Source organism: Fukomys damarensis, unplaced genomic scaffold (assembly GCF_012274545.1).
Source record: "Fukomys damarensis isolate Sample0158 unplaced genomic scaffold, DMR_v1.0_HiC HiC_scaffold_19, whole genome shotgun sequence".
In the NCBI taxonomy this organism is placed as follows: Eukaryota; Metazoa; Chordata; class Mammalia; order Rodentia; family Bathyergidae; genus Fukomys; species Fukomys damarensis.
Window position 1 is genome coordinate 66,640,132 of NW_022900931.1, and position 72,089 is coordinate 66,712,220.

Sequence of the window (72,089 nt, forward strand, 5' to 3'; positions counted from 1 at the left end):
TGCTGGGTCCTGCACTTGGCGCTGAATACCAGTTTCTCTCTGACTTTGACTAGCAGATTGAAAACCAGAAACATCACAAATAAAATAGACTTTGCTTACTGTTCTGATCCACGTACCACAAAAGGGGTATACACAGGGCATGCAGTGTGTACTGCCATAGTTGATGTTCTGTGCATGGCGGTCATGCTCTTAGCCAGTGGCTCTATGCTTTTCATCTTATTTATGCATAAGAAGCAGGTCCGCCACATGCATAGAACCAGAGGATCCTCTAGATCCTCTTTTGAGACCAGAGCCACCCACACCATCCTTATCGTGATGAGCATTTTTGTATTTTTTTACTTCCTATCTTCTGTCATGCAAATATATGTGACTTTTTTTGGTAGGTCAATAATCTTACTGTTCTCTCTTACTTACTTCACGAGTGCGTGTTTCTCAACTGTCTGCCCCTTTGTGTTCATGACTGTGGCCAGTATGTAACTGGAATCTGCTGTGTCTACTCTGAAAGGAACAGAGGCATCTAATTGCAAGAGAAACAACACATGCACTACCTGGTTTTCACTGTGTGGGATCATTGATGAGCTCAACCATCACTAAATCCCCCCAAAATGCAGAAGAAATGGCCTTAACTCTTTTTTCAGTGTGTGTGTACCATCAAACTCAGGACCTTGTGCTTGTGAGGCAGGCGGCAGAACCACTGCTCAGGGATTTACCCCTGGCCCCATGGCCTTAACTAAGTCTTGTGTTCTTGACTTGACTAAAAGGAGTCCCTGCCCATCCCTCCCTCCCCATGTCTCAGATACTCTCATCTACAAACTACCTACAGTCTTATTAGTAACGGAAAGGCTACAGCCTTCTTGTTTTGGTGACCATAGCATCCAGGGGGTTATGACCCTCTCCTTTGGAACATTCTCTGTCTTGGAGCCTCAGCGGAGGCTTCCGTAAAATATTCCTAGGTGTGGATCAAGTTGATGTTAGGATGAACAATGAAAACCCTTTCAATTACCAGATTTTGGTAACCTGAACAGGCTTGAGTTATCATTTTGCTGCATTTTCATTTTAAACTTTGGAAGTCAATTCCAGAAGGTGGTCCTGGCTCGCTTCCTGTAGTCTATTCTTGCTTCTAATTTGGTGGACTTGAGGCCTGCTGCACTGCGTTTCCGTGGGTGCCTGTTGCTATCTGTGCTTCTTCCTCTTGTCCCACCCAGTCTTTGATCTGCTGCCTTGGAGACAGCGCTGCCCACACTGACCTGAATGTCACAACAGCTGTCTCCCTGTTCTGCTGAGGAGACTTCTTGCCTCTAGGAAAGTATTTCCAGAGATTTCCTGTATTTGCTACAAGTATGTGCCAAGAAGAAGGAAGAGCAAGGTTGTCAGGAGCACAGCAGGACAGGACTTTAGGATCCAAGGAGAATGGGATGGGGCAGGTACATGGGAGGTGCCAGAAACAGACAAGTCAATCGTAGAGGCGACGTCTTTCTCTGGTTGGTGTCAGTGTTCAGGATTATCTCCCTCTTTTACTTTACTTTATATTTCAACTTTTATTTATTTATTTATTATTTTTTGGTACCAGGGATTGAATTTGGAGCCTTGCCCTTGTGAGGCAGGTGGCCGAACCACTGAGCTAAATCCCCAGCCTATATTTCAACTTTTAAATTTTTAAAATCATCTCATTTTTATTTTAGTTTTTTGTTAACTTGCTGAGGTGTAGCTTTATTTTCCTTTCACCTAATGTCACTTTAGCATGATAAAAATAATTATTCTCCATAGTTTTCACTATTAGACATATTATTATAAAATGTTTTATGAGTGAGTCAAATCACATTTATATATATAATTCATATAGATTTAAAATGTTTCCTGTTTCTGTCTAATCACTGATATTTTGTCTCATGTTATTGTAATTTTGTACAATTGTGATAGAAATTGGAATTTTTTGTCATGCTTTGTAAATATACTTTTATGTACTTTTATGTTATGACTACTGAGTAAGATATTCAACTTTACGGTATTTGTACAGATTGTTACAATTAAATGTTGATTATAATTAATCATTATATAAATCTTTAGGGACTTTAAAACTGTATTGTATTAGTATAATGTAAACATCAGATTTTGTTTGCCTACTACCAAGATACTTCTAGAGTGAATTTTTTGTATTTTGTCTGGGTGTGACTATAACTATATGTGTGAATACGTGTTCATATGTGTGTGTGTGTGTGTGCGTGCATTTTCCTCAATGTCAGTGTGCATTTGTCCCTATGAGAATGTATGTGTGTGAAATTGAGCTTTTTCACTGCACTCTGGACATGTGGATCCTGTACTGCTTAAGGGAATCACAGATCATTTTCTTTGAAGACAAACTGATCGTGAAAGAGATTGAGTAAAAACACTCCTAATCTTTTAAATTATAGCCTTAGCTGAACTTCTAAAAACCTTTTTTAAAATTAAAATCCTTTATATTAAATCATTTAGGAGATTGTGTGTCTTTAGAGAACTACATTAAGGGTAAATGTAGAAACGGGACGTGTTAAAAAGCCAGGTAGAGGACTGGGGATTTAGCTCAGCTGTTCGGTGGCCTGCCTTGTAAGCGCAAAGACCTGAGTTCAATCCCTGGTACAAAAAAAAAAAAAAAAAAAAAGCCAGGTAGAAGACCAAAGAGATAGAGAAAGTGCAGCAGAAAGACTGCCCACAGAAAAGGAAGGAAGGGGGTGGAGTTCTGTACCAAATTAGGAGATAAAGAGGCAGAAAGGGAGACATAAATAAAGAGAAGGAGGTGTGAAACTGGAATGAAGACAGAGAGGAAGAAACCTGAAATTGAGGAATTTGAGAAGGGAGCATCACAGAGGGAAATGAGGAAAACGGAATAAGATCCAGGAAGCAGACAAAGAGGCTCACAAAAAAGACGGCACGAAGGTGAATGGATAAATGTATAGAGTAACAGAAAGATAGGAACACTGGAGCAGGGCATAGAGGAGTCAAGTCAGAATGGGAGAAGAAACACTGGGGGGGATTGCAAAAAACATTAAAATAAAAGACATTTTTAGGTGAAACGGAGGAGGCTAAGATGGACAGCACCTGAATCAGGAAGAGCTATCTGGAGTGAGGGGATGAAATGAATATAAAAAAGCAGAGGGAATCTGGAAAGAAATAGTGCGGAGACTAGACCGAGAGAAGAGGGACAGCAGAGGAAGTGACAGGGAGACGGAGGAGGTGTGTGGGGTAGCAGAGGAGAGAGGAGAACGGCGGAGGTCATCGATGCAGAGGGGTCAAAGGACAGAGAAGCCAGTGAGGAGGAAGAACGGGAAGTAGACGGGAAAATGTGGAGCAAGAAAAACAACTCATCATAGGAAAGGAAATATAGGGAGAATAAAGGGGCAGGGGAAATCCAAGGACACAGTGACGGTGAATAAACAAAGACTTCAAAGTGGGCAGTGGCGCAAGAAAATTATTAGGAGAAGAAGAGTAAAAATTAAGGAGCATTGGAAGGTGAGGTGGTGAAAAAGACGGATTCATAGGTGTAGGAGGATTGGACATAAACCAAACAACCGTGGAGAAGCTGACAGGAGAAAATGATTGAAGGAAAGAAAAATATTTTAAAAGGAGGTTTAGTCGCTGATTATAGTGTAGTACAATATATTTATGTAAAGACTACCACTGAATTATCTTTTTTCCCTCTATCCTATGTTTTTTTGATTCATCAATGCATTTGCTATCAACTTCATGAAAACATTTCAGAATTCTACTTGTTTTGCTGTGGTTTACATTATTTAAACATGAATTTTTAAAATTCCAAGCAGTTGAAATTTTCTTCTTTCTAGAAATTGCTTTCTAATGTCATTGCACTGCATTCACAAATTATACCACACCGTTGAATTTTATTTTCCTAAAATCCACGTATTGCTGTCTCCACCAAAACATATTTTTAGCCTCGTGCGATGGCAACATCCTTGCAAGTGTAAGGCATTAAGATGAGATCACGCTGGGGTAGAGTCAGAACTTTAGCCAGTATGGAAAACTGCAGGATACAAATCACAGGAAACAAAACATACAAACGTCAGTAGCATTTTCATCCTGCAAGAAAAACCCACTGATCTCGAAATCAAGAAGGTTACCTCATCCACAATGTCCACAAAGAAGTTACTAACATCTCTGTGGTTCCCTTCTCATGTAAAATAACAGAAGAAAAATAGTGGCTGAATCATACTGTTGGGAGTATTGGATTTGTTATTATTATGTAACACATTGGTGACCATGGCCCATACATTGTATGGACCTTTGAAAAGAACTCCAAACTTGGAAAGTATCAGAAAAAAGAAAATGTGATTAAGAAAAAATAACAAAAGGAGACATTTTAATTTGTCAATTCAAACAATATAACTCTCCCTGTCCTCCCTTCAGGGACAAGAGGAAAAAATGAGAACCAAGACCTGTCATGTAAAGGTACAAGATCCCAGTAATGAATGTAACTGTACTGTATCCCTAAAATGTGCCAATAAACTCAATTATAAAAAAATATATATAAGTCTCACTTGACCACTACTTAAAATGCATATCATATCATACCATAGAAAATGATAGATGACCTGCACAAATGTAAATATTAGAATACCTTTTTCTGATTGTGATTGTAACCTTGGTTAATTTCTCTCTTCACTCTGTATTTGTACCTTTCCCTCAGTCGATACGGTCAAGATTCGCAGGTTTTATTCTCAGGCCCATACCTATGGCCACCTCCTTGGTCACTCTCTACAGAGGATCCCAGATACCATGGCAGCTCTGGGACGGAAGACTTAGTTAAATTTTATACAAATTTGTTTTCTATGTCCACAGTGTGTCGATGGGCAGCATTGGCCTCCTGAGTGTCTTTAAGGCCATCACCTTCAGCCCAAGAAACTTCAAGTGGGCAGAGTTTAAAACAAAACCTCCCAGGCACATGAGCATCTCCACTGCCTTCTGCTGGATGTTGCACATCCTGCTGAATCTCATAATTCTCCATCCGTGATGCTCTGTGTATAAGACTCTTGCTCTGTGCTAGCAGCTCCGTGATTTTCACTTGTACAGGCACAAGCAGTGGCTCAGACACATTCACAGGTCCAACGTCACCTGGAGATGCTCCCCTGTGACCAGCGCCCCTCACAGCACCCTTGTCCTGGTGCACATGTGCAAGTTTGTGCACCATCACCTGCTCCATGCACGTGTGTTTGGCTGCTTTTCATAATCCCAGCTCCTTAGTTTTTCACTGTTGCTCCCTTAAGGAATTGCTGTTTCCATCTCTCTGCCCATTTGCTCATGAGCTGTGATCACAATGTATCCATATTCTGCTGTGTCTATTGTACGAGAAGCACACTCTAACCCAGATTCACGTATTGTCTATTTTTCGCTTTCTTTTGAGTTATTGATTCACTCAAGCCCCACCAAAGTTCTCCAAAATTCATAGGACCAGGGCTTTACTCTTCATTTCACTCCCTAAAGCTCCCCTTCTATCTTGAAAAAAATCAAGTCCCCATCCAAGCCATCTGCTTCCCTCTGCACCTGAGATGTTTTTGTCAACCTTCCTCTGGTTCATACCCAGTCCTTTATAAAAGCTCAACAGGATGAGACTTCTGTACTCTGTTGGCTGGGTCTGATCATCCTTATAAATGCCACCTGTGTGTTGAAACTCTCATGGGAACTCTCAATAAAATTCTGCTAGATGTGTATCACCTCTCAAGTCTTTATAATCAGTATAATATGAACACTTCAGAATAATAAGCAAATTTTCTAGTCACAAAATCAAAAGGAAATCTGAAATATGACCTAAGCAAAGATTCGGAAGAAGAACTTTTTTTTTTTTTTTGGTGCCCGAGATCAAACTCCGGTCCTTGTTCTTGCGAGGCAGGCCACTGAAGAACTTCTAAACTTTGTATGATCAGTACTAGGAGAGACCATCTGGGGGAACCCGTTTGGTCTTTCTCCGCTCTTTTTTGGGTAGATGTGAGGCATGACAGTTTTCTCTGGGTACTCTTGTGATCTGTGCTTTCTCCATTTCCAACATTTAGTCTTCTGACCACTGTCTTTGGTGCCTGAACTGACCCAAATTTCACAACTATGGCCCTGTTCTGTGTGTGTAGGGCAGCCTATAGCCTTTGCACTTTAAAATTAAAATAAATAAATTAAAATATGTATTGAAATTTAACATGCTATGGAGCTGTAATTTATAGAAATTATACTTTAATAGCACTATTGAATTTTAAGTATCTGATGATAGTTTTTGTATAATTTTATCATATTTCATATGTTCATCAAACTTGTCATTGTATGAATGTATGATGCTCGTTGTTTAGAATTATATTTTAATTTCATGTTGTGTACCATTTATGCCAATAATTCTAATGTATTGCCTGCATGTGTGCTGTGTAAGTGTGCGTATATCCACGGATACATGTTTGCCTGTATACCTGTGTGTGCGTGTTTGTAGGTGGGTGTTACCTGTTCATTTGTTGTATGTTTGAGTTCTTCACCCTCAGTCCCAGAAAACAAGAATGTTGCACTGAGAACCGCATACTGGATTTCTCTTTGAAGCAATATCTGATCTTGCTAAAAGGCTGTATCAGAGATTCAGAGACTAATGATCTATACATTTTGTACATATCTGAGCTTTCATCAATTCTTTTGAAAGCGGTTTCCGCAGGAAACGAGAAAATAAACAAATGAAAACTGGAGAACACAGGAGATGACCAACAAAGGGTCTGGAGAGGGCCACATAGAGACAAAGGTGAGGGGAGAGAAGAGAGGGAGAAGGAATAAGAGTGGAGGGCTGAAGGGGACGCAGAGGAGGGGAAGAGCGGGGAAAGAGGAGAGGAGAGAAGAGGAGGGAATAGTGAGGGGAGGGGGGACCAGGACCTGGGAAACGAGAGGGAAGCTTTGGAAAAAGATGTTTGTGGAATTCGAGGTGGAAGATTATGAGAATTATGAGGCGAGAATTGGTAAAAATGGAGTCAGAGAGAAGAATGAGGGAAAAAATGACTTGGGGTGAGGTACGGAGCAGACAAAAGCGGAAATACGAGGAAGAGATGAACAGAGACAGGTACAGTACTAAACAGACCGGTGGGAGTGGCGTGCGTGTGTGAAAACACCAACATGGTAAGAAAACACAAGCAAAAAGCAGGACAAGAGCATAGAGTAAGGAGTAAAGATCATGATTTGTTTGGAGATGAAAGAGGATGTAGCCTAGGACGAGAGCCCCTGGGATCAGAAAAAGAGGCTGGGAGAAGGGAGATGAAAAGAAAATGAAATAAAGAACATTAAGGGGAAGTTAGAAATGGGGTGGAGATGAAACTGAAGGAGATACAGAATGATCAGAGAAAAAGGAGAGGAAACCAACGCGGAGAGAGAAGTTCAAACAATGGAGGATTGAGTGGAGCTGTGCCCAAAAGCAGAGAAGTCAGAGAGACAAAAGAAGAGTGGAAAATAAAGAGGTAAGAAAAGGAGAGAGGAGAAAACGCAATATTAAAAGTGAAAGAGCAGGATGAGATAGGTAAAGGTGAAGAAAAAAGGGTTCAAGAAAAAACAGTTAAATTTAGAAAATGAAGCTGGAAGGGGAGTGACAGAAGAGAACATCATTAGCAGGCAAAGGAGACAGTTATGGGCTTTCTAAAGAAGATGTTAAAAAATGGGTTCATTGACATTGGGGAATATGGAGATAAACAAAACATCCAGTGAGAAACAAATAAGTGACAGGGAAAAAGGCCAACAACACAAAGGGAAGATTATTTCTTAAATTATATAAATATATTTGAAGCACAAACAGTTCTCTTCTTCTGTGCGGATCTTGCATTCTACATGTTTGTATTCATTCCATGACTGCTGTCACACCAGTTACAAAAAAAAGTTTACTGATTTGTGAACTGTTTCTGTGCTCTGAGTTGTTTAAATATTGATTTTTTGTTTTCTGAGCACTTGGGAATTTTAATTTTAGTCTTCTGAGAATGGTCCATCCAGCTGCTGCTAGAACACATCCTGTCAACTGCACAAAGACCGTTCTCCGGAGGGCGGATTGATTAGGTCGCAGAACAAGCCTTAGCGCCTTTGAGGAACCAGAAGAGACCTAGAACAGCAGAAGCAATTCTAGGAACAGAGACATGACAGGGGTTATCACAATCCCCAATTTGAAACTATTCTACAAAGCTACTAAGATAAAACAGCTTGGTACTGGCAAAGAAACAGACCTAAGGATCCGTGAAATAGAGTAGAAGATGCAGAAACAACTCCAGACACACTCAGTCACCTTATCTTTGACAATGGAGCCAGCCATCCTCACTACAGGAAACATAGCCTCTTTAATAAATGGTATTGGAAAAGCTGGATTTCAATCTGCCAAAAATTAAAGGTAGGCCCCTATCTTTCACCGTGCACTAAACTAAAATCCAAGTGGATTAAAGATCTAAACATTCAAAAAGAAACACTAAACTTGCTGGAAGATAAGTTAGGTAGAACTCTTGAAGACATTGATATAGGAAAAGACTTTATGAACAAATCCTCAGCAGCACGGGAACTAGCACAAAGACTCAGCAACTGGGATCTCATCTTTTTAAAAAGCTTCTGCCCTGCAAGAGAAACCACCAACAGAGCTAAGAGACAACCCACAATGTGGGAAAAATTTACCAGCTGTTCCTCAGACAAAGGTTCTCCTATCTAAACATATATAAAGAACTAAGGAAAAAAACCCAGACCCCCCAAATATAAAGACCCAGTTCAAAATGGACATTTGAAATGAACAGATATTTATCTGACAAACAAGTAAAAGCAGTTCTAATATCCACTACATATTAAAGAACTTCAAAAAATTAGCCACCTAAAATAAAAAACTCAATCAGGAAATGGGGAAGTGAAACAAAAAAAATACTTCTTAGAGGAAGAAATACAAGTGGCTAATAAATATATGAAAAAAGTTCAACATCTCTAGCCACTAAAGAAATGCAAATTAAAACAATGCTGAGATTTCACCTTGCACGAAAAACACTGGTAGTCATCAGGAAGTCAAACAATAAAGGCTGGTGAGGCTGTGGTGGAAAGGGAACCCTTCCATTGTTTTTAATTCTCCACTGCTCTCCCTTTCTATCTTCACCTTGATCTCCTTCTTCAGTTCTACTGATCGCTCTGCCTTTCTCTGTGCCTGTTCCTTTTTATTTCTAGATTCCACTTCACTTTGTTTTCTTTTTTTAATTTTCCCCTCTTCCCAACATCTTTAGGTGATCCGGTGTTTTATCTTTCTTAGGCTGCTTCCTACCGAGCCTATACCTAGCTGTGTCCGACCCGCTGCTTGTGTTTGCATAGTGTGAAAACCATGGGGCTGTTGGTGCAGAGCATGAGCCTCATACACAGAGCATTGCTGATAGAGAACAGAGCAGTGGTCATCCCCAAACTCTGCATTTTCCCTCCCTTTCCTTCATCTTATGTTTTCCCAATACACACGGACTGTACATGTGCACTGGGCTCAGTAACCTTTCCACACACACAAATGGTGTGCGCGGAGAAACTGAGCCATACATTCAAACCCCAGCCCCACCCTGCCCCTCACACTGATCAGCAGTCCCTGCTCTGCCTTCAGACTGACTCCAGTCGGCTACCACATCTGGGAGAATATGGAGGCTGTTGGTCTTTTTCATCTAGTTTTGTTTTTTTTCACTTAACATGATGTCGTCTAGTTCTGTTTATTTTACTGCAACGAACAGGATTTTATTCAACTTCATTCCTGAGTCATACTCTTCTGTGTGTCCAGGTCCGGTTACATTTTTCTGTTCATGTGTTGTACGGCACCTTTGCTATTTTGAGTGCTGTTGGAATAAACATTCGTTTCCTTTGTGTTTGATATTGTAGTTTACATGTTTTATGTGGTATGTATAAGAAAGTGTAATAGACACATTTTGATACTTTTGTCTTTGAAGCCTTACACTGAGTTTAAAGTGATTTACAGAAAACCATGTCATTATAGAGAGATGTTGCATGTGAGTACATATTTGCCCTCCGCAATAAAATGTTCACTTTCATAGATTTTCATATTAGTAATGATTGTATTTGTATTTTAACCCGAAGATCTCCCTTTAGCATTCGTTTTTGGAAGGCAGGTCCAGTTGGAGACGAGCTCGCCTTTTGTTTCTCTGAGAGGATTTATACGTGGTACTCTCGTTCCTCTGTACTCAGCAGATATTCTTAGCCCTACATTTCGTGTCTTCCTTTTCATTTTTCTCTCCGCATGTTTCTTCTCCGGCCTATGCCCTCCCGATTTTCCTGTCTCTGTAGCTGGCTGTTTGCCTCCCTCACGGACCTCTTCCCTTCTGAACGCTCTACTCTCTGCCTCCTCTGTTCCTCTTCACGGTTCTTGCTCCTGTCCTGCCTGGGCTTTGACATTGCTTTGTGCCATCAGAATTGTTTACTCTGCTTTTGTCTCACACTTTGGCAAGGACACGTGCATCATACACACACAGGAACACGCATGTGCATGCACTGGTGTATTCATCTCCGAAGACCTGAGTGAGCACAGAGATGTTCACAAACATAGGTGCACACATAGCCACACACAGAAAGGTAAATACCACACACGCAACTGACTCTTAGGGAAAGGTCCCTTCACATAGCATACATTAAAATACAGTACAAAATCTCATTTGAGACTATTGAGAGCATCATGTTATTATGAAATTGCAATTTGTAGCGAGGATATTCAAGTACTAAAAAGTTCTGCATAAAATGCCTGCAAGCTAAATGGTGTGCACGGCATGAGAAGGATAAGAAAGGAAGTGAGTCGGAGTAACTCAAATAGCGTGCTGTGCTCTAATTCGTAAGGATCCAGTGTACAGGCTTGAAAGAAAACAGGGTCTGAGTGAAGTAAGTAATAGAAATAGCAGTTAGACAAGAAGTAAATCTTTGGTGATCCGCGCTCAGATCACTTGTCATTTTCGTGTCCGTACTCTTTTGTATTATATCTAGAGTTCCGGATTGCATGTAAAATGCATGCCATATTTAGATTTCTGCTATCAAAATGAATATTTATCTTCAGAAATCCACTAACACAAGTTAAAGTACATGTAAGATGGTGTAAAAAATGAAAAATCTGAGTTTCTCATAGACTAGAGAAAAAAGACAGAGGACCAAGAGATGGAGGAGGCAGAAGGAGGGGAGGGAAAGGGCGAGAAAAAGGAATGAAGATGCGCACCAGCTCCCATGGAGAATGTAAACACTCTGTCCTGTAAACATCTCCTTACAGCCAATAAGACGTGAAACCCCTGACGTGCAAATGACGTAAAATCAGCGTGTTCTGGGAAATTGAAAAGCATGTGTTTAAGAAGAGGAGTGGGGTTGCCCAAGGCTGACCAGAGGAAACTCCATGCTCCCTCCCTGGTTTCTTCCTGGGCTTCTCTCGGTTGTTTTTCTATTCCAGTTACCTTCTTCCAGTAGGAATGCCACGGCGGAGGACTCAAACAAGAACAGATGCTGGAAAGGTTGTGGATATTTTACCCTTCAACAACGTTGATGGGGATGTAAACTAGAACAAGCTCTGTGGATCCCCTGACACACATTCCTCAGAAACCTAAAAACAGAAATTCCATTTGACTAATTAGGTCTTGTCTGAGTATCTTCCTGAAGTTTTAAAGTCATCGTATTACAATGATGCATGCGCTCCCAAGTTTACAGCGGCACAATTCACTGTAGCTAAGTTGTGGAAGGAGCCCCTATGGGCACCAAGAGATGAAGGGGAAAGGAAGATGTGATATTTATGCACAAGGGAGTACTACTGGGCCGTAAAGAATGACACATTTGAGTCATTTGTAGGAAAGTGGCTGGATCCTAAGACCATAATGCTATGCGAAATACATGAGTATACAAATCAAACAACAAAGGTTAAATATTTCCTAATATCTCTTATATGAGAAATCCCCCAAAGAAGTAATTTAAAGGGTGAATTCAAAGAAAGATAGTAAGACTTTTGGTTTTGCCTCAGTTTAATTCTTGTTCTCTTGATCTCTTCATAAAGCACCATTATTTCACTGTTTCCTGAAACTCATCTTACGTCTATCCTAGGAAGAAAAGGTCCAAAGAGGAAGGGGAAGTGCGAAGGGTTGGGGAAAGGAAAGAAGGGAATGGAATTAATATTGTCTACCTAAATTTTCCAATAATTTTTTAAAAGACGAACTGGTTAAAATGAATAAATGAATAAAGGAATGAGCTGGACTGGGCCCAGGACAAGTGGCCTGAGGGCTGTGGTCAGGGCCCGGCCACTAGGGTCAGGTCGTTGCTAAGACTCTTGTCCAGACTATGGGAGCAACTGTGATTGGCCCAGTAGCGGGCTGGGTGTGGGGCTCCCTGCTCCAGGCCGCCATGTTGCTGGAAGTGAGGCCTCTTTGTTGACAGTGGCGATGGGATCATCAGGGATCCACAGCCAGAGTTCATCAGAGGCAGCAGAGGGCACAGGGGTCACACCTTTGTATAGCAAGGGCTTGGGGTGCCCAGCAGGGGAAATCTGGAAACCAGACTGAGCTTCCTCCGGTCAGTGTGTCAGGAGCACCCACTCCCAACCTGCTAACCCCTGACCCCCGGCTCCCACTCCCCTTGCACTCACCCCAAATGGCCTCAGAGCCCCCGGGCCTGGCCCAGGCCTGGCCAGTGAGCTGGTGCCTGAGATAGGGGCCTGGGCCCTTTCATTTTGACTCTCTAGGTGTGCTGTGTTTGCATATTTATTTGATTCTACGAATTTTTAAAATTTCTTATTTCATCAGTGAGTCACTGAGCATTCAAAAGTGAATTTTTTCATCTGCACATGTGTTTTCTGGCTTTTGACTTCTAATTTCATTCTGTTGTAATCTCATAAGATGCAAGCAATTCTTCAAATTTATGGTTCAAAGTATGATCTGTTATGAAGAGTACTTCCTGAGATGCTAAGAATGCGGACTTTGATGTTGGCTGCAATGTTTTGTAGGAACCGATGAAGTCCTTTTTAGCAGTGGGTTAGTTTAACTCAGATTCCTTTGTTGAGTTTTTGTCTGCCCTCCTGTTGGTAGAGCAGCGTATAGACATCATCCACAGTTTAGCACCTGTGTATTCTTTGAGAAGGGTTTACGAAAATGCGCGCATTAATGTTCAGTTCACAGGTATCTACAATCATTGCTCCCTTTATCAATTTATTACTTTTCTGGAGACAGGGTCTTGCAAAGTTGCTAAGTTGCCCACATTGGGCCCAAACTGGTGACCCCCCCCCTTTAAGGTTTTACAGTGCTGGGGTTCCAGGCTGTGCCACCATGTCGGGCCACAGTTTACTCTTCAGTGAGTAGTTAGAATTACTAACTCCAATGCTCTTTAAACATGCGCTGAGATAAGACGTTTACCAAGATAGGGATTTAGAAATCAGGCTCCGGATAGTAAACGCATTCTATAGTTAAATAAACACAAAGAGGAAACTCCAAATGATTCTCTGTATTTCTGCATGGTGCACCATCAAGGAGAGGAATTGCTGTTCAGGGAAAGACTCTTGCTCTGCACAAATGGGATGGAAATTGCTCGAGCTCAGGCTCCAGCATGGCTGTATAATAGATAATGGATAATAGATATTACAAATAGGAAGAAAAGGGACAAAGAGGAAGGGGACATGGGAGGAGTAGGGGAAAGGAAAGAAGGGAATGGAATTAATAGGAGAAAATAAACAATAATGGAAGCAAAGTCTTTGTAGATAAGGAGGGAGGGAGGGGTTGAAGGGAGGGGCGGGGAATGGGGAAAAAATAAGAACCAAGATAAATTATGTAAAGGTGCAGATTTCCAATGCTGAATGTCATTATACCATATACCATAAATGCACCGATAAGATTAATTTTAAAAATAAATATTGCACTGTCTTTCTGGTAGAGGAACCAAAAGTTGAAACAAAGATAAAATTGTGTAAGACATTGTGAAATAGGGAAAACATTGTTCCAACGGAAAGTTAGTTTGTTCCGAGTTGAAAAGTTGGTCTCTATGGTTTTCATTTCAGTTCTCAGCTCCTGCTGAGACGATGTCCCTTGTTCACCCTTCTTCGTACGCCCTGGGGTCTCCCCACATGTCCGATCCCAACCCCCTGGACTGCAGTGTAAAACACTGTGCAAAAATAGACAATGAGATTTGTGCAAACACTCCTCACAGGAGTGCAGGACCCCGGGGGACCCACACTTTCTCTCCATCCCCAAAGGCAGGGCCCCCATAGCGCCTGCCTCAGTGAGGGACACCACGTGTCCAGGGGAGAAGGAAAGCGGGCAATGCCGCTGCGGCCTCATCCGCTCTTTGGAGATGCTCATCACAAACAAGGAACTTTTAATTGTGTCTGGGAATTGGGACTGAAGGGAAAGTTTTTAGATACACAACTCTTGCTCACACCGCGGAGTGCCTGATTGTTTCTGTCCTATGGGGAGGTGAGGTCACAGCACAGCCCACAGTTATCTCTGGGTCCCGGCCTCTCCCTTCCTCAGGCACCGACGCCCACCCGGCTGTCACCCCTTCATCATTCGGTGGCTGAAAGGGCACAGAGGAGAGTTTTCCTGTTCAGTCTGCACGGGGAGTCTGCGCCGGCTTCCAGACTGGAACCCTTGTCCTGAACTTGTGCTTTGGAGCAGAGACCGACGTGCACCGAGCCCCGGGGACAGGAGCGACCTGGAGGTGAGGGCAGAGCCTGTGCGTGGAGCCTGCGGACCACAGCCCCGCGCCGAGCCCGCTGACTGCTGGCCTTGTCCCCGCGAGTGAGCCCTGCTGACCCTGACGGCTGCAGCTGAGTGCAGACAGGGACTGAGTGCGAGTCCCATGATGTGTAGGGCGACAACGTGGTCATCAGTCTGTCTCTGTAGATGCCACAGAGAAGTCACAGATAAGGCTTTGTCTTATTGAAAATGTATTGGTATGAGCGCTTGCTGTTGAATTGCGGGATTGGCACATATACATGCGGTGTCCTGGTTTGCTTCGGTTCGTCTTCCTCCCTCCCCTCCTCTCACCCTCTTCCCCTACGTCCCCTGCGCACTCCTACACTGTGTGCCTCCTTGTTTCTTGAAATGTCTCTTTTATTTTGCTCTTTAAATTATTTGTGTTTCATTCTCGCACAGCAGAGGTACTAACTGGGGCTTAGCCTCCTGTGTCTGGCGAATTCAGTCGGCACTATGACGCTATCGCCTCGCACTCCAGGCCCGGGGTCTCACTTGAATGCGTGGCTCTTAGTTGAAGGGTGCTGTCATCGGGGCTACTTTCCTTCTTGACCTTGAGGAAAGAGCATTCAAAATGACTAACTTCATACCCGAGGCTGAGGACGGCAGAAAAGTGTTCTATGCATTTGGCAGGGAGATGCCGACCCTGGAATACTCCTTCATTTCAGTTACTTCATAGATTTGCTGAAAAGGCTTTAGCTTGACTTGGCTTAGATGTTTCTTTTCTTTGCTTTTGGTACTGGGAATCAAACTCGGAACCTTACACTTGCGAGGCAAATGGCACAACCGCTGAGCTAAACCCTGGCCCTTTGGCTTAGTTTCTTCAATCTTCATATCTTTTAAAAGTCACACTGTGTGTAGAGTAGTTTTAAAAAAAAAACAAGGCAGAAAGCAACACACTCTCTCTACTGAACATTACCTTAGTTTGTTGTCTATCTTAGCCCTTGAATTTCATATAATGTCAAGCTACAACGTTGTGTGAACCTCACTCCTGTGTCGTATTTCATTCAGTAGGCAATATAACAAAAAAGTGATGTACATGTTTCGCCACTTTGCTAAAATTCTTTATCCTCAATGAATTCTGTTTATTTAGCAGAAATAAGAAATAGATGCATTCTATTGCACCAAGATTTTCATTTATGCACTGTTTTTTGTACAATAAAATGTTGGTAACAATGAAGAATTAAAATATTGAAATGCATGAAATAAAATGAGTGAATGTAAGAAAAAAGAGACCTACACATGTATTGTTTAAAAACACGAACAGGAAAGTATGATTTAAAAGCATAATAATAATACCAGTGATTCAGAAAATTGGCTATTGTAATGAAGCCAAATTCTAAGGTTTACCTGTGAATTATAAAGCACTGTGTGATTAAAATCTCTAAGAGCATATAAAACTCTAATAGTGCTTAAGTAACATAAATGTTGGTATTAGAGTAGTTATAATATGAAACATGATCATAACAGTGATCCATATGTTGTGTGAACTGTCCAATAAACACAGGAAACTTGGTAAGGAAACCAACAAAAGAAATTATATTTTAGAAACAAGCTGCTAGGAGCCAGGTGCGGTGGCACACGCCTATAATCCCAGCACTTAGGAGGCTGAGGCAGGAGGATCACTGAGAGTTTAACACCAGTCTGGGGCACAGTGGGCTCCTGGGCAGTCTGAACTACACAGTGAGACCCTACCTCAAAAGAAGAAAGAAAGAAAGAAAGAATCTCCTAGGGAGCACCACGGTAAAGGGGAACTTCATCTGTAATTTTACAGGGAACAACACGAGTCATGTTTTGTATAAAAGTCCACATGGACCAGTACGAATACTGAACGCAGAAACCACGGAATGGCCTCCGCGGATGTTAACGTCGGCATAGTCTTCATTGTCCAGCTCGTCCTGGGAACCCTGGGCAATTTCTCTCTCTTAAGTCAGGACCTATTCCTGTACTTCAGTGGCTGCACGACAAGGCCCACAGACTCCATCCGCAGGCACCTGACCGTGGCCAACCTCTTGGTGATCCTCTCCAGAGGGATCGCAGAGACCATGGCAGAGTTTGGGTTGGAGCACTTCCTCGGGGATGCTGGATGCAAGCTCGTGTTCTCTGTTCACGCCCTGGGCCGAGGTGTAGCCTTTGGCAGCACCTGCCTCCTGAGTGTCTTCCAGGCCATCACCATCAGCCCCATGGACTGGAAGTGGGCACAGTTTAAAGGGAAAGCTCCCAAGTACAGGAGCACATTCACTACTCTGTGCTGGGTCCTGAACTTGCTGTTCACCTTCAGTTTTGTGACTATAACTAGCAAATTAGAAACCGTAAACATCACAAATAAAATAGACCTCACATACTGTTCCGATCCTCGTTCCATTAGAGGATCATATTCTGCAAGTGTATCCTTGGTCTGCATCAGTGATATCCTGTGCATGGGGCTCATGCTCCTAGCCAGTGGCTCCATGGTTTGCATCCTGTACAGGCACAAGCAGCAGGTCCGACACATCCGTAGTCCTCATGTCTCCTCTAGATCATCCCCTGAGACCAGAGCCACTCGCAGGGTATTAGTCCTTATGAACATCTTTGCATGTCTGTACATCACCTCTGCCACCATGCGAGTGTATCTGACTTTTTCTGAAAATCACAGCTTCTTCCTGCGCAGTCTAGGAACCTTCATAAATGGACTTTTCCCAACCATCTGCCCCTTCCTGCTCTTGAGCCATGGTCACAGCGTATCCTCGATCAGCTGTGTCTGCTCTGCAAGGAGCACAGAGCCACCTGATCACAGCAGGAGAAACGCGTGCACTGCCTGCTTTTCAGTATTGACCAAGGGATGGACTCCAGCCCCAAGGAATTCTCTGAAAATGCAGAGGACATAAGTTCACATTTCTACTTTGTTATTTGATGCCTCCTCATTCAGACAAAGAAAACAACCCTCTCTGCACATCCTGCCTCTCTCTGCTCCTCAGAGACTGTCTTCTAGAGGGAGCCCATGACACTGTCCTCTGGAGTGATCCCAGAATTCCGTGCATCACCAACTCCTTAGGAACTTTGCCCCGTTTGGAGCCTAAGCTGAGGCTGCCCATAAAATGCTGCTGGGTGGGCACCATCTTGCCCATGAATGAATAACAAAAGCCCTTTGTAATTACTAAAAGGTGGCAACCTGAGCTTGTATGAATTAAACATGCTGCTGAATTGTCTGAGAGCCTTGAAGACAGATTCCAGGAAGTGTCTTTGGACTTTGCACAGTGTGTCCCTGTGTGCCCCGGCTATCTGTGCTTCCTGTGCTCTCTGAGGTCTTCAGGAGATGTGGTTCCCAAGCTGGTCTGAGCTCTAGGACAGGTCTCTCCCTTCCCTGGGTGTCCAAGGAGCCTCCTTCTTTTCTGCAGTGGCTGTTCTCTGAGAATCCCTGCATTTTCTAGAAGCCTGCACTGAGAAGGGAGGAGCCCAGGCTTCTCAGGAACCCAGCTGCACAGGTCTCCGAAATTTAAGGAGGAGAGCAGGCTGGGGATGGCTCAGGGCAGATGCCCAAGGATTTGGAGAAGCCAGAAACAAGACGGGCCAGTACTGAGAGTTCCACAGCTTCGTCTTCAACAGATTAATCCATAGAGCTGATTCTCCCCTTACTTCACCTTTCAACTGTTACTTTGATATATCAACTTATTATTTTTAAAACATTTTGCAAAATTTCTAAGGTGTTTCTTGTTTTATTTGCAGGTCTTCACCATGACAAAAAGTCAATGTATCACAGCGTTTGCACTGTGTCAAGTATTATATGTATTTTAGAAAGTATTTTGTGTGAGCTACATTACGTTTTGTACATATCTATAAATGTATACATGTATGTCAATGTATCTATTCATAATCTTTAGTAATATTTCTAGGGCTTTACTTTTGTCTATTGGCATTGAAATTTTGTATAACAAAAATTGTAGTAAAAAGTGGAATAGCACAGCACTTAATAAAAATCTCAGATTCTTTTAATGATTGTTGAATATGATATGCAGTTTAGATGTTTCTTACACTTAAAACTTATTATAATCATTGTTTCATTTGTACATAGTGCTGTTTAAAATTATGTCACATGTAACATGATGTGAACAATCTGATTTACTGAGCTTTTTTTGCTTTGTTTTTTATTGAGTTTATTGGTACAGTTTAGGTATACAGTGCTGATTTATTGAGCTTTAAGAACACTTTGAAAATGTCTTGTTGTCTGTTCGTGACTTTGTTTACATGTGAGCATATTTTTCATGTGTTCTCTGTGAACATCTCCTCCTCACTGTCCCCATGCTTGTCCACATGTGTTTAGTTTACACATTTGGATACAACATCTGTGGCTAAATTTTATGTCCTCGTCCAAACACACAGGTCGTGCAGATCCTGCATTTCTCAGGAGAGAATCACCATTGATTGTTTTCCTGGTAAATCCATCTGGAAAAAAACGGAAAGAGCACATGTCTTATTTTTTATATCAAGTATCTTACGAAACACGTCTTTCTTTTACTTTTACTTCTGTGGGCATTTCTCATACACCAATTTTCTTTCTTAACATTACACTGACTCTTTGGCCCTCAGCATTTCTCTATGGGTCACCATGAGATGTGGGATTTTCTTTGGTTATGTTTTCACTAAGGCACTCTGTGGCTCTCTCCCAAATCCAGCTTTCCCTGCGCATGATCCTGTGTTGCTAATGTTCATTTTATATCTTTGTGCAGGATTTTATTTGTTCCAAATTAAGTAAAATGTTAAAATGTATTTTGTTTTCTCTAAAATACTGAAGGAGTTCCATGCTTTCTTAGGAGTGAAAATTCAGTTACCTCCCCAAACATCTCATCGCTATTTACTTATCATGTCCCAGGCAGAGGAGAAGCCTTAATAATGGTTTAATTTTCATAATCACTGTACTTCTGACAAGAAGCGATGTTTGGGCTGCTGTTCTATCCTTGTGTTTACCAGACTCCATAAACCTTACTTCTACCTCATGAGACAAAGCTGGCAACTTATTAAGGCTTCTCAAACTGTACTTACTATTCTTCAACATAGGTTGGTCCATGGACCAAAGTTTAGAAAGCAATGGGAATAGGTAATTAAAATGAAAAATAAGCCCTTTGTAGTGTTTGGTGAGATATACAGACTGTGTGTTTTATTTTGAAGGAATACAGTCGGTGAAATAGGCTAATAAGGTATACCTAGAGTCCCTAATATATATGAGCATCACCAAAGTCCCTGGGATAAATTCTGCTGGAAAGTAGAGGAAGGTGATAGTGTGATTCAACCGCACTGCTGTGCGAGTTAAGCCAGTTATTAATCCATCCCCGATAGTGACCGTGGCCGATACATTCCACACGCCCTACAAACAAGTGTGCTTCAGGCTTCAGAAATTTCTAAACAAGAGGAAAATAGTTGCTGTAAAATGACAATGATGGCTGTACAATGACAATTTTCAATTTTTGTTCATCCCTGTATCCAATGGAAATAAATATTACCCGCTACTCCTTAGACACAAGACTAATGTTTAGAATATATAAAGAACTCAGAGTCATCCCACCAAAAATAAAAGATACAACCAACACTGGGCCATTGAAATGAATACACATTTTCAGAAGAAGAAACACAAATGTTGAAAACAACCCCATGTGATCATTACTAAATGCATGAAAAAATGTCCACAATCCCCAGCCATCAGAAAAATGGAAATACAAGCAACACCAAGATTTGCCTGTCATCTAGTAAGAATGCTCATTATCATGACTTAGAAATCTGAAAATGTTGGTGAGGTTGTGGGGAAAATAAAGCATTCTACATAGTTGGTTGGAATGTAAATGAGCTCAACCATTGTGGAAATCACCAGGCAGATTTCTGAGATAGAAAATTCATTTCACCCAGCTATTTCTCCCCTGGGTATCTTTCTGAAAGTATTAAATTCATCACACTACAGCAATACACTCACACACGTTTATAGCCACACAATTCACAATCGCTAAATTATGCGTGTGGCCTGTACGTCCATCAACAGATGAATGGATGAAGAAAATGCCATCAAGCAAGATTCACTTGCGTTATTGGTAGGGAAACACACGAGTCTTGTGATCTTAATACGAGTGAAATAAGTCATTTATAGGATGGTAAATTTTGCATCATTTCTCTAATGAGAGACCCAAACTATGAATAATTTGAAGAAAAAAATACACACAAGATGCTAGGAAATGGGGATTTGAACCATGTGGAGATGGGAAGAGGTCTGGGGTAGAGGAAGAGGGGAGGGAGAGAATGGAGTAAAAGAGGTTAGGCTGCAATACGTGTAGGGACCACTGCTACGTGATGAACATGACGATTGCATATTACAAACAAATACCGATGAAAAGTAAGATCACATTTAGAACCTCAAATGAAAATAAAAGTAGGACCACCACATGTTCCAGCAATTTGGATATATATAGACATATAGACAGATGGAGATAGATACATAGACATGCTCTTGTCTTCGACAACTGTATTCTCATACTTACCGCAGCACGATTCTGAATAACTAGCATATATGACAGCTCTCCGCGCTCGTACCTGAATGAATAAAGATATCGTGGAATACATTCAGTATGAAATGCTTTTCTACCATAACAACTCATGTACTCCTGACATTTTCCCCAACAAGAACGGGCAGGGAGGACATTTTACATAAAACGCGCAAGCAGAGAGAAGCAAAGGCCACATGTTCTCATTCGTAAGTGGAATGTAACAACTTGACCTCAGGAGCTGAGAGGAGAACAGAGATTAGCAAAAAGTGGAGGGAAAGCGGAAAGTCGTAAATGGGCCTAATGTTATTTTATGATGGTAGGACGCACTTCTGCTCTCCACAATCCAAGCTAAATACAGTTCACAGTCGCACATTGTATATCTCCAAATTGTTAGAAAAGTGAAATGAAGGAAATCATAGAATTGAAAGGTAATAGACATGCTAATGGGCTTGAGTTAGTTATCAAATATCACACTGTACCTCATATATAGTTATCGGTAGATATAGATATATACACATAAAAGATGCTGGGTTAATAAAAAATAAGTAACAAAGTATCAAAGGATCAGCTTGAGCTGCTTGTTTATCATTCCCTTCTCAACCCTCATGTCAATGCAATTTATTTCATATTGCACGTGGTTATTTTTTAATCCATAAGAGGGAAAAAGAAAAAACAAATGAGGCATCCCAACAACTCAGTTCTGAAGGCAATTATGGGACACTTATTACCCACTTATTATGATATCCGAAAGTCTAAGTCACAACGTATTCGTAATTTTTGGCAAACTGCACCATTCATGTTTGTGGTCATATAGCATATGTTTAATAAACATTGCATTGATAAATATATTTAAATTATTTCCCAAAAGCAGACTTACACCATTATAGGTTACCTCCTTTTTTACCAAAAAAAACGTATTAAAAGTAAATCTTTTTTTTTTCCTCATTGAGTCTATTGGTACGTCTTAGGTATACAGTACAGTTACATTCATCATTGGGATCTTGTACCTCTACATGGCAGGTCTTGGTTCTCATTTTTCCCCTTGTCCCTGCCCTCCCTTCACCCCTCCTCCTCTCCCCATTTACAAACACTTTATTTCCATTTTTTCATTTTTCTTGTATGTTTTTCTTTTCCCTTATTAGCTTTCCCCTACCCTTCCCACTTTCCCTACACCTTTAGCCCCTTTCTTCCTATTTCACATGGTCAATTATCTCATTAGGATCTTATGTGCTATTACAGTTTATTCACACCAGAGAAGCTATTCAGTATTTACACATGTGTGACTTATTTATTTTACTTAGGAGTATATCCTCAATATGTATCCATTTTCCTATGAATGAATCTAATTTCTCATTCTTTATGGCTGAATAATATTCTATTTTATAGAAAAACCACATCTTCTTTATCCAATTTCCAACTGATGGGCAAATGGGCTGTTTCCAAGTTTCAGCTATTGCAAACTGTGTCGCAATAAACATAGGAGTGCATATATCTCTGTGATATTATTCTTTTAATTCTTTTGGAAAGATACCCAGCAGAGGGATGCATGGGTCAAATGAAACCGCTAGTCCCAGCTCTTAAAAGTAAATCTTAAAGGGTCAGCAAACAATGTGCTCTTTCTTTCAGGACTGTGGTCTGTGGCCTTCCCTGGAATTAATAGTAGGATGAATCTGACTGATTTGCAAAGATACACAGATGTCTGGGCCCTATGTGCTGTGCCTGCTTTCTCCAGCTTAAGTCTCACTGAGAAGGAGCTCAGGGTGAGCAACATCGCCACTAACTGACAGGGTCCTTGATAAACTGGGCCTTACAAGGGCTCAAGTCCAAACAAGCTACACTTTCTTGGAGTGGCACAGAGATAGATGTGATCTCCAAGCATCTGGAAGCTTAGAGGCAGTGATTTGCTCATGGATTCTCAGCGCAGGCGGTAAGTGAGATCCCATGGCCAGTTACCTTGAGTACTTGTGATGGTTCCTTCCCATACAAATTCAGATAGAAATGTGAGTCGAAGCCTCTATGTTGTTTTAATTAACAGCCCAGGCAAGGTGATTTAGTGAGGTCAGGGTCAGCCGTGAAGTCTTCTGCCCGTGTCCATTACAACTGAGTTTGGCCCAAAACCTCAAAGGAGCACAGAGGCCCAGCTCGGCCTGGGCTGGGAAGGGGCGGCTTGGTGCATCCCATGAGCACACTGCTCTGCAGAAATTCTTGATTTTGCTGGCAGGTGAGGATACCTCAGGCAGGAACTGGGACTTCAAGTTTGGCCTCCACATAGCAGGTCATTGTCCTGGTGAAGGACATTGGACATTGTATTTAAAGCCAGAATAACAAGACAAAGATGTAATTTTTCAAGGATATCTTGCCTGACAGAGAAAGAAAAATTGATAGTTTTAAGGGAAATAAGTCCCAGGTCAGGAGCTATATCCATTGTGTGAGAAAAACAAGGTTCTATTAAAAAGATGTTTGTAGTAGCAAACTAAAGGGCACAAGTTTTCATATAATTGTGATAGTTACTATCATTAATTTCTTGGTGTACTAAATGTATTCATACTTTCTGACTGTGTGATAATAACCTCTTTTAGTTTTAGGTATTTGCCTTTCTCTCAGCTACTTATGATAACAAGTAGTTTTATAGGTTGATACATTTTCTTTAGAAGGCATCCCATCAAAGATAACAATTTGGGTAAAAATTTTTGGGCTTTTCTGGAGAGATGACTGTGTTTAACAATGGCTATTTTATAAAAAGATGGACATTTCCTGCTTCCAATGTATTGGAATAATATCGCCTAATTTTTTTATATATTTGAAGCATTTTTTCAGGTTTCACATTAGCCATATTTTAGCAATTTAAAGTGCTAACTCATTAATTTTTAATGTATTAATGTTAGTGTTAGCTTCCTTTGAGTTATTGTAAATTTACAATAAAAAATACAAATAGACATTTCATGAAATTTGCAGATTTATCATTAAATTTATAATGAAATATTTCATGAATGTTAATAAAATTTAATATTATCTACATGCAGATTGAAAAGTACATCAGTTCTATATTTTATATTTAGTCTTCAGGTTTTGTCATATTATTTAACACTCAATTTTATAATAATAACTTGAAATGTACACATTAAAATTTTTAAATTGGATTTACAATATGTTTTGCTATATGCAGATTACTGATCTTCAGCATCAGATTCCTTAGTTAAAATTTACTTCTTCTTGATGTGTGTATTTGGGAAAAAATAAAACCATTTGCTGTATCCTCTCTTTTGGTATGATGTGTTTCCATAGTCATTTGTGGTGAGCATTTTTTAAATTTTCAATTTTCGTTTCTTCATTGACCTATAAGTCATTCAGTCTCACTCTTTCAACTCTTGACAATATCAGCATAGGAAAAGACTTTATGAACAAATCCTCAATAGCACGGGAACTAGCACAAAGAATCAACAACTGGGATCTCATCTTTTTTTAAAAACTTCTGCACTGCAAGATAAATCACCAGCTGAGCTAAGAGACAAACCACAATGTGGGAAAATATTTTGACCAGCTTTTCCTCAGACGAAGATCTACTACATAGAATAGATAAAGAACTTCAAAAAATCAGTCTCACTCTTTTAACTCCCCTTGCAAGGCATTAAGTCCACTCAAAGAGTAAAGACCTCCTAACTTGTACTCCAAACCATCTCTCACATTAATACCACCATGATGGGGATTACCTTTAACACAGGGATGACGCAGGGGCCACAAACATCATTATATAGCAAAATGTAATAAGTACTAAAAATTACAGCAGTGGTAAAGCCATTATTGTGATTTGGAAATTTGATTTTCCAATCACAATGGTTTTTCACTGGCATCAGGGGCTTTATTTTCTTTCAGTTCTTATTGCTAGTGACAACACACAGCTCAACGTTCTGACGATATAGTTGAAGATTCCGTCTCAGCCACTTCAGGCTCTGTAATTTACTGACACACAGTATGTTTATAATCTCCTCGCAAAGAGTCTGGAATGTTCTAAGTAACATCTGTTTCTTCTCATATCAAGACTGAATCATCCACTGAATAGGGTTGGGGGCACCTGTGACTCATGGTGAGTCTATCTCTACCAACCCAACTATCTCATGCCTTATGTATTTCCTTGCGCCACTAGCAGAAGTTACAGAATACTCCTTGGTTGCCAGCGGATTTAGAGAGTGCATTGTTGGCATCTTGTGGACACAAGTTGGGCAATATGGATGGGCATGCTCTGGGATAACTATGCAGAATCCCTGAGCTCTCAGCCCTGGAGCTGTGGCCAGGATGCTGACGAGTGTATCTGCTGGGCTCAGGCCTACACAGTGCCTTCAACAACAGTGCTGCCCAAGGTCCGCAAAGAAGACGTGAGCTCTTCTAGAGTGTGCTCTGCAGGTTTCCCAGTGATATTTGTAGTAAAGATATCTACTGCCATCTCTGAAGGCACTTGTGTGCATTTACATCTTCACGTGAATTCTGAGTGCTTGTGTGTGTGTGTGTGTGTGTGTGTGCGTGTGTGCATTCGTGATTGTGTCTAGTGTGTAGTGGTTGTTCACCTTAAGGCTCTAATCCATGACTTTCAAAGTGCAGATGTTTGGGGTGGGATTGAAGTGAGAGAATTTAGTATTGCCCCAGGATGAAATTATGGATTTATTTCTGGGAACATGCAGAGGATTGGCTTCTATGGCTGCATCTTGTATTTCTTCATTAATTCAAATGACTGAAAACTCAAGAAGCATAGAAGATAGGGTCAAATACTCCATGAGACTAAAGGGAGAAAGTGACACTGACCTGTGAATAATTTTGAAGGAAGGAGCAATGGGCTCTTGCTGCTCAACACCCGATTTTGTTCAAACTCAGATCTACCCTTATACACACTGCTTCTCTGACGGTTATGGTTCTCTTTAACCCCACCCCCCGCTAGAGGAGCCCACATTGAAAGAATACCTGTCCCTAAAAAAGTTTTTATGCCACCTGCATAGGCAAATAAATTTCATTGAGTTTTGCCAACGATTCCCATCATTTCTCATGCAAATGAAGAGCATCATTTCTGCCCTATCTTACAGTTCTTGAAAATGGCCTTTTGGGTTTTCATTCTGGCTGTATTTCTGCTCCTTCATGAAATGATGGTGCAGCAGAGTACTTTGAAGTTTAGAGAGAAATAAATGTGGGTTCTGAGGCCTCCTCAGAGAATCACGGACTCCAGGGAAACACTGGTATTTTGATTTCAGGACCCCACATGTCAGACCTCAGTATTTCCTGCTCTCTTCTATCTGAGTCTTCATTTGGGAGGTGTGCTTAAGACAGTGTTGTTCTTTGCACTCTGAATGGTGTAAACACCTCAGAAAATCGATCTGGATTCTGTAGTCCTAAACCTGCCTCACTGTGACTTCCGGCCTCTGCTCTCAGCATTGATCCTGCCCCGGTTACTACCTGGACCTCACGTGCAGGTTCCCCTCCAGGCCACACTCACTCATCGTCCCACTGTGAGCACCTCGGTTACACCTGAGCTTGGCCATCCCTTAGGGCAACCACTCAGCATCTGTCCCTACCCAGCCTGCACTTCTGCTGTCCCATGCTATGTGTTGGGGAGGCAGCTAGAATCCTCTCAGGTTCACACTTTCGTAAATTTAACTCAGGAACACTTTATTTCTCCACATGCTATGCTTCCTCAGTCGATTTCCTGCTCCACAGGACAGAGTATGGGTGGAAAGTTATGGGCATCTCAGCCTCAGAGATGGCTGTGTGCTGAGGAAAGTATCCTGAGAATAGAGCAACGGGACACAGGGTGATTGGACAGGGAGGATCATGTGGGTGGCAGGCTGGGGCAACAAGTTGAGTTTTGCTTCTCCAGAGGGGGTAGGTTTCACCGCCCCCCAAGTGACTCAGTTCCTAAGCGCAAACCATTTTAGAATGTAGAACCCTTGGGACCATTCTTTCTGGTAGAGAACTCTACCAACTACAGTCCGGCTTATGTGCAAGCAGGTTTGTAACCTTGCCTAAAAGTACACTCTTACCACCAGGCAACCACAGCTCAGTCAGACGACTTCACCAGACTTCCTGTCAACGGAGGCTCAAAGCAGCCAATCTATGAGATGTGGCCAACACCAGCTATAGCCAGTAAGGCCATTTTCTGTGCATCACTTCCTTTTCTGAGACGATAAATGCAACACATACAAGTCCTGCGATGGGCCAGGCTGGTGTGTACCGTGTGACGTATCATGAGGTCTTCTGTAATACTGCCCAGTTCTACAAACTTTTCTCTCACTTAAGTAAACTTTAATATATTGCATTTCTTTTGTTCTTTTCTTACTAATATACAACAAAATATATAACAGCCTGTAGCACACGTGATATCTACATTAGATTAAAAGTCTTACAGTAGCATGGTAAATACAAGTGTATCGAATGGAGGACGAAACCCTAAGAACCTGAAATGAAAACATTTAAGGAACACTTGACTTCTCTCCCGACAACAGTGTGACTTCTCGCGACACTGCAGTGTGACTTCTCGCGAGACTGCAGCACGGTTAGGGTTCAGCAGGGCTGGTGCCTTGTGAGTGGTGAGGAGGTCGCAGACTGACGGATGCGTTCCGGCGTGGATGCTCCTCCCCACGCTGATTGGCAGAAACGCGGCTGAGGGGTCGAGCAGAGTCCACTGGCCAGCAGCAGGGAGCTCGCGCTCCAGCCTCTGAGCCCCAGAGTGGGAGGAGCGTGCGACCCAGTCACATGCAGAGGAAAAAATGACAACTCCCACAACGTGAAGAGTCAGCACAGGAACGCAGAGGAGCCAGCAGACTGGGGCAGATAACACTTGTGTGATGATGGAGGGTATTTAAATCAGTGTTCCGCTATGGAAAACTATAGAGATTTTCCTCACAAATTTAAAAAACATTGCTGCCATTTGATCCAGCAATCCAGATTCTTTGTGTATATCTTTAGGAATGGACATTTGGATCTCAAAGACATTCTTTTATTATAATTTCATTAAAACATAATTCACAATAATCAACACAAGAAGCTATCTAAGTGGTCAGTAAAGGAGAGATGACAAAGAAAAATGTGCTGTTCATGTATAAAAGACTAATATTTGGCATTAGAAAATGAGGAAATCCTGAAAAAAAATATGCATATAGATTCAAGGACGTTACACTAAGTAAAGTAAAGCAGCCGCAGAAGCAAAAACAAATGCATGTGACCTCACAAGGATGTAGAATATTCAATGATCAATCCTACAGAAGAGGAGAGAACCCAGGTATTCAGGAGGAGAAGACACAGAGAAACCAGGAGTTCCTGTCTGAAGACAGGAGAGACCCAATACAATTTCTGAAGACTATTACATGGTATCTGGTTAGAAACACCAAACTACAAGCAAACATTTGCCACGATGGTAGATCTTATGTGCTATCGGCACAGAGGAAGAAAATAAACCCCAAAAAATGAAGTCAAGGGACAAGAAGATCTACTGAAGGTGACGTGCAATTTAATGACATTGATTTTGGTGTTCGAAAGGCTCTTTAACATGAACCATGTGATGATTACACGCTTGGGTGGAGGGAGGAGGAAGCAGACAGATGAAGCAAAGGACTTACACTGTCTGAGGCATCTGAATATGGCAACGATCTTTGGTAACATGACACAAAATGCTGAGGTTTTGTTGAATGGAAATGTGAGATCAAAGAAAATACACGCACTCTACCGGAAAAATTCATTACCCAAATAAAGATTTATTCCTTTTTTCTCCTGTACACAGGACTAAATCAAGCTCCTCTACTCAAATTGGAAAGATGACAGTTTCCAATTTGAATGGCACTGATGTCCAAGATAGTGCCATGTGTGTGCTTATTTCCATGCATATCCAGTTATGCACCACCAGAAACCCCTGTAGCAAATCCCGATCTTCTGCTCCGTGTACGACACATGGCAAGAAGAAAGACTCAGACACAGAATTAAAGAGGCAGAGATGAGGAACTGGGTTGACCAGTGCCTAAGTGAGCAAAGTCCTGAACAAATAGAAACATCAATATTTATTGGTGACACAGCCATTATTAGGTTAGGGTGAGGGGACTACCTGTACAGGCTACTTGTAGTTGCTAGGGATAAGTTGCTGATACAGGCAAGGCTTGTAAAAGACAAGACAAAGCATTCTTGTGTTAGGCTGGGGATAAGATTTGGGTAAGAGGCTCTCTGACCTCAGCTCTGTTTGGCCAGACTCACTTTTTTAAATAAGCCAATTGCGGGATTAACTCTATATAGCCTGCAATGCTTACAGCCTGCCTTGGGCATAATCAATGGGGCAATCTGCCAAAACTTCAGATACTGAATTTTAGTCATGTCACAGTAAAGTAGCTTAACAGTTAACAATTATCTTCCTGAGCTCTTATATTTGTATCATGACTACAGTTTGTCTCACAGTGCTGGTGATTGAAGCCAAGACTGTTCATGTGTCAAGCAAGAGACCTCAACATCACGGACAAACTGTTTACAATGAAACAAGAACTTTAAAAAATAATTGTAAACAATTCTCATAAACTGATGAATTTTTTAAACAATTATTTGAGTAAAATAGTCATAGTCTAAAATAGAGATTGTACTTAAAGTGTAAGATAAAAAACTGAATCTAGCATATAAGATTAAAGGATAGAAATACAAAACTGCAAAGAGAAGAGACTAATAAAAGAAAATTAAGAGTCAAAATGCACTTAAATAGATACTTATTCATGTTATATGCATATTACATTGACAAAAGTAAATTAAATTTTTAAATTAATTGAGACTGGTAAAGAAAAACATTCATACAGAAAACAAAAGAGAAAAAGAAAGAAGACACAAAGACGGACAGACAAAACAGAAGAAACAAAGGCATTTACACCTCCAAGTGTAAAATAAAATGATATTAACCAAAAATATTAAAAATTACTTCCTTTACAACTGGTATCAATTACCACTGGTTATGAAAATATCTCTAGCTATCATCTTTACGCTACCTCTAGAGGAAAACAGGCTCAAAACTTCACCCTGGGCTTCGGGATGGATGTGAGCATGCAGCAGGGAAGACGTGAAAAGCAAACTGATTGACAGCCCAATGGGGCCAGATGTGTGATCACGTCTTCCACATGGGCCTGCATGCACAGTGCTCTCGAGTCATGAGAATGAAGGGACTGGTAGTAGGGAAACAACCACTGGTTAAGGCATGAGCTTTAACCAGCCACCAAGCAGCTTTGCGATAAAGAATAAACCAGACATACCAGATGGAAGACAGGGTAGAGAAGGACACGAAGGCACAGACCAGGATGAGGATGCTCTGAGTGGCTCTGGTCTCAGGGGAAGACCTGCATGAGCTGTGTCTGTGGAGATGCCGTGTCCTCTGCTTGTGCCTGAGCAGAATGAAAACCATGGAGCCACTGCTCCAGATCATAAGTTTCAAGCACAGAATGTTGTGTGATAATGTCAGTGCTGCAAAAATGGAGTTTTGGTCTTTGTCAGAGCTCGTAGCCGAACAGTATTGAAAATCGGTAATGTCTGTGATGTTTTTGTTGTTCCTTTTGTCATTCACAAGCAGAGGAACTCTAATGTTTAGCAACATATGAATGACCCAAGAAACGATGGCACAGGACCAGATGTATTTTAGGGCTTTCAATTTCACCTCTGCCCAACCTGAGCTCCTGGGGCTGATGGTGATGGCCTGGAAGACACTCAGGAGACAGGTGGTGCTGAAAGACACACCCCTGCCCACAGCCTGAACATAGAACACCAGCTTGCATCCGGCATCACTGAGGAAGTCTTCTGCCCCAAACGCTGCCATGGTCTCCGGGATTCCCCTGGACAGAATGACCAGGGTGTTGGCCACAGTCAGGTGCCTGAGGATCACATCTGTGGACCTGGACCTGTATCCACTGAAGTACAGGAAGATAGAATGACACAAAAGTGAGAAATTTCCCAGAGCTCCAGTGGCAGTCTGGAAGAGGAAGAGGATTACAAATTTCAGATCTATAAATGTCATTCTTTATTTGTGCCGGATTCATAGACATTCCAAAATATAGGATTCTGCACAGAAAGATATATTGTGGGTGAAATATTTCATATAAAATGAATTCAAAAATCATACACATTTATATTCCTTCAATTTATATTTGAACTATATATTTTGCGTTATGAGTTTTTAAATCTTAAATGTTGCTTTTCTTTGTGTAGCATTTTAAACGTTCACTGGAATTTATGGCTTATGAATTCTAACACACTTAGCATTCACAACACGATGGATTAGGACCTAATAATGTTTCCCTGAAGGAAAAAGCATGTGTAGTAAGGATAATGTTTTGTGCCTCATCTAAACCTCAACAAGATATTTGGATCCATGGGCCTGGCTCCAGGGATGTTGTGCTTATTTCTATGCTGTGTTATCACAGAGTCAGAGCGGTGGTGATTTTAGAAGCTATGCATATAACTTGTCATATTTGAAATACTCTTAAGGAAATGTTTGACTCTGATGGTACCCAGTCTGTTGAATGTCTCATTTATGTGAATGATTTATTTATACAAAAAAAAGTATTAAGGGAATATTCAAAAGTTTTTCAAATTAATGATGGATTTAGTCATATCTTATAACCAAATTGGGTATAATAAACATGGATCAATGTTATGATAGCAACAGAACTTTTCCCAGTATCATTAAATATAGAAATTATATATAATATTGGTAATACTGTGTATTTGAAATTCAAGTCATAGGAACTGAATTAACCTACTTTAGATATCATGTTATTTTTTCTTATTTAGAAAATTAAAGAAGTAAAACGTCATCTGAGAATTGAGCTAAAGTTCAACAAGTGTGAAAAATGGATTTTCAAGTCTTTGTACCACACACGTGGAAATGGCCCATGATGACATGGAGTCACAAAATGACTCTGAAGTTTTTTAACCTGGCAAACAAAACAAGACATGTTGGAATCAGAAACAACTTGGCCTCCTTAATTTCTCTGCTGTTTAAATCACTCAACTATTAAGTTAACTTCTTCTGGAATCCACCTTCCCAAACGACGAAAGAAAAATTATCCAACATGGTCAAGAGACTACAAATGTTTTCAGAGAAATCTAAAAATCGTCTCCATTGACCACCTCGACCCAGTGGGAAAAAATCATTATAAAATTGAAATTGCCATTTGAACACCTTACATGTACAGGAGAATGTGGCTCATTTTTCTCCAGCACAGGGACGGTCACAAACAGGAGCTTTTCCTGCAGCGATAACGCCAGTGGCATAAGCTTCTCTGTGGTTTCTACTCAGCACCCTGGACAGCGGACTGCGTTCCTGAGCGCAGACTCCGGGATCTTACAGAGCAGTCCTCACACCCACCTCTCGTGCTGCTTGTATGAAAGCACATGAGAAGTCAGAGGCCGGTAGGGTCTCAGACCTCCAGTCTGTCCCCAGCTCAGCCTGTGCCTCTCTCCACCCTTCTGCCCCCTGTGCCTCTGTCACCCACAGGAGTCGCTTATTCCAGACACGGTGACTCAGCCAAACACAGCCCCTGCATCAGCTTGTGGTCTCACGGCTTCTATTCCACAGACTAGAACAGAAAACACTCACCCAGCACCTACTTGCTTCTCCAGGAACAGCAGCCGGGGTGATAACCATGAAGCCTCCTGCTGTGTGGGAGGGAGGTGGCCGGACCCCCAGATATGGGGTCACGGCTGCGTGATCTCAACTCCCCCGGAAACGCAATTACCACTTCAATTTTCATGACATGCGTGTTCGGGCAGTGGAGACGACGAAGAAACAAGTAAGTCCTTTCCGGATCCCAATTCCCAGGGACAATTAGAAGTTTCTGTAGGCATCTCCAGCAGGGAGAGCCTGCATGCTCTGGAGAACCCTCCCTCAACAGATGGAAATAAAGTGTTTGTAAAGGGGGAGGGAGGAGGGGTGAAGGGAGGGCAGGAACAAGGGGAAAAAATGAGAACCAAGACCTGTCATGTAAAGGTACAAGATCCCAATGATGAAGGTAACTGTACTGTATACCTAAAACGTACCAATAAACTCAATGCAGAAGAAAAATTTTAAAAAGAATGCTATTCAGTGTTGATTTTCCTTTTTAGATTTTTATTTTTACATGTTTACAGGACATAATGATTCCATTTTCATGGGGAGTGGTTGGTACACCTACATTTCTTACAATGATCACTTGATAAACACAGACAAATTGACATGGAAGAATCCAAGTGATAAAAAAAAACATAGGAGGACTAAATAAATATCAGTATCCTAGCAAGAACAAAAAAAAATCCCTTCAGGCCAGTTAGAATGATATACTTAAAGAGTTGAATATCAAAACTTCCAATCAAAAACCACTTTGTCCAGAAAAACTATCATCAAGTAATGAAAGAGAAATTCCCAGGAAATAAGTGCTGAAGGAATAGTGAGAGTTTTAGACCCTCCTTATGAAGATGAAGATTAATGTTTTCTAATATTTTCACAAACTGGATCTGTATCGGATGTCTAACTAAACTGGAATAAAAACATACCTCTCTAAATGACCGTGGCCAATTTTTTTTGGAAGATGTAGGATTTTGTCACAAATTGCATACTAATAACAATTATACCTACTAACTTTTCTCTTTTGAAATTGAGCCTACTCTTTTATTTATACCTATCCTGATGAGTTAGAAACCCCTGTAAGGACAGATGAACAGAACAATCCAAGAATTGAGGACAGAAAATGGAGAGACTATATCAAGGCTTTGCCTGCCCGGGGATAGCTCTTTTTGATGGAGAATGTTCAGAATAAAGGACTGAATGAGACCATTTTGTTTTCTACATATGTATCTTTCATTTAATAATTGAGCTTAATTAGGTAGGTATAAAAGTCACTAAGGGTACTACAAGGTATAACTAATTTATCAAAGCTCATCTCTGTGCTCAGAAATAAGATGTGACACTTTAAGAAAAAATGCATGAGCACATTTTTTTAAATTCATACTTTGCAAGATATAGAAAGTTTGGTAAACCTGTGAAAATATAGATAAAATCATAATTACTATATTTTGAAAATGCAGGTATATGCCACGACCACTCCAGTGGAGTCTGTGTGACAATGCCGGTCACCTGACAGAAACCAGACCCGAGATATCGTCCCCACGGGGTTAAGCCTCCTGGAGGTCCTTGGCACACACCACATGCAAAATCAACCATAAAGAGAATAGCTGGCCTCTCTACCTGCAGTTTGGGGACATTGGGTTCATCTATAATTCTGTTCTATTTTGTCTTTATTACTACTTATTCATTATCTATAAAATTGTATTCTGGGCCCAGGAAAGGTTAGGAACAATTAAATGTTCCTAGAGATGGGGAGGTATTGAGACACAAGAGGACGGGCGGCCAAAGTGCTGACTCTGAGCCCCGGACTGTGAAGTCCTGAAGGTGATCCTGAAGGTGACATGCTGAAGCCAGTCCTTTGTTTTACAAACTTCCCCTTCTGACTACATATAGGTATGGTCTTACCTTGACTTAATGGTTTTAGCTTTTGTGATGGTATATAGGTGTGGTCTTACCTTGACCTTGTGGTCTTAGTTTTTACAGTACTATTGTCTATCTTTCTCATGCCTGCCTGTGACTGGAATCACTCTTGAGATGTGCCCTTGAAACTAATATATAAACACCTAGAGTTAGAAATAAAATTACAACAGCATTTACAAGCTTCACCTCGGTGTTGAGTGCTTTTGTCTAACTGTCATCGCCGAACCTGCTCCCACCTTTCAGAAAACCTATATCTCCTCGTAAAATCCCGTGTTTGCTACCCTACGGTCGGTAACAAGTGGCGCCCGAACAGGGACCTGAAAGATAAGCTTTCTCTTCTCTTTTGTTATATATATATATATATTTTTTAGGAGTTTAAGGTCGGCTCTCACGAAGGGATCTACAGTCCCACCAGTAAAAAGACTGGTTATAGGTGAGTAATCAGAAAATATGGGTCTTTCAGAATCAAAGGGAAGACATACTTTTGTCTCTATATTGAGGCATATGTTGCAAAAAAAGGGGACTAAAAGTCTCCAAGGCTATTGCTGGAGGATTTTATGATTTTATAGTAAAGGTTGCCCCTTGGTTCCCAGAGGACGGGGACCTTACTTTGGAAGATTGGAAGAGATTAGGAAGAGATATGAAAAAATATCTGTCTTCTCATAAAGAGGAGACGCCTCCACTTCAGACATTCCCATTATGGGTACAGATAAGAGACATCTTATTGAAAAAATCTGATATAAAATTTTTAATAGAAGAAGCCCCCTCAGAACAAGATGAAGGAACCCCCAAAAATAAATGTGGCCCACCAAAGCATGGAGCTACAGGGGATGATCCTGATGATTGGGATCTAGAAGATACAAGAAAATATGAGTCAGAGAAATATCACCCTGAGGAATATAATAATCCCCCTCCTCAGGTAATGATTTCTGCTCCTATAAAAAAACATGGAAAGCCAGTTCCAAAGCCAAGAAGATATTTACCTCCAGTAGGATTTCAAGGTGCCATAGCACAGGCTAAGGCAGAAGGGGATATGTCATTTACTTTCCCTGTTGTTCTATATGATGATAAAAAACCAACTTGGAAAGCTTTGCCTTTAAAAACATTAAAAGAATTACAATTGACAGTAAAAAGTCTGGGACCACCCGCTCCTTATACTATTCAAATCTTAAAAATAATAGATACTCAATAGCTAACAGTGTATGATTGGTTTCAAACTGCTAAGGCAACTTTGTCCCCAGGAGATTTTGTTCTCTGGAGAACAGAATATGAAGAGAGAGCTAAAGAAACAGTTCATAGTAGTTTTGCGAAAAAGGGAGTTAAGCCTACAATGTCCATGCTGCTAGGAGAAGAAGAATACACTCAACCAGCAGCTCAGATGCATGTAGGCAGACCTATTCTAGAATTAATAACTCAGTTAGCAATAGGGAACTGAAAGACAGTCAGCAAAGCTGTCTTATCAGGAGGAGATTACCTCCTATGGTTGACTAATTATACCAAACAATGCAAAGTGGCTGCGCACCACAATCAACAGGCGGGAATAACTTTAGCAAGCTATGAGATACTTGCAGGAGAAGGGTCTCAAGGCATAATATCTCCTTTACAAGAGGCTCTTAAACACGCCGCAACACAAGGGGAGGAAATCTTTAGACTATTCCCCCTCATTCAAGTAGAGGGACCCCAAGGGCCGATTAGAAAACATCACCCTCTTGAGTTTAAATTGGTTATACACCCCCAGTTGGAAAAGGGGTTTTTGCTTGTGTTTTTCCACAAAATGCTGATCAGCCATGGTGGATCCCGGAGCATTTTATCAAACAGATTAACGCAAGCTGTGAAAAGGACCAAAGTCAATCTTCCGGTGTTATTTCGTGGACGTCATTACAGACTCTGTTAATCCCTTAAAGATAAAGATTATAAAGGCTCCTCCTAAGAGCTAATTCTTCCTGCTTTTCCATCTTATGTGCTTTTTCATACTTTGCCTGTCATAATAAATAATTACTTTTTACATCCACAAATAAAAGGTTAATAATAAATGAGACAGAAGAAGATAGTAGAAAAGCTATGGATAAAAGAGATATACTTTTGATATGAAAAAATTTTATATGTTTGTCTTGTTAGAAAGATATAAAGAAAGATATACAAGACCAGAAGGCTTAAATATGTAGAGAAGATATGTGGAAGTGTTTTAACAAAATTATATATATTTACTTGTTGGTTTCAAGTTTGTTACAAAAGATTTACTTTTATAATAATGGAACTTTCATTCCTTTTGATTCTAATTCTATGAGATCTGTTAATTGATCTACCAAAGTTTTAACTGGTGTTAACTAAAAGAAGTTCTAGGGCTAGAGATTTATTTAACTCAATAGTGCTGCCACCTGCCTTATAATTCAATTGGTCAAATACATTTGAGCATATTATAGTTTCACAAATTGTCTTACAAGTTTGTGTCTGTACAATTGTTTGAAAGGTATTTGTCCAATTATACTAGATTGAAATGACAGCAAGGATACTAATAATTTGTTAATTCCTATAACCTGGTTTTATAAATTAAAATTTTGTCAAGATAATTAGATATAAACTCAGATCTAGATAAACTGTTAATAGTAAAAAAGACAACTACTCAGAAAAAATTTATTCTGGTCTTTACTCACTAATGCCTTCTAAAAAGATATACCCCCAATAAATATGACCAAATATGTTATTATAAAATGTTTACATTGGTTATCATCAAAGGGTTAAATTCTAAATATGCTATTGTGTTATGTGCTCAATTTTAACCAGTTGCAACTATCTATATGTCAGGATCGAGGTGGCTGACGAGCCGGGAAACCTCCCCTGACCCCGGCCCTGACGAGGACTCCGGGTAATAGAATCAAAGCTTTTCTTTTTGTGTGACACCTGTCTGTCTTGTCAGTGTCTCGTCTATTGAGTGTTAAACTAAATTTGTTCCTAGGAACAAGATGGGAGCATCCAGCTCCAAAAACACCACCCCACTAGATTGCTTTCTAACTAATTTTAAAATTATTTTTTTTCCCTGAACACAAGGATGATTACGGGATTAAATTCTTTCATAAAAAGTTTTGCTCCCTGTGTCAATCCGAGTCCCACTGGAGCAAGTGACTGTCTGCCTCCTTGGAAGGGAAAAGGCGCTCCCCCAGGATTTCCTGGGTTCCCTTTCTAGAACTCAGAGGTCGGCTCATCAATAGTGAAACAGAAAGAAAAAAAATGAATAAAATCATCTGTCTGAATGGTGAGATCCCCTAGATTACTCCCTAGTTTATCTTTGAAAGGGGACCCAGGGAGGAAATATATTAACTTCTTAGGTGACTATATATATAAAAAAAATTGGTTAAAAAAATAAATGGAAAGAGCTGGGTAGCCTCCTTCATACATCAAAAGAAAGGGAGGAGGGCTTATGCTTAAAGAGCCCTCCAGGCAAATAAACAAGGACGTTTTCTGAAACAGAACCCTGGCACCCCACCCTTTGTCTTGCATTACATCACCGGACAAGGGAATATCTAATAGTTATGGGAAATGCTAATACTAAACCAACTGTTCTCAAGTACATAATTAAAAATTTTGATACAGATTTTGTGGGGGACTATAAGATAAAACTGCAACCAAAGATACTTAAAAACTTTGTGAGTTATCATGGTCTCAACTAAGCCAGACTTGGCCCCAAAGGAAAAAAAAAATCTCTACACAAAAGAAAAGTTATCTGCCTTTGTTTTACTTACCTGAGACTTTGATAATGTGGAGCCTCTTGTGGTCTAGGAACTACTCAAGCTTCTACTCTGGTAATCAACTGCTAATAAAAACTATTTAGTTTTGTTTATAAAACACCTGCTTGCTAAATCTGCCATTTTCCTGTGATAAACTTGTCTCAGAAAATGTGACATCATTATAGGCAAATCCCAGTGTTTCCCCTTTAGAAGAGGTCGAGCTATCTCCCCTCCACTTGAGTTGCTAAGATAAAAGATATGAAGGAGATAAGGATAGAACAAAGTTTAACCTTACTACACTGGAGGATACAAATGGGAAAGCATGATGGGACTCAGAAAAAAGATGAAACAGGGCTTACACTCAGATTAAAAGAACTAAAATAAAAAAATCTCTAATGTATTAAAATCAGGTGAGAAAATTATGAAAGACAAAATATAAGGAAAAAAAACTGCAAGCCAAAAAAACTGCAATTATGTTTTGGCAGACATCAAGAGATTTTTACAACAAAAATCAAGTTAGAAAATTTTAACTATTTGATAAATATATCTTTGTTTCAATTAAAATTAAGTTTAATTGGTGTGCTTTAAACATTTCTTATACATTACAAATTTTTAAATTTCGATTATAGGGTTAACTTGGTCTTTTATACTTTGTTGATAAAAACTCAAGGTTAATACTGTTCTATAGATAGCCAGTCAAATTTTAAGATATAACTATCTTGAAAAAAAAAAAACACTTTAAGATTTTAATAGCTGAAGTTTGCTATAGAAGGTTAATAATAAATGAAATGCAGAAAAATATCACCTTAACATTAACAGAACAACAAAAAATAAACAAGAAGTTTAAATCAAAATTAAATACATTGGAAGAAATTTTATTAGCCTTAGGCCAAGATATTAACAATCTTAAAATTCGAATGGCAACTAAATGTCATACCAATTATAATTATATTTGTGTTACTCTATTAAAATATAATGCCTCTGAGGAATGGGAAAAGACTCATTTGCACCTATTAGGCATTTAACAAAATAACAATGTATTACATGACATTTCCTCACTGCAGTCACAAATTACCTCATTAAGCCAGTCACATCTGGACATTACTTCAGTGGAAGGTTTAACTTCATCCCTATCTTCGTCACTAAAGGCATTAAATCCCCTTTCCTGGGTCCACTATACTATAGTTGGAATTATAAATTTTGCATTATTTGCATAATTCTAATTGTTTTCCCTTGCTTTCTTAGAATCTTTTCTCAAGCCCTGTCCCAGCTGCAGACAGAGGTCGCTGTTCTACGGCTAAAAAACAAAAAAGCGGGAACTGCCACGACCACTCCAGTGGAGTCTGCGTGACAATGCCGCTCACCTGGCAGAAACCAGACCCGAGGTATCGTCCCCACGGGGTTAAGCCTCCTGGAGGTCCTTGGCACACACCGCATGCAAAATCAACCATAAAGAGAATAGCTGGCCTCTCTGCCTGCAGTTTGGGGACATTGGGTTCATCTATAATTCTGTTCTATTTTGTCTTTATTACTACTTATTCATTATCTATAAAATTATATTCTGGGCCCAGGAAAGGTTAGGAACAATTAAATGTTCCTAGAGATGGGGAGGTGTTGAGACACAAGAGGACGGGCGGCCAAAGTGCTGACTCTGAGCCCCGGACTGTGAAGTCCTGAAGGTGATCCTGAAGGTGACATGCTGAAGCCAGTCCTTTGTTTTACAAACTTCCCCTTCTGACTACATATAGATATGATCTTACCTTGACTTAATGGTCTTAGCTTTTGTGATGGTATATAGGTGTGGTCTTACCTTGACCTTGTGGTCTTAATTTTTACAGTACTATTGTCTATCTTTCTCATGCCTGCCTGTGACTGGAATCACTCTTGAGATGTGCCCTTGAAACTAATATATAAACACCTAGAGTTAAAAATAAAATTACAACAGCATTTACAAGCATCACCTCGGTGTTGAGTGCTTTTATCTAACTATCATCGCCGAACCTGCTCCCACCTTTCAGAAAACCTATATCTCCTCGTAAAATCCCGTGTTTGCTACCCTATGGTCGATAACAGGTATATATAATTTATGATATATTATTTCATTTATATAAAATTTCAGAAGAGCTGAGTACAATGAGCGTGCCTGTAACCCCACTCATGGATGGAGGCAGGAGGACCAGAGTTCAAGACCAGCCTGGATGACTCGGTGATACCGGGAGAAGCTTCCCAAAATAAACACAGAGAGGAGTTAGGTGTAGCTCAGCATGGAAGCCATGAATTCAATGAGTTAATACCCAGTATTAAAATAATGATTTTTTTCAGAAGAAAAGCTAACTACACTGGGCACTCTTTCTTGCATATCAAGAAAAGCAAAGAAACACTTTAAAATATGAAAAAATGCTTATTTGGGGCAATAGGATGTTATTACAAGGAATGTACGGGAGATTTGGGGGTCATAAATATTGCTCTGATTCAACTGGCTGCTACCTGAGAAGGTGGGAAACTTTCCAGGGTTTTGAATTACATGGTATGTCAGGTACAAGTCTCTGTATGTAGGTTATATTTTAAAATACAGAAGTATACACTATAGGGGTTACTATAAACATGCAGTCTGAATTAATTACAAGGAAAGAAAGTCACACATATTAATGCAGAAGCAGGACTGGTATATGTTATGGAAAACAGAAGAAAAATGTTTGATATGTATATGAAATTAAAAGAAATATCTAGTAATATGAAAATTGAAGTATGATATTATTTTAAGGTCAAAAATCCTTAGGTTGATTTAAAAGGAAACTCCAAGAACATATTTCATCATTGAAAATCACTTAAAATTTGAAAAGAAGCTTCTCACAGTATCTAAAAATTCATACCCAAATAATACTTTGGACATTCTGGATGGTCTCAGTCCTCACAGACAAAAAAAAAAATGTGTGCAGGTGACAAATCAACAGAGGTCTATTTTCATCTCATGAACACAGAGACAGGACAGCTCAGATAATTTAAAATACATTCTAAACTATTAAAAAGAGACTGAAAGAATTGTGAGTAGGTATAAATTGCTACCTTTTGTAGATAAAAACACAAACTGACAGTTAATAGTAAATCAAACAGACAAAGTAAACTTTGTGAACGTAAGTGGGATGTGCAATAATAGTAAATAGAAATACTTCCAGCTTCTACATTGTAAAATAGTAATAAAAGTTCAAATGCATGGTTCCAAAAATGAATCCACAATGGCGATCACAACTTTTCTGAATAAATTTGAGAGAATATGTACATTAATCTGTTATAGCAGCCTTCTCAACTGGGGGTAGTCACAAGATTTAGGCCCTACAGGAAATCAGCTGCATGAATATATTCTAGATTATCCCAAGGAAGGCACAAAACAAGTTGGAGTCTAGATACATATCACATAAAATAATTCTCTGAAATTTTTATGGAAATCTTTTAGTCCTGTTGTCCAATTCTCAAACAAGAGTGTTTGGAGAGTGTGTTATTTAATTTTCACGTCATAGTTTTTTCTTTGTTTGTTTTGTTTTTAATGTGCTCTTGGTGTCTACTGCCCATTTTAGCCAAAATATAAGATTTTGATCTTTTATATAATTTTAAAAGCTTTTGTTTAGGCCTTAGAGGTCATCTATTGAGGACGGTAATCCTCTGATATTTTCAAGGCTGTGTGCCTGCTGTGCTGTGGACTGTTCCATCAATGTCAGTCAGGACTCATTGGTTTATAGTATCACTAAAAACCTTGTTTTATTAATATTCTTTCCCTTTCTATCATTCATTATTAAGAGTTGTTTACTCCTGAAGCTGCAGGCTTGGTCAAAGCGGACAGCACCCCCCCATAGAGGAGAACTGTTTCCTTCAAGAGCGTATGAGTAGCTGCGCTCTCCAGCTAGAATTTCCAAACAAGAGTTATTTACTGAAGTCTCCCAGGATCGCTGTACCTTAGCTATGTTGTGCTTCAATGCTGTCAAGATTTCCTCAGATACTGAGGGCCATAAGAGGAAGCATCTGGAAGAAGGACGGCTGCCTCGGGCATGAAGGCACCAGGAGGAAGGTGGTGATTCACACGGTACCAGGTGTGGGAAGCAGATGCAAAGTGGACCCCCCAGAAGTCACTGAGACCACACCTGCCTTGGATACCAGCTGGTCACCACATTCACACGGCAGCACATGACTGTCCAGTCAAAGACCAGGCAGATGTCTTTTCCAAGTTTATCAGAAGACACACTACTGGCTACAGAATGAAACAATGACTATAATTTCTACGATTCATTTGTCCCAAAGCTGATTGGTAAACAAGGTTACTACACAATTAATTGTATGTGTACTTACACAACAATTGCATCAAATTTTATTTATTATTGCTACCATTATTTATTATCGCTATTATAGAAGCAGAATCACTGTCTTAATCACAACCCTCTGGTCAGTAAGAAATTCTCACGACTGCAGTTAAGATTTCTTTCATAGGACAGGCACAGAAAGTACGCACGTGTTTAGAAAATAATGGTTTCAGCCTGGCATGGTGGTACATGCCTGTCATCCCAGCCCTCGGGAGGCTGAGGCAGGAGGATTGCTGTGAGTTCAAGACCAGCCTGGGCTACATAGTGAGTTCCAGGTCAGGCTCAACTACATAGTAAGACCCTGTCACAAAAAAAAAAAATAGAAAATGGTTTCAACAACACTAACCACTGGCTGAAAAAGTCAGTTTAAATTGCAAAGTGATGTCCTTCCTTCCTAATAGGATGGATATTTCATTTTAAGGGAATGGCAGAATTACAGCGCATTCCTGAGAGGGGGTGGAGTCTAACAGAAACTTCTTGTGAGGGGTCAGAGCTTAACAGAACATTCCTGAAAGGACACACAGTTCAAATAGTCACAAACCGCTTTGATATACTGGGCAGGAGCCCAGCAACACAAACTTACATTTCCCAAATGAAACATTCTGTGGGGAGAAAACATGGAGGCGAGGCCAGGGCCTGACTTATTGTGCAGCCTTCTCTGTCATTAGCCCACGATTCGCCTGCTTACAGAAGTGAGTCCAACTGAAGCCTACGTGACTCACGGGCATTATGGGTGGCGGTGCAGGGGCCAATATCAGCCCCGCCAACAGCCATGGCAGCGACCAGAGAAACAAACCTGTGAAGCTATGGGGCTTAATAGGGGATAACACACATCCGAGGTCAGAGTGACTCACATCCGAATTCTGTTCCCAAAATTAAAGCCTTCACTAGAAGGGCAAGGTTATTTGCTAACCACCACCTATCTGGTGTCTGCCCTGTTCCTATTCGAGAATACTTCATCTCTTCCTTTACAAGCCTTGCCTACATCAGCAACGTATCCCTTACAACTCCACGTAGCCCCTTTACTCTGACCCAACTGTGATGTCACCAGTCAGTATCAACAGCTGTGGCTGGACAGGGTCTTTGTGGTTTAGCATTGGCCATCCTGACTCCCCGTTTCTCTGTCTTTTTAATTCTGTCTCAGTTTTTCTTCTCACCTTGTGCTGTAGCCCCGAGCAGAACAGAACCCACTATGGGAATCCCTGATAAAACCCAAAGTATCAATAAGGAGAAAAGAAAACATAGATATTGGGAATTAGGAAGAGTCCAGATGGGAAGGGAACCAAGAGATGCGGGGGAGAGAAAGAAGGGAAAATTGATTCAAAGGGGAAAAAAAACAACTGAAGGAAAAAACAGAATCAGCGCTTTTTGAAGTATTTTAAAAATTCACAATAAACTTGCAAAAGAAAAGTTTACAGCTGGATTCAGTATTATAATTAATTATTTTTCATTGAAGAAAAAAGTTATATTTATTTTGGAGTTCTACTGTTATAAGACTGCCTCAAAATTGAGGTTAATTTTTTGCAACAAAAGAGTGCAGGCAATGACTGAATGTGGAAAGATGGAACGTTATTCACCTGGAGGACTGCTGCTTGTTTACTTCTTCCAGATGAACCTGGATGCCCAGTGTTCTCGACTCAAGAGAATAAAGGGGCTGGCAAAGGGGAAACAAGCATTGATGAAGGCAGAGGCTGTGACCAGCCACCAAGTACAGCCACGAGTAAGAGCCATACAAACGTGAAGGGTGGAAGACAGGGTATAGAAGAACACAAAAGCGCTCACCAGAATGAGGATGCTCTGAGAAGCTCTGGTCTCGGGGGAAGACCTGCATGAGCTGTGTCTGTGGAGATGGTGGACCCGCTGCTTGTGCCTGAACAGGATGAAAACCATGGAGCCACTGGCCCAGATCATAAGCGCCAAACACAGAACGTCATGGGAGAGTCTCAGCACCGCAAACACTGAGCCTGGGTCTCTGTCATGAGGCCCAGCTGAGCAGTATTGAAAGTCTATGGTTTTTGTGATGTTTCTCTTGCTGTTGTTGTTGGTCAAAATGATAGGAAGTCTAATATTTAACAGCATCTGCAGGACCCAGCAGAAGACAGTAGAGGAACTGATGTACCTCAGGGCTTTCACTTTCAGCTCCGCCCAAACAGAGCGCCTGGGGCTGATGCTGATGGCCTGGAAGAGAGTCAGGAGGCAGGTGGAGTCTATGGACACACCCTTACCCACATTGTGAGCGTAGAACACGAGCTTGCATCCAGCATCACTGAGGAACTGCTTCACCCCAAACGAGGCCATGGTCTCTGGGATTCCCCTGGAGAGAATGACCAAGGAGTTGGCCATGGTCAGGTGCCTGAGGATCACATCTGCGGACCTTGTCTTGTTTCCACTGAATTGAAGGGAGATATAATGAAACAAGAGTGACAAATTCCCAGTGGTCCCAATCACAATCTGGAAAAGAAAGAGTATTCCGAACTTCAAATCTGTGGTCATTTTCTCATTGTCCGGGATTTGGCAGAAACAGTCAAAACCCAGGACTCTGTATGGATGAGAAGGTGTGGGTTAAGCACATCATATAAAATTTAACTCAAACCTTTTCATTTCTCACTCACAGTCCTAGAGGTTTATTTCTAAATGTATTTCTCTTTTTAAGAATTTTCCAAAGCCTCTGATGCTTTTGCACAACATCTACCACCTTAAGCCCCTTATGCTTAATGGCTCTCTACTCCTCACTTAATACAACACACGGACTTGGGATCTAATAATGTTTCTCTTTTAAAGCAAAGACAATTGACCAAAAAGGAGATTGTCTGACTCAACTGAATGTCCACAAAGACAAGGTTTGGACTCAGCAGCCAGGAAGGCTATGTGTCATAGAAATACAGTGATGTTCATTCAATAATCCAAGCAGTGTAAAACTTGTCCCATTTGTAATCTTCTGGAATATAATAAACGAACATCTTTCTATTTTGTATAAATGTTTCTTCCACATAACAGTATACCTTGTGACCAAGATACAAAATTGTTATTAAGATATTGGTATACTAAATCATTTTCTATGACCACGCTGAGTTTACCACATATGAACCATCTTTTGCATAGCTACAGAAAGAACTATAAAACTTTATTACATTTCTCTGGTACATACTGTACAAGTTATGTTAACAACTTTTCTCTCATGGCTGGGACAAAATACCCAACACCCAAAGTTAGAGGGGAAGGGGTTTATCTGGCTTACAGTTCATAGAGGTTTCAGTCCGTAGTCAACTGGCTCCAAGACAGGAATGGCCAGTAGGATTCACAGAGGAGAAACAACATGGCATGCACAGGTAGCAAAGGTAGTAAGAGAAGCTTAACAGCGTCTCCTGCCCCTTTTATCTTATTCAGAATACTTGGGGTGGGCAGCACTTGCACCCTTAATCCCAGTGCCCTTGAGCCTAGCGTTGCATTGTCGGTTCCAACTTCACACCCTCTAGATCCGGCCTAGGACCATACGAGGCTTTGGGGGACACCGAGCCCCAAACCATAGCAGACGCTATGTGCAGTATTAATGCTCACTCTAAAGTAAGGTATATAAAATTGAAATCATTGAAAATTATTTAAAAATCAATTATTATTTTACAGTAGAGTGTAATCTCCATATGTTAGTGTATAATTGTGTCTTTGGTGTTTTAGAAAAATTGAGAGAAAGTATTATTAAAATTGTAAATGATGGTGAAATACAAGACTAACATCAGCTGTCATACATTCAGGTCGCAAAAAAGTGGAGCCCAAATATATGTAGCTTTTTATAATTGACAGTATATGAAAAGGTATATTTGAATGCAAAACATACTGAATTGTTGTACTCCTGTGTCCAAATCTCTCAAGTCTGAACTTATCTTTCCTGGATGTCTCCTTCCCTAACTTCAGAAAGATAATTTCCCCACGTTGGCAAATGCACCACAGAGAATCTCAAAGAGGCCTGATTGTGATCTACATTAAAACTGTCAAGCACAAGTGAAGAAAATTCATTTTACTATTTGCCATTTCATCACACTGTTCATGCAGAGAAATGCCTGTCTCCGTTGACTCCACTCCAACGATCAAAACCACAGAACTAACTCTGTTGAAGCAACAATAGCTTCAGAGGGGCCAGCTGAATGGCAGAGAGATTCTGAATCCCAGTCTTCGCAGTCATAAAAATCTTCGCCTCTGCTTGGAAGCGATTCCTGCCACAGTTGTCCGTGCTGGTTTGCTGCAGATACAGGAGGAGACGTCAGGGGCCGGGCGGTTCTCAGACCTCTGTCTATGACCACAAGCTCAGCCTGTGCCTGAAGAATGAGCTCTCCCTCCTCCCTCTGGTGCAGCTCAGATTTTGCAGTCCTGAGGACTTACCCGGACGGAATGGGACACAGCACAGTCCCGCTTCCCAGCTTGGAAAAGGAAATGTGCAGTTTCTTCCACCCTCAGAAGGGCAGGCCACGGTGATGGCGGTGATGTGTGCCGCTGGTGTGGGCTGGAAGTGGCCACATCAAGATATGGGCTCAGCTCTGGCACCTCAAAGCCCCCGCAGAAATGCACTTAACACTTCACCTGGAATTCCAGTGACAGTGCACAATTGGGTAAATGAGACTACTCTAAAAATAAACAAAAAAGTCTTCGCCATTTCCCAATTCCCAGAAACAATCAGAAGTTTCTGTAGGTGTCTCTAGAGTCCGAGTGCTTGGGAGGAGATCTAATTTGGGAAACAGCTGGGGAATTGGACAGAGGCGCGTGGCTGGCCTGGAAACTTATAAGCAAATGTCTCTTATGGCCCCAGTGATTCAGAGAAGTCTATTTTACCTGGCAAAGCCGGTATTCACGAAATACTGAACCACTGAAGACTCTCGTCAACAGTAAACCAAAGAGCATCAGGCATCTCCAGCCCCTTCACGATGGATGCCCTTCATCAATATTTCAACCATCCAAACAAGCAAACTCTCAGTTCCTCTTGAAAATCCCTGAGGTGTGACATTCAATCAAGGGTCTCTGCCAAAGGGGCTCTTATCAAGACATTCAGTCTGATCTACTTTAGTGTGCTTTCCACCATTATCCTGCGCCCCTGAAGTTCATCCCTAATACCTGTTCTCTAAATACCTGATTGAAAGAATCGGAAACCTCAGTGTCCTTGGGGTTACAGCGTACCGCCTCCGGGACGGTACTGTGCACCTTACCGCTAGGCTCCTTCTGAGATCTGACCCTGACTAGGTCCTGAGGACATGAGCATTTTGTCGCTTGCTACATGCATAGGAAGCTTCACTGCTTCCCCCACAGGCAATGCAGGATTATGAGAGATCAATGCCACAGGGTGTAGTGCTCGAGGATTTCTCTGCCACTGACGACGAAGAATCTTTCTCTGGCAGAATAACCTCACGTCAATGAGGTTTAGTAGCTCAGTGTCCCCAGCATCATGAACTTCTCCAATTACGTCCAGCCCAATCGGTGTGATCCAATTCTTTTCCAGCCAGCACCCTCACTTTAACAGCAGATGCCCTTTGAGCTAAGAGTGGAGCATGCGCTGTAGGTCATCCGACCGCGTCACAAGGACTTGGGTTCTGATTTTTGGCAACGTTAGCCCTAGGGCTACAAGACAGAAGATTCTCTTTCAGGACACACTTTGAAGACTTTAATTCTGTTTATGCATCCTGGAGCTGGGTGACTGGGTTTTTTGTTTGTTTGTCTGGTTCACTCTATCATTTTGAACCGACTCCAGGAGAAATGAACAGCATCTTGTTTTTTATCGTCTCTTCAAAAAATGTTTACTAGCACCAGTAGTAATCACACTATTCTTTGTATTTCACAACTGGAGAATTAGGAATATCAGATGGATCCATGTTACATGTTTCTTTAACCGTTTCCCTACACAGACCACCGCTACGTTCTGCCTTATCAGAAGGAGAAATCACATGTAAAATGAGAGGACCAAATCTAGGAACCACTGAACCGCTTGCAGAAATTTACCCTTACAATGCCGCTTTTCTAAGCCACTCTTGCTGTCAAACTCTGTATTGATTGGGCGTTTCCTTCTCAACAAAATCCAAGAATCTACACTGTAACTGTGTGAGTGGATTTCTTTTCGTGACGCAGACAACAGAAGACCTAGCAGCAGCTCCGTCCAAAGCCTGAAAGACGCCAGGAAACCGCGACCAAAGACGCAGTGCCGACCTCAGCCTGACGGACTTGAGCTCCACCGAGTCGAGAACGCGAGCTCTCCCGGGTTCGCACGCCGCGCCGTCCCCGTAGACACCGCGCTTTTCCCCGTGTAGGTTGAGCTCCACTTCCTTCCTCTTCGCTTTGATCTGGGCCACAAGATTATGGTAGGCGCCACCCACAGTCCGAGTGGGTCAACAGCGCCTTTGCCTGCAGGGCTGCGGCCGAGCGGCTCTGCAAACACCCCACAGGCCGCACTCCCCCATCGGCCAGGGCCGGTAACCTAGCAAGGGGACAGGCACCACGGCTGGGCACGCCGCGCTGAAAGTTCAGGACACGGGTTTTACTCTCGTTATATGTGGTGATCGTCTGGTCACTGTACACAAACATCACCTCACCCACTGCCTGTGGTAAGATTATTTATACCTTATGAGCATGTCACACATGAAAGATTTCCCTTCCGTCTCTTACATCAATATAAAATGTAATTTTTTCAGTTTATGCTTTGTCCGTATCTGTAGCTCTTCCAGACTGCAAACCAACACAACACTGTCTCCTAACGAGGTTGTGGTAACCTGATGTAAGTACTGTGGACTGAAAATCATTATGAGTTTCTTTCACCAGGAATTTTTGTGGACATGCACACATGTGCTTTTACTAAATGTATAATATTTTGTGACTTATAAAATCCATACATAAAATATCTGCATGGCATTTGCACATGTGTGTGTGTGTATTACATTTATCCTGACTATGGAGAGGGAGGAGGGTGAATACATAGGCCACGAAAACATGTACACACGCTTCAGGCAAAGAAAAGCTTGAATAAACATTTTAATACTAAATTTACTGAGACATCATAAGATTCGTACAAGCTCCCTTTGGCCCCTACAATTACAAGAGGTGTTCAGAGCGGTGGCCACAAGCTTCCAGACGTTTACCAGTGTCACGAAGGGCCACTAGGGCAACTTCGGTCATTGAGCTTGCTACGCATGCATTTTCACTTTCTTCTCCAGGGTCGGCAGTGTGGCGGGACTTCCGTAATACACGACAGCCTCCTCTTGTGTCCCCCCAGGAGGGTAACACCATCTGCTGAAAAAACCATCGTGGTATTTTTCTTTTCCTGAAGCGTGTATGCATTTTTGGACATAATTTCTCTCTTCTCTCTCTCCTCTCTCTCTCTCTCTCTCTCTCTCTGAAAACTTGCTTTTACCATGTTCATCTCCACAGTAAATATCTTTTTCCGATACCTCAATAAACTGTCAAGCAGTTGGACAGACGTGGGTCCCCAGTGTCCCTTTGAACTCACGACTGGGCCACCTGCACGACCCTTCCTGGTTAGACTGGCTGCAGTCACAAACGGCCTCCAGCGGTCTGTCTTGTTCTGCGGCTGGGTGCTCGTCTTCCTTGGCTCGCCCTCCTGTCTTCCCTAGCAGCTAATCGTAACCTTGTTGATAGTGCGGTAGGGGGAGGCAGAGGCTCAGGCCGCCGTGGGACCCAGGAGCTCTGCCTCCCTGCGGTCGTGAGGCCTCCGCTGCCTGTGCCACCGTCTGTGCCCAGGGAGCGTGGAAAGTGAGTCCGGGCAGCCGCACTTCTGCTCTGTGGAGACGCTCACCCCACCCACAAAGAGAGCGAGAAACTTAATTGGCAACTCCCAGGAGGGCTGATGTTTCACCCCAGGGGCGGTGAAGTCACCACAAGTCCTTCTTTATCTCTGGTCTGGCCCCGCCACCCCTCACACATCCCTCACCTGCCTGACTCCAGGAGGCCAGCGTCGGGGTCGCAAGGAGCCAGTGAGTGTTTTCTCTGAGCCGGAGAGGCGCCATCCGCTGAGGAAGCAGGGGCAAGCAGGGTCTCACCTGGAGCCGGCCGAGGTGGAGCGGTGACACCTGAGGTGTGGCCAGAGCCTCTCAGCCGGGGGCTCCAGGACCGGTGCCTGGAGACTGCTATGGTCACTCCTGAGGACACCAGAGCCCAGCGCTGGCAGGGATGAAGTTTGGTTTTTAAGATGTGTAGGACTGCAATTTGGAAACGAATTTTGCTTTAAAGGTACCATGGTTTAAGCATGGAGAAATTTCATAAAGACTAGTCTAGCTTTCTGGAATTCTGTGTACTTATTAGTACATGGGGGGAAGTTGACTGCGTCGGCTAATTCTCTGTGCAAAGTTTCAAGGAGTAGCAATAGATAAATTAATTCAGTCGAAGTTGGATAGGACACGCTTGAGTCCGCAATTGTATCTCCACTGAAAATGTGCTCTAGAGTACAGGAAAGTGCTGGTGGGTTGTTGAGAGCACTGTGCGCTTTTCCCTCTTAATGTTAAAATAACAAAAACCAAGGGCTTTAGCATTTGTCACAGGAAAACATGATGCACAGTTTTCTTTTTGTTATGTGCTCTTTTTTATTTACTTTTTGTTACCACATGTTTGCCGTACATAAGGATGACTTATCAGCGGGGACTTGGCATATGTACATAACACACCTCAATTCTTTTTATTATTATTATTATTGTTTCCTACTCCAACCCTCCCTTCCTGCTCCTCCCAGCTCCTGGCCCTCTTCCCATTTGCAAAAAGTTGGATTTTCATTTTTTTCTTAAACTTCTACTAACTAACATCCTTTGTTTCTGTCTTTCATCTCAAATTTTCCCTAAATATGATCCTGTGGTGCCTGGGTCCATTTTACAAGGGTTATTTTCATTCCATTAGAAATAAGTAATGTAAAAAGTACAATTTTGATATTTTTATAAAATAATGGATATATATGGGTATGTGTGTGTGTGTTTGAAGATTAATTTGTTCCCTGAGTAAATCACCACTGTGTATGTATAATCTCTGAGAAACAGGATAAACAGTAGCACTTTTTCTGTAATGATTATACTTTTTCTGTAATAATGATTTTGTAATGTTTCACATTGAAAAAACCTAACAGATTCAGTAAATTGCTTGATGTGCATGCATTTTATTACTTCTCAAGCGTCCTTCATGTTTCACATACAGTGGTCAGTCAGACGGCTTCATTCACGGTGAGTATACCTAAGTAAACTTAAAGTTAGGCATTACAGTGGTCTATAAGACATGCATATATATTTATTCTTGCAAAAACATCAACAGCTAATGAGGGTAATATAGTTATGTAATGACATAACGTGTGTAACATCGCTATGGTAACAAGCAGGCCATTCTGGTTCAAGCTCAAATTCTACTGAGGTGGGCTGGGGGTTTGGCTCAGTGGTTCTGCCACCTGCCTCGAAAGCCCAAGGGCCCAAGTTCAATCCCTGGTACCAAAAATGTTTTCTACTAAGATGTAAGAGAATGTCTAAACTACATAGCTAAATTCTAAGGGAAGAGAAAGACAGGACTGTCGTAGTGACTGCACTGTGGTGCAATATGTGTTCGATTTGTTATGAATTAGTGTGAGAAATTAGGAAACGTGTGGGCACTCTACCTGTTCTAGAAACAACAAAAATGTAGAGTGCAGGGTGTCCTATGAATCCACTATTTAATGAAGCAAATACTGGGCACAGAAATAGCAGAATGGCCTCCATGAACGTTAAAACTGGCATCGTTTTCCTCATCCAGATGGTCATTGGAGCCATGGGGAACATTTTCCTCTTAAGCCAGTATTTATGCTTTTATTTCAATAGTGGCAAATCAAGGTCCACCAATGTGATCCTCAGGCACCTGACTGTGGCCAACACCCTGGCCATGCTCTCCAGGGGAATCCCAGAGACCATGGCAGCGTTCGGGATGGAAGTCTTCCTCAGCGATGCCGGATGCAAGCCGGTGTTCTACGCTCACAGGGTGGGCAGGGGTGCGTCCATGGGCAGCACCTGCCTCCTGAGTGTCTTCCAGGCCATCAGCATCAGCCCCGAGGACTGGAAGTGGAAAGAGCTGAAAGTAAAAGCTCTCAAGCACATGAGCCCCGCCGCTGTCCTCTGCTGGGTCCCGCCTTTGATGCTGAATATCATCATTCCTGTGAATGTGACAGCTAATCAGAAAAACAAAACCGTAACACACAAAAGAGACCTTGGGTACTGCTTTTCTAGAGAACACGAGAAGGTTTCCAACTCAGTCACTGCAGCGGTGTTAGCCATCTCTGATGCATTGTGTATGGGCCAGTGGCTCCATGGTCTTCATTCTGTATACACATAAGCAGCGAGTTCACTACCTCCACGGGACACATATCTCTTCCAAATCCTCACCTGAGACGAGGGCCATCCACAGCATCCTCGTCCTGGTGTGCATGTACGTAACTCTTTACACCATCACCTGCACCATGCAAGTGTCTCTCACTGTGTTTTACAATCCCAGCTCCTTATTGCTCACCGTTGCTGCCTTGATGAACGCCTGTTTCCCCACAGTCTGTCCCTTCGTGCTCATGAGCCGTGACCAGACCATATCCAGAGTCTGTGGTGTCCACCACGGAAGGAACACCCAGTGACCTGAGCTCATCGGAAAAAAAAACACACACTGTCTTTTGTACCGGTCTTCTGAGTGACCGCTTTGTTCAGTACCCACCACAATTCCTCCCAAATTCCAAGGACTCCATTTTTTCCACACTAACCCAGCTTTTCTTTCCAGTTTGACTAAGCGAAGTCTTCATTCAGCATATCTGCTTCCCAAGCACATCAGGAAACAGCTTGATTTCTAAACTCTGCTCTGCTTTTTACCAGGGGGTTAGGACGTTTTCATACTCTAGTATTTGAGTGTGCTGTTTCTTTGTCTATAATATGGATAGCTTCAAAACTGTAGTTACATTTCTCAATAATGTTCAGATGTGCTACAGATTCTAATTGGATGAATAATGAGAGCAAACTTTAGTTACTACATCTAAAAGGAACCTTTAAAACAGTAGCCAACCAAACAAAAATGTTGAACATGAACTTTGAATTTTTGAGAGTTAAATACTGTAGAAAATAGTTTATTTAGTTTTCTCCTGTCATTTTCCTCGTAGTGGAGCTGATTTGGGGATCAAGATGCCTCACATAAGCACACAGATCTTCCTGGGCCATGTGAAGGCGGCCAGCCTGGACACTGTTCTAAAATCTGAAAGGACCGGGCCACACTAGTGAAAGGAAATGTCGAGTGTGCCCTGCCTTGATGTCCCTTCTGGTTTAATCATGCGCTACAGAGGCAGTGATTTTTAGCTCATGACACTCTTGCGCTCAGTCTTTTGAGCCCAAAGAGAATGATGAGTCTTGGGTGCATTGTCCTGTTGATAGGGAAAGCTTTTATAAATAGCATAAAGTGTTACAGTGTAAAGTGGCTTCTGCTGTCTCTAACAGCGGTTTGTTTTGTTTAGCTCAAAACTAATAGGCGCCGAACGCACTAACTGCTGAATGAGGCATTGGTCTGACCCTGAGATAACGGCACAGCAAGACCTCAAGCTCCGAAGAGATTGGAGCCACCTGATCGTAAGTGTCTGGATGAAAGAACCCATTGCTAACATTTGCTCCCCTGACCCTGAGCACCCCCTTCCTACGGACTAGGACAGATAACTAGGCGAATCTTAAAGGTAAACTCCCCAACTGCAAAGAACTGTTACGTCTGGGTTAAAAGATGAGCTATTCTGTGATGGTGATTTGAACTGTGAGAATGAAATGTAACCACCCAAATGAAGTCAAGGCTGTGAAACCCTCTAAAAGGAGTCGTCGATCCAGGCACGGCTTATGGGCGAGGGACCCTTATAGATGAGTAAATTTGTCATTTTCCTTCCATTCTGCTGCCTCTCTGTGTGTCACTTACTGATTCTTTCCGTAACACTGTTAATTCACCACAATCACAATGAGGAGAAAGTGCTGTTTTACTGTTAGACTCAACTCCAGCTTTTGCCTGCTGTTTGCTTTTCTTTCTTTTGGAGGCTGACTTTACTCAAGATCAGAGAGACTCGTCCTGAAAACGTTATTCCAGTCTGTCTTCCTGGCCTCAGAGGAGGGCTGGGAACTAGGGAATATCTCTACCCTGTCCTTCTCCCCTCTTGTTCAAGAGTACTGCTCTGGCTGGTAGGTTTTGTCTTTCTTTTTTCGGTGCTGGGGTTCAAACTCTTAAGACCTTCCATTTTCCAGGCAGGTGTGGTGCCACTGAGCTAAATCCCTGGCCCCTGGGTTTTTGTTTTGATTTTCTTTTTAAGTTAGGGCCTCTGCAGCATGGTTCTTCTCTGGAGCACGTCAACACCCCAACAAATGCTGAGTGAGGGCTGGAAGGTCCACCACAGCCATGTGCCAAAGGACTGCAAGGGAGGGGCAGGTAGGCACCAGTAAGAGCTGCATTCTGGCCCCACCAACGTCTTCAGACAAACTCAGTGGCTGCCGCTAGCCCCAGTAGGCTCAGCACTGGGGGTGCCCCAAGCTACTGCCCGAAACAGGCACATGAAGGCGATGCCTCTCTCTGCTTGCTCTTCAAAGTGGGAAACACGAACTCAGTGGTTTCTCAAACACCTCTGGATTGCATCATCACTCGCTAGAACTCGTGCGATCTGCTCTGTGAGAGAGAGGGAAAATGGCCAGAAATTCCCTATGTCCGGACATTTTTTGCTTTAAGAAGAAGCTGCAAACTGTGCCACCAAAGCAGGCCAGAGCCCGGGTCACCTGTGGGCACACAGGGCCCTGCTGAGACCCAGAGAGTTCTGCCTCAGCCTTGTGCTTCACCTCCAAAACCAAAGCCACCACCCAGGCCAAAAGATGGTCCCACTAGGGGATGATACACTCTTCGGGCGACGAGCTGATGAGAATAGCGTGCTGTCCAAGTCTATGTGCCCTTTTCTTTGACAGACTTAGGGCAGGCCAAGCAGGATTTAGGAATTTTTCTGACAATCCTTAGAAGCACATGGAGACACTTCAGAGTATAGTGCGATCTTGCAATCTGCCGTGGAAAGATATTATGCTCCTTTATTTGTTGGTTTGGTTTTGTTTTTGGTACCGGGGATCACACTCAGGACCTCGCACTTGCAAGGCAGGCGGAGGAACCACTGAGCTAAATCCCCACCCCTGCTCCTTTAAATCAAACACTAGCCCCTAGTGAAAAGAAAGAAGTCTTATGTGCAGCAGAGGTCTTTGGAAATGAATTCCTTATGATTCATGATAAGAGACCCGAGGAACTATAGCCAGGAGAAAGACCACTTCCCACAGGAGGTCAGGCCATCCCAAGACAGGGCCCCATCCGTGACCCTGAGGATTATGAGGACAGGAAGGCACGGAAACATTTCCAGCCCTGTGTCCTGGAACGGTTGTGAAGGACTCATTCAAGTTATCACCCACTGATCAGGGCAGTGAAGAAAAGTCCTCCACCTTTGTACAAAGTCTCCAGGAGCCTTTAGCTAAATTTACCTTTTTATCCCCAGAGTCACTCCATGGAGGAGTAGGTAAAACTTTAGGGTAAATTTCTAACCCAATCTGCCCCCAAAAGAAGGAGAAATTTACAGAAAAGGGCATTTGGCCCTGATAGGTCTTTGGGCTCTGTAGCTAAATTAGTCACAGGTATTTTATAACCAAGACCAAGAGGAGGCCAAGGAGAAGGAAAACTGAGGTCAGAGAAAGGCAGCTGTGCTACTGAGCACCCGTAGGGGAAATCAAACTCCCAGGGATCTAAAGGTGAATCGTCTGCTTGCTATTACTGCAGAAAGCCACAGGCACTGTGATGGGGTCACTGTCACCAAAGGGTGAAGAGAACCACTGAAGGGGGTGCCCCAGAGGTGAAGGGCTCTGGGAACAACCCAGCCTTCCAGGTGGGCTAACAAGAACACTGGGGGGGACCCAGGAACCCGTTAGCAGCTCCCATGAATTAGACAGTCATCACTGTTCAGGAGCCCCAAACCACTAACTACAGAGGGGAGAATCAATCTCCTCCTAGACCTGGGAGCTGCTATTTCTGTTCTCCTGTCCAGCCCTGGCCTGCCCTCCTCTGTCAGTATGACTGTTTTCGAGTGGTAACTGGAAAACCCATACTCAGATATTTCTCACAACTCAATTGCTGTAATTGGGCTGTTTTGTCCTGGTTACTGTTCTCATTGCTGAGAAAAAAATAACTGACACCCAAAGTTAAGGGAGAAAAGGTTTATTCGGGCTCCCAGTTTGTAGAGATCACAGTCCATAACTGGCTGGCACACACAAAGGAGCAAAGCAACAGGGAACCTTAACAGCATCTTTCTGCCCCTTTTATCTTATCTAGACTACTTAGGGCAGATAGCACTCATAGCCTTAATCCTAGTGTTCTCGAACCTAGCACTGCATCAGGAATCAATCCCAGCATCACACACTCTGGATCCAGCTAGCTCTGTAAAAACCCCACCTATGACTACAGGAGGCTTTAGGGGGACGTCTAAACACAAGGCATAACATTCCTCCCCTGCCACCCCGCCAAGACTCAGGCATGTCCCTTTATACAAAGGGCACTTAATCCATCCCCAAGAGCTGCCAAAGTCCTAAGAGTTTCAGCAACACAGAAAAGTCTAAGTCCAAAGTCTCCTCTGAGATTTAAGGCAACCTCTTAGCTGCAAGCCCCTGTCAAATGAAAAGCAAGTTAAACCTTTCCAACATTCAATGGTACAAGACATTTCCATTCCAAAAATTACAAACAGGGGATACAAAGGAATGGGACCAAAGCAAGTCCAAAATCCAGCAGGGCAGACATTGCATCCCGCAGTCCCACTTCCAGCATCTCCAGCACCCCATGGCAAGTTGTAAACTCCAAAGGGCCTGGGTGTCTCCATGCCCCACGGCACTTCCGGTGGTTGAAGTTCCCATGGCCTCTCTCGGGGGCTGACTCTGCTCTCTCCTTGCAGTTTTTCTCAGGCAATCCACATCCACAGTCCTGGCTTCTCCAACTTCGGGGGTCCGCACTGCTCCTCTGGCTTTGCACTCACAGCCTCACACACAGCCCTCTCGGGAGCAAACTGCCTGGCATTCCAGGCCTTCTGCTGAAATCTGGGTGCAAGCCTTCCTGACCCCGCAGCTCCTACATTCTGCATGATAGCAGAGATTGAACTCAGGACCTGACGCCTGTGAGGCAAGCACCGCTGAGCTAAATCCCGGCCATTCTATGAATTTTGACGAGTGTGTAGTTGCACATATCCACCACTGGGGGGAGAGAGTAATGCAGATATCTCTTAAATCCAGTTCTTTGAAGTTGTGGTATAAATCTGAAATTTTTTTGTTGATCTTTTGTCTAATTGGTTTATCCATTTGTGGCAGTGGGGTATTAAACCCCCAGCTATGATTGTGTTGGATGTTTACCTGATCTTTTATGTCCAGAAGTATTTATTTTATGAAGTTGGGTGCACCACTGCATATATAATTTAATTGCCTTCTCTTCCTGTCAAATTGTTCCCTTTACCTGTAGAGAGCGATCTTTCTTCATCATTTCTCACCAGTTTGGCTTGAAGTCTACTTTGTCTGAAAATAAGGCTCCCGCTTGCTTTCTGGCTCCTGCTGCGTGGTGTATCGTTATGTATTCTTTGATTGTGGTCTCCGTGCTTCTTTATGGACTAGATATGTCTCTTATATGCATCACAAGGGTTCATTCCATTTTGTTCTGTTTTTATCCAAACTGCCAATCTACGTGTCTTGGCAGGGGAGTTGAGACCATTTACACTGAGAGTTATTCTCAAGAGCTATGCACTGATTCTTGTCATTGCACCCTTTTTCTCTTGCTGTGTCCTGTAATTTCCCCTTTGACGTAACTGCTCTCACTGTTGGCCATACTGACTCCATTATATTCTTTACTATCACTGCCCTCATTTTGTTCGTAAGTACAGTTTGTAGATCTGGCTTATGGCCATAAATTTCTCAAGATGCTCTTTATCATGGAAGGTCCTTATTTTCCATCAAATTTTCAAGAAATTTTTGCAAGATATATTAATCTAATATAGCAATCGTTTTCCTTTGGGACTTGAGAGAAACTTTACACTCTCCTGACTTTTAAAGTCTGGGATGAGAAATCTGCATAAATTGCAGTAGTCTACATTGATAGTTATTTGTTGATTTTCTCCAGCAGCTTTTAAAATCTGTCCTTTTGTTGGACTTCTGGGGTTTTAACAGTGCGGTTCCGTGGAAGGAGAGTACCTTTTATCTTACGTGGTAACTGGAAAGTTCTGTCACCTCCTCAGCTGTATGTTGAATTTTTCCCTATATCTGGGATCTTTCAGTTACGGTCTTTGTAAATAGTTTTTGTGCTATCTTTTCTCTGATGTCTGTTATTCTTTGCTTACTTCTGTTTGTGTCACGGAGCAGCTGTTGGATCAGTTTCTACGATCTGTTGCTGAGGCGGCTTCTTTTGTTGTTGTTGTTTCTGTTTCTGGGGAGTTTTGCTGGACACCGCGCAGGGTATGCTCGGACGCCGAGTTCCCTGGGCTTTGGGGGAACAGCAGGGGAGGGGTTGCTCTGCTGATCTCCTCTCTTATGTTTCACAGCCGCAGGCTGCAGCCCCCACCCGTGACCCCTGCGGTACGAAGGGCCCACGGGGCAGCATTTGTTCAGGGTGGGCAGTGGGTGGGACACTGCAGGGACGCGGAGCTCCCGGTGTCTGGAGGGTGCTGGGCACTTCTGCTCTGGCAGCTCTGGAAATGTCATTCTCACCCATGTTTCCCTTACAGCCTGGGGCTCCCGGGAGCCCAGTTCTCCCCAGCTCTGAGTCCCCAAGAAATGCTGTTCTCTTCTGCGCTTCCCCAGAGGCCCAGGTCTCTATCCTCTGAGTGGTTTTCTTGCATTCAGTTCCTCGGGCGCCTTACTCTGTGACCCTCTCGCTGTCAGGGCTCGCACTCCCCGGGTTTGGGACAGTAGGGCAGGAGCCCAGCCCAGGGGAGTGGCCTCTGCTGCTTTGAACCCTTCGCTCCGGTGATGGAACCACTCACAAGGCAGAATCATCAGCAGACCTGGAGTTAACGGGTGCTGTGAACCAGCGGCATCCCGCTCACCTTTCTAACTGCCCAGAAGATGTATTTGATGGAGTGGATTTCTCCTCTGGGCTGAGTTTCCATGTTTGGTTATGTTTGCCTCCCCCACCTCTCAGCACCTAAATTTTCCAGCTAATTTCCCTGCATTTCCCAGGCACAGCTCTGCATCCACCTGGCCATGATGGGCCCTTTCTGGAGACTGAGTTTGCATTTGGTCTGTTTAAATCAGGAAGGCTAATGCACAGGGGATATAAAAAGCTTCCGAGGCTCGTGTACATGTACATTAGAGGAAATGACCAAAGGCTCCTGCAGATCAGAGGTGTTCTTCGGCCGTACTAATCTCCTGGTAAGCACAGGACAACATCTCCCATCGCTGGGCTATCACCACTCTCTTGGAAACCTCCGTGATTTCGGGTTTGACGTCGCATTGGACCTTTCAAATGGCAACTGATGTGTGCCAAGGCAATCGCGGACGTGAACTCACCCCCAGGTCCAGGCAGCATGAGGAAGCTTTGCTCCTCCTCACAAAGCCTGGTGGTCCTCAGTTCTCACCACTTTCTCTCCTGCAGCCCTGGGTTCATTTAACTGAACCGACTCCGGTCTGGAGAAATGCCTCAACTCGGCTAACTTCAGAACGCTTCTTCCCGCGTCTGCGTAGGTGAGCTACTTCTCGCGGTAAAACATGCAGACATTTTAAAGGGAAAGTGGTAAATCTTTCCAATAGAAAGGCAATGTAAGAAGGAACCAAAAGTGTAAATCAAGCATTTGGAAAGCGAAGACCGGAAGCAAACTTGCATTAAATTTACAAATACACTTATATTCTTTCTGTAAATATTTTTTTAAGCTATAGATCAGCGGGCCAGGAATTTAGCTCAGTGGTGCCTCCGCCTGCCTCACAAGCACAAGCACCCACGTTTGATCCCCGATACCAAAAATAATACGAAGAAGAAGAACCAAAATATAGCATGTACAGGGACAAATTCCCAATGATGAATGGCATCATGTTGAATACCTAAAATGTACCAATAAACAATGAAAAAAAATAGGGATCTGGATCTGACATAACCCGTTATACCAAAGAACCTACAAGACTGGAGAGAAGAGAGAAATAAAAAATTTTAAATGAGAGAACACAGATTTAAACATACTATACTTCACGACATACATATTAACTACACTGAATAAAAATAAAGACTTTTACACAAGCAAAAAATTAAGGAAGCACAAATATTTCAAATTTAAGATAAAACTGTATCAAAATACATAGCAAAGGGCCGGGGATTTAGCTCAATGGTGCTGCCACCTGCCTCGCAAGTGCAAGGTGCTGAGTTCGATCCCTGGTACCACACACACCCACACACAAAAAAAATACAGAAATTTTTAAAAATATACAGTGAAAAGATTTTATTTCATATTGTTACTAATCACTACTCGTTATGAAAATAGAAGCTCTATCATAGCAACACCTCTCGCTGCAATAAGACTTATTAAGTTTCAGTCAAATAGGGGTGCGTTCAGGATGGAGCACTTGAAAAGCAGATAAATTCACATGTGTGACGAGATGAGATCTCGGCTTACTTCTTCCAAATGACCCTGGAAACACACTGCTCGCGACTCAGGAGAATCAGGGGGCCGGCAGTGGGGAAACAGGCATTGCTGACAGCAGAGGTCTTGACCAGCCACCAGGCAGTTTCGTAATGAAGGGGGAACAAAAAGTAAATGATGGAAGACAGGGCATGGAAGGACACGAAGGCACAGACCAGGATGACAATGCTTTGGGTGGCTCTCGTCTCAGGGGAAGGTCGTGATGAGATTTTGTGGCTGTGGAGATGGTGGACCCGCTGCTTGTGCCTGAACAGGATGAAAACCGTGGAGCCACTGGCCCAGACCATGAGCTCCAAACACAGAATGTCGTGGGAGAGTGTCAACACCCCAAACAGAGAAGCTTTATCTTTGTCAGGAAGCGTAGCTGAACAGCACTGGAAATCAACAGTTTCGGTGATGTTTCCATTGACCCCTGTGTCGCTCCCCAGCACAGGAACTCTGACGCTGAGCGGCATGTGCAGGCCCCAGCAGAGGGCGCTAGACGAGCCAATGTGGTTTAGGGCCTTCGCTTTCAGCTCTGCCCCCCTGGAGCGCCTGGGGCCGATGCCGACGGCCTGGAAGACACTCAGGAGGCAGGTGCTGCCCATGGACGCACCCCTGCCCACCCTGTGAGCGTAGAACACCGGCTTGCATCCGGCATCGCTGAGGAAGCCTTCCATCCCGAACGCTGCCATGGTCTCTGGGATTCCCCTGGAGAGAATGGCCAGGGTGTTGGCCACAGTCAGGTGCCTGAGGATCACATCGGTGGACCTGGGCCTGCAGCCCCTGCAGCACAGGATACAATAGTGACACAAGAGTGCTAAATTCCCCGAGGCTCCGATGCCGATCTCAAAAAGGAAGATCACTCCAAATCGCCAGTCCGCAGAGGCCATTTTATGACGGTCCAGGATTTAATGTAAACATCCCAACATAACATGATTCTGTGTGAAAAGATAAGTTGTAGGGTGTTTCATAACACATTAAATTCGAAACCATTCGCTTACCATCAAATCTCCTCAGAAATTTACTTCTAACATATGATTTCCCATAAGACTTTTCCAAAGTCTCTCACGTTTCTTTACAGGGCACTGACAAGATATGGACCACAGTGACCTACTTCTTCTAACTTATTTAATGCACACAATATGATGAGTTGTGACCTAAATCTTTTTCTTTTTATTCATAAACATGACTGAACAGAAAAGGAGGTGATGTGATGCAGCTCAATATCCATGAAGAACAGGTTTTCTCGTGACAGCCAGGCTGCAAGGCACTGTGATTCTCTGCATGCTGTATTACCAGATAGGCAAGGAGGTCATTCAATAACCCAAACATACGTGTACCTTGTCATATTCGAAATCTGCTATTGAATAAATCTGACTGTGATCATTCCCCAGTCTTCTATGAATGGTTCTATATACTTGCACGAGTCGTGAATGCAGATTCAAAAACAAAAAAGTTCGCACCCTAACCGATTTCCTATCACAAAAAAATTTTAGGGACTACAGATCCATACTAAAATAGCAACAGAAAGGGCCCTGTGATATTTTTCCAATGACATCTGCCACAGAAATGAAGGGTAATATTTGGTTTTCATCTAAGCTAAAGGACACAAAGTTTAAATATATGATGAAATATTTCGCATTAGAAACTAACTCAATAGATAGCCTACAGTTATGTGCGTTTATTTTAGAAAAACAAAGAAAATGAAATAAGCACTTTGGGAATGATGCTAAAATTCAAGGCAAGCCGGCAAAAGGAAACTTCCAAGTATCAAATCTCTTACATTTTTGTGGCAGAGAGATGGAGACAGAGTCTGGAAATGCCTGGGGAATTTTTGCAAGCTGACAAAATATCATCAGGCATATTTGAATCTGGAACAACCAGAACCCCTTAATTTTTGTGGTATATGAATCTCACATGTCTCCTGTCCTCCCTTCAGGAAGGAAGAGCGTCCCACCACCCACAAAGTATGGGTATTTTCAGAAAGGCCTAATCATCAGCTCCGCTAATCATGTCAAACTCAGGGAGAGAAAAATCTGCATGCTACACCAGTTACCAACTGATCACACTGTTGTTTACACAGAAAATATCTGATTCGATTTATGCAATCACAGTCATTATGACAAACACATTTTACTGAAGAAACAATACTGATTATTTAACTCTCCCTGTGAAGCAGGCTGGATAGCAGACTGATTTCTGAGTCACGCCCTTAAGTATCTTGCAAATCAGGTGTCAAGCCGACTCGAAGCGGTTTCCCAGAAACGTAATCAATGCTGATTACACGAAAACATTTGAAGAGAAATCAGAGGCTAGTTTGGGAACCTCAGACCTCCAGGCCCTGGTCCACAAGCTCAGCCTCTGCCTCAGGAATTTCTGTTCCTTCCTGTGTGGCACCAGTGCCCCCAGATATACTATGTTCCCGGACACGATGGCTTTCCAGACACAGACACAGGCACAGCGCTTTCCCTTCCACACTTGGCCTCACAAATTGAAATAGAAAGGGCTCACCAGCTCCTTCCGGCTTCAAGAACAACAAGCCCAGGTGACGGTCGTGACATCCCCTGCTCAGGTGGGAGAGAGGTGGCCAGACCTTGAGATATGGGCCGCGGTGGTGACCTCAGCTCCCCACAGAAACGCAATTATCACATCACCTCCGCCCCCTGGAGGTGCAGTCAGCCCACTGCATCATCCTTCCAAAGAGTGATTATGAACCGTGTTCAAATGGCAGTGAATCACTGGGTCACTGTGACTAAAAGAAATAAACTTTCTCTCCACTTCTCAATTCCCAGGGACAATTAGAAGATTCTGTGAGCATCTCTAGACACACGCAATTTGAGTGTTTGGGAGAAGCTCTTGTTTTGCTGAAATGACTGGAGGCAGAGTCTCGTGGTGTGGGAAGGTGAGAGCATCTCAGCGAAGTGTGTACACGTAATTTTTGCAATTCTAATTGTCACTAAAATCATATGTATTTATTTGATACGTCTATGTGAGGGGTACTGGGACTGGAACTCAGGACCTTGCACTTGAGAGGCAGGCATGGCACCACTGAGCTAAATCCCTGACCAGACTATATTTATTTTATACGGTTTCAAACATGTATATAATGTGAGTGGGTATATAGAGAGAGGGCCAATTAATATATACATTCCCCCAGTTTTGTGATAAAGCACTTAAAGAACTCTCAATGGTCTTCAAGAACCTGACACATTGTCACTGAGTAGTACAACTGGTCTCTTGGACTTACTCCTCCTAACTGAAATTTTGTGTCGTTTGACATTTCCCCAAATCACTCCATGCCTTAGCCAGTGATAAACATTCTACTTTTTTACATCCATGAGTTAAACTTTTACACTCCACATTTTCAGGACCTTTTTACTCTTTTGGGTCTCTCCTATTTTGCTTAGCCTAATGCCTTCCAGGTTTATCTCCGTTGTGCAGATGACAAGTTTTCATTTGTTACAGCTGGTGAGCACTCTAATGTGACTATAAGCCATGTTTCCTGTGTCGGTTCATCTACCCGTGGCTCATAGTGTGAAAAACACGGCAGGGATCATGGTAATTCTGCTATCACATCAACACTCTTATTTAATTTCCTTTAGACACTCAAAGAGCCAGGGATTTAGCTCAGTGGTTCTGCTGCCCGCCTTGTAAGCACAAGGTCCCGAGTTTGATCCTCAGCACCAAAAAAAAAACAAAAACAAAACAAAACAAAAAAAACAGAGAGACAGATTGAGGGAGTATGCAATAGGTTTATATTTAATCTCCATATTGTTTACCACAATGAATGTAGTAGTCTCAATTCGCATTCCTACCAATACTGTGTAAGATTCCCTTTTGCCACATCCTCTACACACCTGGTTTCCTTTATCTGAAAAGCCATTCTAATCAAAATAAGGCCATAACCCATAGTGGTTGTAATTTGTATTTTCCTGCTGATTACCGATTGTTGAACATTTTTGGATATACCGGTTGACTGTTTGATTGTTCTCTATGAGAAATATCCACTCAGGAAGGATAGGAGACTTCCCGGAAATGTGGGAGAAAAATATACCAGAAAAATTGAGGGGTTCTGGTAGTTTCAGATTCGAATGTGCCTGCTGATATTTTGTCAGAAATTCCGCAATCATTTGCAGGCTCTGTCTCCATCTCTCTGCCATAGGAATGGATGAAATTTGATGTCAGTTCCTGACAAATATAGAATTTGTAAAAGTCATGTTGCTTTGTTTATTTCAAACTTCTTACGTGTCTCTTTTGAGGTTTGTCTATTGAGATGGACATGTCTCCAGTTTTATTTGAGAGGGTTTTGGAGGGACTGATCCCCAGCGACAGAAAGGAGAAAATAAACCACAGTAATGATGAAGACACAAGGACAAACCAGATATTGACGTACAATAAAAATCAATTAAAAGCACCAACTGTGTCACCATTCAAAATACATATCAACAGAAATCAAAGACAAGCCAAATTTTGACATATATTAAAGATCCACTAAAAGCAATAACTGTATCACCGTTAATAGAAATGAAATCAGCAATAAAAACAGAGTGAAGCAGACAGACTGGATTAAAAGGCAGCTTATCTGTGAAAGAATTTGTGGGCTTCAAACCTGCATCTGGAGGAGGCATTTGAGGCTGATGCGTCCATTGCTTCTGCCTGGTCAACTGGTCTACCAGGTCCATGTCATTCCAGGACGCTGGCATTTCAGTCCCACACTTTCTCCACATCCCCACACCCAGAACAGTGAGCTGCACATTAATGGTACCGTTCTTGAAATTTCGCATACAGTGCAGTCATGGGAAAATAAATATCTCCAGTTTATTGATTTTTTTTTTTTTTGGTGCCAGGGATCGAACTCAGGTCCTTGTGCTTGTAAAGCAGGTGCTGGACCCACTGAGCTAAATCTCTGGCCCAAAATATCTCCAGTTTAAAATTACACATTCTATCTCTGTATTATTTTAGAGTAAATGATAAACTTATCATTTACTCACTACTGTCTCTATAATGAATGTCTCATTAGTATAATTAATATCTTGTACATAGGCCTTCAAATCCACAGGTCACAAAAACAAAAATAGATAAGTAGAATTACATCAGACTGTCATTTTCTGTACAGGAAAAGAAACAAAAGAATTAAAAAGGAACCTACAGGAGGGCTGGGGAATTAGCTCAGTGGTTCTGCCACCTGCCTCACAAGTACAAGGACCCAAGTTCAATCACCAGTACCAAAAAAAAAAAAAAAAAAAAAAAAAAAGGAACCTGCAGAAAGAAGATTTTTCAGGGCTTACATTTCCTTAGATGTTAACATCCGAAATATATATACAGGGAAGTCCAAAAACATAATAGCAAAATATAAATGAACTCTAATAACCAAATTAGCACATGAGTGGTGGGCCTGAGCAGGCTTTCCCTGAAGATACCATACCAGTAGTCTACAGGTATATGAAAAGGAGAACATGGCAAATATCCAGGTAAGTAAAATCACAGGTCAAAGCTACAAAAAGCTATCACCTGCCTCCTGTTGGGACTGCCACGACCAAAATAAAGGGCAACCAGTGTTGGTGAGGACACAGAAGAGACAAGTCTTGTGTGCGCTTTGTAGGGATATAAATCAGAGCAGCCCCTACAGAAAATAGGAAAGTTTTCTCAAAAACTAAAAATGCTCCGATCTTCAGCGCCAGAGGGTCTTCTCAGCCACGCCCTTCCCTGCTGGCGCCGCTGCCGCCATCTTCAGCCCCAGAAAGGTAACCGTGCGGGCACCCCTGAACCCCACAACCTTCCCCCTCGTGCTTTTAGACCTCCTGATTGTGCCAGTCTTTGGACCTACTCTGTAGAGGCACAGGTGGTCATAAAGAGTATTTTCTGGCGCTTTCAACTTTGAACATCTTTAAAGAAGTGGTGGGGGAAACGTATAGTAGAACTGAGTGGAGTTCAGCCCTTCAGGAGGTCGGGGAACTCAGTCTGGGCCTTGCAGCCCGAGCTCAGTCTGCGTCGTGGGGTTCTGCCACCAGCTAGCTGAGGTCAGGGGACTCGGCTCTGCACATGGCAGCACATATTGTATCTTATGACAGCAGTGACATAGTCTGAAAGAGGCCCTTCAAACTCATTTTTGTTTCTTTCTTTTTTTATCCTACTCTGCAAATTCTTTTTTCTTTTTGTTTTCTTTCTCTAACTCAGTCTCTTACTCCACTATAGTATCCCTCATCTCCCTTTTTGTTTCTGCTCTTGTCCTAATTCAGATTTCTTCTTTATTTTTTTCTCTTTTCTTTATGTTCTTTTCCTATGTTATTCTACCTCACTTAAGGGTTATTATATTTCTATTTTGTTTGTTCTTTTTTAATCTAACAATTTCCTGACAATTGTCTGATCATTCTACGTCTTTTGGCTTCATATGAAACTTTCTCTAATTCTTATACTTACCTACTCCTCTTGTCTTAACTCTGTTTTAAGCCCCCGCTGTAAATGGTAAATATCCTTATTGAAAAGTTTCTTTACTGTAAGCATATTTTTTATTGCTTCTTGATTTTGATTAGATTCACATGGTTTGAAGGTGCTAGATTGATGATTACCATAAGTGGTCAATTTGCAAATTGTGCTTCATTATATTGTGGTGCTGATTGTATCAATCAGGATAAAGGATTGTGATTGATTCAATGAGCTTTTTTCTTCAGTATGATGAAAATGAGAATGTCTATGAGTCATTAGAGACCCATGGGCTGCAGCCCAACTATATCAGGAAGATTTAGGTAATAACCTAAAGTTTAAACTAAGGGCAACCCAACAACAATAGTAAAAATGAGAAAACGCTTAAGCAAGATACGGGGACAGACTTCCGGTTCACCAATGGCAAACAGTGTGGCAGATGAGGATGAAAAGTCTGATAGTGAATCATCAGGACACCCTGAACTCAAGGCACAGGAAGTAACAAAACTGATCAGTCAGGCTCTAGAGAAATATAAAACAGAAGTAATTTCCCAGATAATCATAGAGAAGATGAGCAAAATGAAAGTTATAATTTGTGACTCTAGAACAGAAACTGAGAGGAAAATAGATGAGCTCAGGACCATGATAGAAGCCATGAATGCCCAGCATAAGAAAGAATTGGAAACAATAAATGCCCAATACAAGAAAGAAATGGAATCCATAGGACAGATTCAAACAGATATCCAGGAGATTAAAAACTCCATTGAGAGTGTTTACAAAAGAATAAAAGAGTCCGAAGATAGAATCTCATATAGAAGATAAAATTGCAGTCGGTGACTGTGAAAAGAGAGGTCTCTTAAAAACAGTAGGGGATCATGAGAAATTGATACAACAACTCAGACGATTCTAAGAAGAATAACATAAGATTGATAGGAATTCAAGAAGTAGTAGGAGAAAATGTAAATGCTTAAAAAAGCGGTTCACAGAATTAATTATAGAAAACTTCCCAAACAGAGGGAAAGAATTTGATATACAGATAAGTGAGGCATATAGGACTCCCACTAGGTGTGATAAAAAGAAATCTACAACTAGGCATATAATAATCAAGATCCCAGAAACCCAACAGAAGAACAAAATACTACAAGCAGTAAGAGACAAGAAACTAATTACATGCAAAGGAAAGCCTATTAGAATCATAGCAGACTTTTCAATACAAACCCTTAGGTTAAGGCGAGCCTGGAATGAGATATTTCAAGTACTAAAAGAAAACAACTTCCAACCTAGACTGATGTATCCTGCAAAACTTTCTTTAAAAATGGATGGGGAAATAAGATATTTCCATGATACAGAACACCTGAGAAACTTTGTGACTACCAAACCAGCACTACAACAAATTCTAAACAAGATCCTAGAAAAAAGTCAATGAAGGTAACAACACAATGAGGCCCAGCAGAGCAAATCAAATAGGCAAGCCAAGAAACTAAAAGGAGAAGGCGAAAAAAAAACCCATGATATAATAAGTTAGTATATATCAGTTATAACCATCAATATTAACAGCCTCAATTCACCAATCAAGAGAAATAGACCAGCAGAATGGATTAAGAAGCAAGATCCAATAATATGTTGTATACAAGACATGTCTAGTGTAAAAAGAAGCCCATAGACTGAAAGTGAAAGGACAGAAAACTTCTTCACATAACAGGAGCCCCCCCCAAAAAAAAGCAGGGGTAGTAATCTTATTCACAGACAAAGTAAATTTCAATTGTAAACTGATTGAAAGAGACAAAGAAGTTCACTACATCCTTGTGAAGGGAACAATTCAAGAGGAAGAGATAACAAATAATTTATTTTTAATTTATTGAGTATGTCAGAAAGTATATATGCTTTTTTTCCTCTTTTCTTCTGTTTTTCCTTTTTCTTTTTCTTCCTCTGATGCTGGGGATTAAACTCGGCACATTGTTCTGGCTAGGCAGGTGCCGCACTATTGAGCTAAATCTCTGGCTTTACATTTCATAATTTTAAAATTTATCAATACATTGATCCTTGTCTCTATATGTTGGTCTACCAAATTGATGAATTATTTTGGTTCTCATTTTCTTTGTTTTATTTGAGAATTTATGAAATCTGTATATATGAATAGTATGAAAAGATTTAAGACCCATCTGTCATTTTCCTCTTTCATCTCTGCTTTCTAGAAATTTCCTTTTTAATCACTACAGCTTGTTTGGTTGGAAATTTGTTAAGACAAATGTTGTTATGTTATCAATATATCTTTGTACCTATTTTCTGCTGATGATGAATATTAATTTTTAAGTAAATTTTATTATAACTATACTTCATCATTAATATCATTTAGCATCTGGTACATATTACAAATTCTCCAACTCCCTCAAAGGTATTTGTTTTTTCTCAAATCATACAAATCACCAACATTCCACACATCACTGCACTGTTTTATTATACCTAAGTGTATATTGTATTGTAGAAAATATGCATTGTGTATGTGTGTGGGAGGTATGTTTTTACACATATGTGTGCACTATTAAATGAGAAACATGGGCATGAATGTGGTAGGATTGTGCACATTTGGCATATTGATAATTTCTCTGGCAACCTTATGATTTCTTTAAATTACATGCTTGACTTCATAGTCATTCGTTTGGGAAGAATATTACATATCTATTGGTGTGAAATTCTATCATTATGCTTATAAAAATATAATAAAGATAAGTATGGGATATAATAATAATAGAAACAGAAAAATCTGATCTTAAAAATGTGAATTTTTTTAGTTGCTTTTGGATTTCAAACATATTTTTTTCTGTGGGAAGTTTTGTTAGAAAATGTAAGTGGTACAATCAGCAAGTATATGATATTTATCAATTAATAAAACCAAGGAGTTTATAAATCCTAAAATTTTGAGGACAGTTTCTCAAGTATAATATGTAACTTTGTTTTATTTATAATTACATTATTTCAAAAATATTGTCTCTGTGTTACATAAATTCTTGTTTATTTCATATCCTTTTTTTGCTGTCATATATATGTATATCTGAAATTTTTATTTAGTATCTTCATTTCTTGTTATCATGTGTGTTTGCAATCTTTAATAAAAAAGATTTAAAAAAACTAAAAATGCTCCTACTTTTGTTTCAGCAGCCCAGCTTCATAATATGTCCAACAGAATAGACATTTGGCTCTGAAAAATGTACCTTCATTTCAGTGTTTACTTCATCATTATATACAATATCTACAACAGGGAAACAACCTATGTATTCACTGATACAAGAATGCATACAAAGTGTGCTATATCCGGGCAGCTAAATAATATCGACCCTTTAAAAAGCAGTGAATCCTAGCTGGGTGTGGTGGAGCATGCCTGTTATCCCAGCACTTGGGAGGCTGAGGCAGGAGGATCGCTGTGAGTTCAAGACCAGCCTGGGCTACATAATGAGTTCCAGGTCAATCTCAACTACGTAGTGAGACCCTGTCTCAAAACAACAACAACAACAACAACAAAAAAGCAGTGAATCCCGTCATATGCAATGAGAATTAACCTGGAGCACAGTATGCAAAATAAAATAAAGGCTCAGACAGACAAACGTCATGTGTTATATAACATTTGCATGGCGTACAGAAGCAGAAGGAGAATAGTGATTTCTAGGGACTGAGAAAAGAAAGAAAACAGGAGGTGTTGACTGGAGGTAAGAAAGTTTCAGTTTTCCAAGACGAATTCTGGAGACGAATGCAGTACTTATAAGAAGCTGTAGTGTACAGTTCAGATTTTCTTGTTTTGCTTAATCTTATGAGCTGCTAATAAAGTCAAATAAAACAAAGCAAAACACAAGCAGAAGCGAGATGTATTGGCAACGATGGGTGTGGATAAGTCATTGATTTTGTACTGTTTCAGGTGCTCCCTGACAGCAGGCCTGTGATGAGCGCATCTTGGGCTGAGACCCTAACTCCAGGAAAGGGGAGATGGAGCCGATGTGCGTGGGTATTGGCTTTAAACTGTGAAGAATCCGAAAAGGGCAACAGACCTAAGCGACCCATTTCACAAATGTTACGTACAAGAGATTTCATTGAAAGGAAATATTAGAGCACAGGGAAAACCCATGTCCTCCGGGACTTTTTGACTGTTTGTTTGTTTGTTTTCGTTTTGGTACCGGGGATTGAACTCAGGACCTTGCATTTGCCAGGAGGAGCGGCGCCACTAAGCTACATCCCC

The 72,089-nt window shown here is 41.7% G+C and overlaps 5 protein-coding genes across 5 annotated transcripts in view; 3 read left to right on the plus strand and 2 right to left on the minus strand.

Annotated features, from left to right (window-relative positions):
• The window catches only part of LOC104857286 (vomeronasal type-1 receptor 3-like), an 879-nt gene extending 402 nt beyond the window's left edge, over nt 1-477 (plus strand). Inside the window, exon 1 of the mRNA XM_019206458.1 lies at nt 1-477. This exon is cut by the window's left edge and continues 402 nt beyond it. Coding sequence (XP_019062003.1) covers nt 1-477 — 477 coding nt within the window.
• A 16,063-nt stretch (nt 478-16,540) lies between these two features.
• LOC104857285 (vomeronasal type-1 receptor 3) lies at nt 16,541-17,560 on the plus strand. Its single transcript, XM_010617066.1, has one exon. It carries the CDS (start codon nt 16,541-16,543, stop codon nt 17,558-17,560), a length of 1,020 nt encoding a protein of 339 aa, XP_010615368.1.
• Nucleotides 17,561-18,814: 1,254 nt separating this feature from the next.
• On the minus strand, nt 18,815-49,941 carry LOC104857206. The gene is made up of 10 exons (XM_033766037.1): nt 49,905-49,941; nt 49,814-49,851; nt 49,174-49,368; nt 48,979-49,112; nt 47,170-47,290; nt 46,897-47,029; nt 46,628-46,745; nt 44,575-45,181; nt 21,194-21,245; nt 18,815-19,115 (listed from the first exon to the last, which is right to left on the minus strand). The coding sequence occupies exons 1-10, from the start codon at nt 49,939-49,941 to the stop codon at nt 18,961-18,963; spliced, it is 1,590 nt and encodes a 529-aa protein (XP_033621928.1). The 3' UTR covers nt 18,815-18,960.
• A 2,556-nt stretch (nt 49,942-52,497) lies between these two features.
• Nucleotides 52,498-53,404, plus strand: LOC104857283 (vomeronasal type-1 receptor 4). Its single transcript, XM_010617065.1, has 2 exons — nt 52,498-52,994; nt 53,083-53,404. The coding sequence occupies exons 1-2, from the start codon at nt 52,498-52,500 to the stop codon at nt 53,402-53,404; spliced, it is 819 nt and encodes a 272-aa protein (XP_010615367.1).
• Nucleotides 53,405-61,425: 8,021 nt separating this feature from the next.
• On the minus strand, nt 61,426-62,328 carry LOC104857282 (vomeronasal type-1 receptor 2). Its single transcript, XM_010617064.1, has one exon. It carries the CDS (start codon nt 62,326-62,328, stop codon nt 61,426-61,428), a length of 903 nt encoding a protein of 300 aa, XP_010615366.1.
• Nucleotides 62,329-72,089: the final 9,761 nt, after the last annotated feature.

Bases quoted from the DNA above. Each gene is read 5' to 3' on its own strand.
- LOC104857285 (XM_010617066.1), top strand. From the start codon at position 16,541: ATGGCCTCCGCGGATGTTAACGTCGGCATAGTCTTCATTGTCCAGCTC.
- LOC104857283 (XM_010617065.1), top strand. From the start codon at position 52,498: ATGGCCTCCATGAACGTTAAAACTGGCATCGTTTTCCTCATCCAGATG. The intron at 52,995-53,082 runs GTACTGCTTTTC...TGTATGGGCCAG, and splicing joins ACACACAAAAGAGACCTTGG to TGGCTCCATGGTCTTCATTC.
- LOC104857206 (XM_033766037.1), bottom strand. From the start codon at position 49,941: ATGACCGAAGTTGCCCTAGTGGCCCTTCGTGACACTG. The intron at 49,852-49,904 runs GTAAACGTCTGG...TTGTAATTGTAG, and splicing joins AGTGGCCCTTCGTGACACTG to GGGCCAAAGGGAGCTTGTAC. The intron at 21,246-44,574 runs GTGAGCGCTTTT...TTATTCATTCAG, and splicing joins CTCAGAGCATCCTCATTCTG to GTACGAGCGCGGAGAGCTGT.
- LOC104857282 (XM_010617064.1), bottom strand. From the start codon at position 62,328: ATGGCCTCTGCGGACTGGCGATTTGGAGTGATCTTCCTTTTTGAGATC.